Here is a 72,089-nt window from a genome sequence, read left to right as displayed (position 1 = left end):
TTTGGGATAACCCTCTAGGCAGCTCTTACCAATTTAGATTTCATAAATGAATATATGTAAACTATGACAGATTTAGTTTATGTTATATATTTTCTAAGGAGTATAAAATACAATTATTTAAGGATGATTATTGTTTTATACTGTTTTTAGCACGTAAACTAGATTATACAGAATTGTGAGGCTCTACTTCAATACTGTACTCTTAGGTGTACAGTGATAAATCCTTTTAGTATAACCAGAGTTTCCTGGAGGGAGAGCGTGAGATTTGTGAATAGATCTATTCGGGACTGACAATCCCACACCTGAACTGCTAGCTACAGTTACGCGGGCACGCCTGGGGTGAACAAATGTCATTTAGCTTAACGCCTGAAGAATGTTATAAAGGTCTCTAGGTCATATCAAGTATGGTTATACGACTCGCAAAATAAGTATAAACTAACTTTGGTTTACGGACTCTACTCTTCATTTGTTTTATTTTTAGTAATAAAACTACCTTCATATATACACTGATAGTAATCAGGGATTTCTAAACTTACATCTCTACCTCTAGGACGGATAACTTGTTTTTAGGGAAAATGTGGGATTTTCCCAGGATAACACTGACATTTCTAAAACTGATGATTTATCTTCTACTAATAGATACTCTTTCAACACTACTTTTCATAAGAAAATATGGGATTCCACCAAAACTAAATGCTTATGAACTCACCTGCTTTATGCTGATTTTCTTTTAAACTGCTTGTATTCTCAGGAAATCAGTAAACAGGCACTCCTTGGATTTAGAGAAGCCGGAGCAATAAGAGTCATGTTTTTATATTTTTACATACTTTTGATGTACCTAAAGCAAGTTTTCAAACTGATGTAAACATTTTACTTATATATGTATCCACTGTATTGGTTGTGTTGCTATGTTTCCTATTATTCATTGGTTGTGTTGCTAAAGATGACGTCCTCCACCCCGGAACGTTTCCGGCATTCTGGTTTCGGGTTGTTTTGAAAGAATATCAGCATCAAGCTGGTGAGTTCATAAGCATTTAGTTTTGGTGGGAAAAATGTTTCTTTGAATCCTTTTGAAGAGTGTTCCTCAAGAAAGTCCTATATTTTCTTATGAAAAGTGTGTTTGAAAACTCATTCCTTGCATGACTTCCAGATTCATACAAGATATGTACAATCCAAGGGGTCGTGGAATGAATATGAATATCCGTTAGTTACTTGTTAAACAATCCGTTTATGAAAAGCTGAGTTATCCCGGGAAAATCGTATATCTTCCCTAAAAGTTGGTGGTTGGTTATCTGTTCTAAACTGAGGTGTACAAGTATCAACCATACTTATATCGATAAACGTAGTTTTCTTTTAAAAACCTTGGTTACTCCCAGTGAGGTATATTAGCCCTATTACATAAATAAAACTAACAAACTGGACACGAAACTAGTATGAATCAAAGCTTGAACACGTTTGTATTAAGGAAACGCCTGGTACAACTCTGACTGGCCGTAAACTACTATGAATCAATAACTGACAAAAGACTCAGACCTGCCCTATATATAATAGACACTGGCCGTAAACCTGTTTGCGGCCGTAAACATATCATCGGGCCGTAAACACCCCAACAACCTACAAATGCAAAAATATGACTGAAAATGACTTTTACATTGGAAAGCCTAGACCAAACCATATACTGGACCCTTCAGTGATTCTACATAACCATGGACACTTGATATTAAGGTATAAGGTGAGATTGTTCCATTTAGCTATAGGCACAGGTAAGGGTTTCAAGTTCCCTCACGATGTTGTTTCCTTACTTTCTAACCAAAACGTCCATTGAAATAGATATTGAAGCTAATAACTCTTTTTCTTAGCTTATGGTGTTGCAACTCTTCTGGATCTTAATGTATAATCCAAAATCGAGTTTCCTTTCGCATTTTAGGTCTCCCCTACATGGGTTTGAACGCTCGCTTTCTTGTTACATACAACCAATCAAAGCCCAGGATGGCTTTGTCTCTGCGATTTGTACTTTTCATTCTTCTTGAAAGAAACCCCTAATTGTTATGATAAGTTTAATAATTTTAATATAGTATTATTGTTTGTGCTTACAATGATTGATCTTTTCGTAAGACAGACGTAGTTCGGTCAAGACCACGAGAAGCGCTTAGAATGTTCTACCAACATACACATGTACCAGATGGCAGATGAGGGTCGCAATATTAGCAGATGGTTGCTAAACTCAATATTTTCTCTTCCTCCTTTCTAAGACGATTAACCTTTTCATACTCTTCATGATCATAATTAAGATAACGGCTACTCGATGTACTACTAACGTCCTTATCCATATCCTTTCTATAGTATCATATCCTTTACGACTTCCCAAATCAAGTATTAAAGTCTTGGAATTATGTTGGTGGTACTCAGCTCGCGCCTGTATCCTAATTCTTTCTTGGACCTTCAGTCGAGATCTTTGAGTCATAAATTTGATCTTTATTGGAGGCTCCTACGCCCTTTTAAACTCCAGCTACAGTAACAGACGGAATGGTCCCATTCTAATGACCTTCTATTGTGCGGTGTATGTGATGCACGTTGAACTAGACTCTTGTTTCCAAAATGTTACAACCCGAAAAAATTTTGCTTTGAAACCTCAGTCAGTCAACTCAACTGAGTGTCAGACTCATTGGTAATGAGTACTAGCCTGGTTAAATGTCATTCTAAGGAGTTTTAAGCCTAGTACACTTAAGGAATGGATGGTAGAATGTACCTGCTAGAGACATTGTTCAACAAATCAAGCCTTAACCTCTTCATTTAGAGTTCACGGCCACAACACTTGAGTTTACGGCCGTAAAATCAAGGTGGGCCGTAAAATCCCTCCTTATAGGCTCATATCTTTCAACTTTCTTCATTCTTTCATTTCCAACTCAAGAACACTCCATTTCTCTCTCAACTATCATCCCGATTTTCATCCTAGATCTTCAAAAGTTGTAAGTGTTCTTCCTTAATCTGATGTTAATCCTTCTTAACTAGCTTCATCTAATGATTTCATCCATGGAAATCATCTTTTCTTAGATCTTCAAGAAACACCAAGAACACACACTAGTGTTCTTGGACCTTAATCACCATTTCAAGCCTCTATATCGTAAGTACTCACTCCTTCGCTTGTTACCTAGTTGAAACACCTGATCAGAGCCTTAAAATCATCAAGAATGCAAGACCAAAAGGAGTTTACGGCCAAGCCATCTCCCATGGTCGTAAACCCCTTTAAGGGTTCCATTTTGGCCATAAACCCTCCTAGATGCAAAGCTTGTGACCTAGAACCCTTCCTTGATGGAAATAGGACTTTAAACTACTCTCAAATGCATAATGACCATGAGTTTACGGCTGTAAACTCCTTTGGGCCGTAAACTCATCAAAAGCCTCCATTGAGTTGGCCTTTCTCATCCTTGTGTAGAGCAAAAGTCCCTCAAGCTTCCCTAGCCTTCAAACAAACACTTATGCATGTTTGACCATGAGTTTATGGCCGTAAACTCCCTTTGGCCGTAAACCCATGGTAGTAAACTCATGGTAGTACCATTCCACTTTCCTTTGATGAATCACATGTGATTCTAACACTTGGTCAAAGTGTTTCCTAGTCCTGGAAGGTGTTTCCTTTCATATAGTTGCTTATAAACACTATATTCGTGCCAATATATGTCATTTAGGACTTGTTGTGTCTCGGGACTTCATTCGTGGAACTTCTCATCCTTACACGCGTATTCGTTGAATCACCCACATCAGGTGAGTTCATACCCCGTAATGAATCTTTTAACTGTTTTAAATGCTTTTAAGGGGGGGAATACAAGTTGAACACAATGATAGTTGTGTAATTGTTTGTTATAAACATCTTTCAAAAGATTGCTTATGTCTCTTATAAGTGATCAAAACATTTCAAAAACTCTTTTAAAGTTATGTTACTTTATAGTCTTACAAAAACTCTGTTTTTAAAGTACAAGCATAACTTAGTAGATAAATGAGTCTTTTCAATAATAGTTCAAGTAAAACATTAGTAAACTATAATAGGTATAGTTTTGGAAGATACTATTCATTACTTCTAGTACAATGAAGCATATAAAGAGTCAGTTCATACATGAGTCAAAGCATACTATTATGAGAAACTAAGAGAACATACTATGATTAGAAACTAAGAGAACATACTATGATGAGAAACAAACAGAACATACAACATACTAGACAGAGAGAACATACAATACAGCTAGTACATACAATACATATACAAACATACTATAACAAAAATGTGAATCACTGTTTCGAGGCATGGCATCACCTGTCATGGTTCGATTTGCAGCCAGAATCTCCTAGAGGGAGAGCGTGAATTTGGGTATAGACATATACTGGATTGACTATCCTACACCTTGTTGTTCGCTACAGTGGGATTTGCAAGTCTACGGGTGCAAAATATCATTCCTTCCGACGTCTTTCATCGTCGTGTTATTAGTCGATAGTGTGGTGCAATCATATCACATTATACCTTAAATAACAATTGGTTTAAAGTAGAAAGTACAGTAGTAGTTACTATAATACAATACTACAGTACTATTATTATTTCCCCATTTCATTCACCTTGTGATCTTCTCACAATAAACAGTAATGTAAAAACTATATTTTTGGTTAATGATAGTCTCACTTGGGAAATTACACAACTCATGCAAGAAACAAACATAGATAACATTAGATGCCTTGGTAGAAGGCTACGTTTAGTAGAGAGGAGCATAATGCTAACCTTATGATTCCTTACTGTATACATCAAAGGATATATATATATATATATATATATATATATATATATATATATATATATATATCAATAGGATCCGACAGGTAATAGGATGTGTGCTCTCCGCTTCATTTCCTGTTCCTTGTTTGGTTGTGGGCTTGGAACGAATTCACCCAGTCTATTTTCTATTCGATTCTAGATATATATATGCTCAGTATACATTAAGTCATCATAACGGTACCATGTATGGGTCAAGTCATAGGACATAGAGTCAATGCACAGTTTTCTAGTACAAAACATACTTTCCAAATCAGAACTTTTGGTATACAAAACTAGAAACTTACCAGTTAAGGGTTTAATCCATTTTCTTAAACCAGTATAAACTTAAAGGACCTTAGGTGATTAACTCTATAATACTTTACTTTATACATCATGGTTATATATCATTAATACCCAATAGGTAGTTGGATGTGTGTTTTCCGCCTTACTTCATGTTCCTTGTTTGGTTGTGGGCTTAGGGCAGATTCACCCAATTAACTTTCTATTCGATATTAGATCATATATAGCCAGTATAAACTAAGTGATTATAGAAGTAATCACTGTGGTCACCATTTTATTATAAGGAATAAGGGTTTTCTTAAAGAATCTTTTCATTAAATATAAAGGAACCAGTACAATTAACTCCATGAGTAACAAGTGAATACACAAGGGTTATATACCACAATGATCAAACAAACAATAGGATGTGTGCTTTCCGCCCTAGGGCAGATGCGCACAATCGATTATTTGTTTACTCTGAGTCTTATATAACTTGTATCCATTTAGTACTCATAGAAAGGACTGTAGAGTCATTTTTACTTATCTTTCATTAAAGTAGGAAATATAGGATTTTCTAGAGGAACAGACGAACTTTTCTAAACAGAACTTACAACTTACTACATTTTTCAACAACATTTTACAACAACTTTCTACAACTTACTTACATCACTAAAATCTTATGAACTCACCAGCTTAATTGCTGATCAACTCTTTCAAATAACTTGTATTCTCAGGAGCCTAGTAGACAGGTACTCGCGCCGGGATTCAGAAGATGGAGCATAATAGCTTCAAGTCTTGTTTTGTTATTTGCTTATGAATTCTATGTTTTGTGAACACACACTTAGTAAACACTTTCTTTCTAATGAAATGGTTGTTCATTACTTTGCTTACTATAATGCATATCTTGTGATACTAAACATGACGTCCTCTACCCCCGAACGTTTCCGCCGTTCCGGTTTTGGGGTGTGACAGATTGGTATCAGAGCATTGTTTATAGTGAACTAAGTATATCAACCGATAAAAGATATACAACTATAAATACAATGGGGCTTAAGTGCTCTGGCTAGTGATATATTTTAAGAGTATAACGATAAGTTATAAAAATATACCTACTTGCTTATACATGTACATACTAGACCAAGTATCACAAGAAGAACAGAACTAAAGTATTTAAAGGTTGAACACTGTCGTCAAACCTGAACAGTTATGTAATCATAGCTAGGATCAATATAGCCTGATCAACTATATTCATTCGAGATGTGACTGACATGTGTTTGGGAGTGATGTGGTGTTGCAACAGTCTTAAAACTTACCTAACACCAGTCAAGAGAATACTAGATCAAGTACATTAGAGTTAGAATACTAAAGGAGTATTCTATGATACCATAATGCGATAACAAGTTTAAAACATACCAAGTACCTTACGTTAAAAATACTATAGGAGTATTTTAGGCACCATATAAATAACTTATGTGATAACTTAAAAGACCCTTACGGATAGGTCTATAATCTTACAATGTATACTCCCAAGGTTTTATATAAATTGAGATTTTATAGACTTAGAATTTGTGATCTACGCTTCACTACCCATTCCTTATTTGGTTGTGGTTTTAGACTAGGATCACTTATTCGAAGGTCTATTTAATCTTGAATTCTATACAACTTGTATACTTTGTACAATTACAGCAGGAATCTGTAAGGATCACCCCATAAAGTTACCTTAAATCTCATAAGATTCTTTAGTCACTTCCATTCTCGCACGACAAGCCCAGATAGATGTAACCACTTCCTCATAGTAGACAACAGAAGAGTCCAGGAGGAACAAGAGCAAGTTCATGAGAAATTTTCAAAGAAAGATCAGCAGGAGTAACCAGAACGTCTTATGAGTCACACTAATAATAATAATCTTGGTTAACTTAATGAGTTAGTGGAAACACTGCTCACATTATGTGTTAGGATTATTTTCTTACATGCAGCTGGTAATAGTTATTCAAGTAACAGATATTCATTCGAGAATAGCCATTTCTAATTCATAAAGTTTATGTGGTATAGACTTTTTATGAATTGTTTCCAGAACCCTGTGGAAGTCAGGATCAGATACCCTCAGAACTAGGATAACCTTGTCTTTCAGCTTTCGGCATATCTCCACTGCTATAGACTCATTCCCATCTCATCTTTGTATTCTTTTAGCAAAGATGCCTCCTCGCAGACCAAACAGATGCACTACTCCGATAACTCCAACACCTCCTCCACAAATCGATACGAAAGCTCTAAATGTTGCAGTAGATGCGGCTGTGGCAACAGCCATGGCTCAATATCATCCTACCAGTTCCAGCAGAGGTGGAACACCTGTTCATTCTACTCAAGGTGAGGTCCCTGTGCGCTCGAGAGAGTGCTCCTACAAGGACTTCACCAACTGCAAACCCCTTTCCTTTAATGGAAATGGTGGAGTCATCGCTCTGATGCGATGGTTTGAGAAAACAGATTCGGTCTTCGAAATCTGTTCATGCCTAGAAGGGAGCAAAGTGAAGTTTGCTGACTGCACCTTCTCCAACAGAGCCCTGACATGGTGGAACAGCCATGTTAAGTCACTGACCCTATCAGTGGCTAACTCAATAGGTTGGGAAAACCTAAAAGAGTTAATGCTGGAAGAGTACTACCCAAGGGGCGAAGGACAAAAACTGAAACAAGAACTATGGGAACTCAAGATGGTCGGCTCAGAAATAGTGGCCTACACTGACAGGTTTAGCGACCTGGCAGCACTATGCCCCGGGATGGTTACCCCGGAGAGAATGAAGATAGAACGATACATTTTGGGTCTGACTGCCCCGACCCAAGGAGATGTGTTGCCTTCTAACCCAGCCACATTCGATAGTGCCAAACGCCTGGCCCAGCGACTCATTGACCATGGAGTCCGCCATGGTGTAGAAGTCCTCGTTCCCGAGTCATCAAAGGGAAATGACTATAAACAGAAGTCGGGGAATAAGAGGAAAAAGAAGCGAACAACACAAGAAACCCCGCAAGAACAACAAGCGAGTACTATGTACGCCGCTACAACGCCTGCTGCTCCAGCACCTGCCAGTCGATATGTTGGAACCCTCCCGAAGTGTGGAAAGTGAAACTATCACCACACCCGAGTATGTCGGGAAATGCAGTGTCTGAACTGCCACAGAAAGGGACACACAGTGCGTTTCTGCAGGGCACCGGCTCAACCGATCTCCCAAGTCCCCGTAGCTGAAGAAAACCAAGCCTGTTATGGTTGTGGTGAGTCTGGACACAATCAGAGGGACTGCCCGATAGCAAAGAACTCAGGAGCTGATGGAGGAATTATGATGATCACCGCCGGAGAATCAACCCCAGAGTCGTCAGCGAGCAGTGGTACGTTTTTCGAAATGGTAATGACTTTAAAAGAAAATTAATTTATATTTATATAAGATTAAAACTTGGGGATAACACTTAAATGTAATTATAATAACTCACTCATAGGAACGAGTCACAGTATTCAAGAGAACTAAAGGATCCGTTTAGAGAAGCTATGATGGCTGAACATATACATCAGGGTTGTGCATAACTAAGATGTTGCAGACCTAGAGTGAGTAATTCCGCCTTAATTCCTGTTCCTTGTTTGGTTGAGGATTTGTGGCAGAGTTACTCAGTCGACCGTCTTATTCATCTTAAATATTCATAACTTGTATATGACAGGCGATCGTAGTGGTACCGAGGAGGATCATAATATAAAGTATCATCACCAGTTATCAAAGCACTTTCATTTGTATGTATGCGCACATAGCGGTACGATACGTAGGAGTGTTAACATCAAAGGGAAAACAGAAATCACTGGAACACACAAAGAGTACATTATCGAACACACTATGGATACATCATCATATAACAGACGTTTCTTTCAAATTGGGCAAAACTTTGTTCAGTAAAGAGTCCGTTACTATCATTCATCATGAATTGGAGTGGTCCTCACCATACTAAATTCATATGTTTCTATCGCCTTGATCGTCAAGTTCTCAAAACTTTCTTCATTCGTATCGACAGTCCGACCTAAACCTCAGTTTTATCTTTCGTATTCTAAACCCCGAAGTACTTGTGCGAAGAGTACTTTGTCCTCCGAAGCCTTATCGTCGGATATCCACAGACCGTCACGAAATACCACTCGTCCAACAGGCCAACTTTGAGCACAGAGGCTATGGACGATTACAACCCACCTATCACTATTTAGTGCATACGTGAGGGTAGTATATGATTATGATTACGCAGATCTAGTATGTGTGTCTTCGCCCTATCTCCTGTTCCTTGTTTGGTTATGGACCTGGGGCAGAGTCGCACATCCAACCGTCTTACTAATCTGAATTATATACGACTTGTATACACGAGGTAATGATAGATGGACCAAGTACGAATCGTATCATGAACACCAGGGCAAAGTTGCCAGGTCTACGAGTAGGTATTCTTCCAATCAGAGGAGCGCAAACCCAGTAGTGCTGTAAGAAAGCTAATTTTGGGACGAAATTCCATCTAACGGGGGGATGATGTGACAACCCGAAAAATTTTTGCTTTGAAAGCTCAGTCAGTCAACTCAACTGAGTGTCAGACTCATTGGTAATGAGTATTATCCTGGTTAAATGTCATTCTAAGGAGTTTTAAGCCTAGTACACTTAAGGAATGGATGGTAGAATGTACCTGCTAGAGACACTGTTCAACAAATCAAGCCTTAACCTCTTCATTTAGAGTTCACGGCCACAACACTTGAGTTTACAGCCGTAAACTCAAGGTGGGCCGTAAACTCCGTCCTTATAGGATCATATCCTTCAACTTTCTTCATTCTTTCATTTCCAACTCAAGAACACTCCATTTCTCTCTCAACTATCATCCCGATTTTCATCCTAGATCTTCAAAAGTTGTAAGTGTTCTTCCTTAATCTGATGTTAATCCTTCTTAACTAGCTTCATCTAATGATTTCATCCATAGAAATCATCTTTTCTTAGATCTTCAAGAAACACCAAGAACACACACTAGTGTTCTTGGACCTTAATCACCATTTCAAGCCTCTATATCGTAAGTACTCACTCCTTCGCTTGTTACCTAGTTGAAACACCTGATCAGAGCCTTAAAATCATCAAGAATGCAAGACCAAAAGGAGTTTACGGCCAAGCCATCTCCCATGGTCGTAAACCCCTTTAAGGGTTCCATTTTGGCCATAAACCCTCCTAGATGCAAAGCTTGTGACCTAGAACCCTTCCTTGATGGAAATAGGACTTTAAACTACTCTCAAATGCATAATGACCATGAGTTTACGGCTGTAAACTCCTTTGGGCCGTAAACTCATCAAAAGCCTCCATTGAGTTGGCCTTTCTCATCCTTGTGTAGAGCAAAAGTCCCTCAAGCTTCCCTAGCCTTCAAACAAACACTTATGCATGTTTGACCATGAGTTTATGGTCGTAAACTCCCTTTGGCCGTAAACCCATGGTAGTAAACTCATGGTAGTACCATTCCACTTTCCTTTGATGAATCACATGTGATTCTAACACTTGGTCAAAGTGTTTCCTAGTCCTGGAAGGTGTTTCCTTTCATATAGTTGCTTATAAACACTATATTCGTGCCAATATATGTCATTTAGGACTTGTTGTGTCTCGGGACTTCATTCGTGGAACTTCTCATCCTTACACGCGTATTCGTTGAATCACCCACATCAGGTGAGTTCATACCCCGTAATGAATCTTTTAACTGTTTTAAATGCTTTTAAGGGGGGGAATACAAGTTGAACACAATGATAGTTGTGTAATTGTTTGTTATAAACATCTTTCAAAAGATTGCTTATGTCTCTTATAAGTGATCAAAACATTTCAAAAACTCTTTTAAAGTTATGTTACTTTATAGTCTTACAAAAACTCCGTTTTTAAAGTACAAGCATAACTTAGTAGATAAATGAGTCTTTTCAATAATAGTTCAAGTAAAACATTAGTAAACTTTAATAGGTATAGTTTAGGAAGATACTATTCATTACTTCTAGTATAATGAAGCATACAAAGAGTCAGTTCATACATGAGTCAAAGCATACTATTATGAGAAACTAAGAGAACATACTATGATGAGAAACTAAGACAACATACTATGATGAGAAACAAACAGAACATACTACATACTAGACAGAGAGAACATACAATACATATACAAACATACTATAACATAAATATGAATCACTATTTCGAGGCATGGCATCACCTGTCATGGTTCGATTTGCAGCCAGAATCTCCTAGAGGGAGAGCGTGAATTTGGGTATAGACATATACTGGATTGACTATCCTACACCTTGCTGTTCGCTACAGTGGGATTTGCAAGTCTACGGGTGCCAAATGTCAGTCCTTCCGACGTCTTTCATCGTCGTGTTATTATTCGATAGTATGGTGCAATCATATCACATTATACCTTAAATAACAATTGGTTTAAGGTAGAAAGTACAGCAGTAGTTACTATAATACAATACTACAATACTATTATTATTTCCCCATTTCATTCACCTTGTGATCTTCTCACAATAAACAGTAATGTAAAAACTATATTTTTGGTTAATGATAGTCTCACTTGGGAAATTACACAACTCATGCAAGAAACAAACATAGATAACATTAGATGCCTTGGTAGAAGGCTAAATTTAGTAGAGAGGACCATAATGCTAACCTTATGATTCCTTACTGTATACATCAAAGGATATATATATATATATATATATATATATATATATATATATATATATATATATATATATATATATATATACCAATCGGATCCGACAGGTAATAGGATGTGTGCTCTCCGCTTCATTTCCTGTTCCTTGTTTGGTTGTGGGCTTGGAACGAATTCACCCAGTCTATTTTCTATTCGATTCTAGATATATATATATGCTCAGTATACATTAAGTCATCATAACGGTACCATGTATGGGTCAAGTCATAGGACACAGAGTCAATGCACAGTTTTCTAGTACAAAACATACTTTCCAAATCAGAACTTTTGGTATACAAAACTAGAAACTTACCAATTAAGGGTTTAATCCATTTTCTTAAACCAGTATAAACTTAAAGGACCTTAGGTGATTAACTTTATAATACTTTAGTTTATACATCATGGTTATATATCATTAATACCCAATAGGTAGTTGGATGTGTGTTTTCCGCCTTACTTCCTGCTCCTTGTTTGGTTGTGGGCTTAGGGCAGATTCACCAAATTAACTTTCTATTCGATATTAGATCATATATAGCCAGTATAAACTAAGTGATTATAGAAGTAATCACTGTGGTCACCATTTTATTATAAGGAATAAGGGTTTTCTTAAAGAATCTTTTCATTAAATATAAAGGAACCATTACATTTAACTTCATGAGTAACAAGTGAATACACAAGGGTTATATACCACAATGATCAAACAAACAATGGGATGTGTGCTTTTCGCCTTAGGGCAGATGCGCACAATTGATTATTTGTTTACTCTGAGTCTTATAAAACTTGTATCCATTTAGTACTCATAGAAAGGATTGTAGAGTCATTTTTACTTATCTTTCATTAAAGTAGAAAATATAGGATTTTCTAGAGGAATAGGCGAACTTTTCTAAACAGAACGTACAACTTACTACATTTTTCAACAACATTTTACAACAACTTTCTATAACTTACTTACATCATTAAAATCTTATGAACTCACCAGCTTAATTGCTGATCAACTCTTTCAACTAACTTGTATTCTCAGGAGCCTAGTAGACAGGTACTCGCGCTGGGATTCAGAAGATGGAGCATAATAGCTTCAAGTCTTGTTTTGTTATTTGCTTATGAATTCTATGTTTTGTGAACACACACTTTGTAAACACTTTCTTTCTAATGAAATGGTTGTTCATTACTTTGCTCACTATAATGCATATCTTGTGATACTAAACATGACGTCCTCCACCCCCGAACGTTTCCGCCGTTCCGGTTTTGGGGTATGACACAAAACTCCTACTACCGAAAATACCTTCCTTCATGTTGTAATGTGGCACAACCACGTTTTAGCAAGTAGCACTTCTAGCCACCGGTTGCTTTGTTTTTTTAACGAAAGTTGCAATCTTTCTGTCGATTACCTTGATCTCCTCCTCCATTTTGTTTACTAAGGTTGGTTACCATACCAGACATGGTTCTCGGAACCAATTGACGTACTACATAGATTTATACTATTCGGACTCATTTCTTTATGACCATCATGGTCCGAATGAAAATTATCTCCTTAGTCATTACCAAAATAAAGGTAATGACAGAAATGAACAAACTTGACTCTGATACTAGCTTCTTCGTAACCTTGTGACTCGTACTTGTCCAAGTGCGAGTCTTGTGCTTCGAAGTAGTATAGGTCTCTACTACCTTTCACACATACTTATACTCGTCTCAAGAATTATCTTGCAGTTTTCCAATTCACCATACAAGAATAAAATCACATAACACATTGAGTAGTATAACATAATTAGAGATTTTTATAACTTACAGAATGATTACATTCATATTCAAAGTTTGCTATCTCTATGCCTTATATATTAGGCTACATACTACAATATTATCTAAGTGGAACAACAACAATATGTCTCCAACTTTATGGATAAGCAGCTTCCTTCTATTAACTTCTTGAAGCGATGTTTGGTTCCTTGTTTGCAGTCCTGAGAGTCATTCGTAATGCTTGTGCGGTATCTTTCTTTCTTGGGAAATCTTGTGAAATATGCCCATTACCTCCAAATGCATAACACATCCTATTGTTATACATACAGTTGCTGGAATAGTGACCAGTTCTTCCACACTTATAGCATGTTACTTTTTCCTTGTATTGTTCGAAATGCTTCTTGTTGCATTCTTTACACCATTTCACCTTATTATTTTCCCCAAGCTTCTTTCCTCTGGGGATAGGTTCTACTAACCTATTCCTTTTATTGGATTTCAAGGATTCTTAATTCTTCTTCTTTCTTCCAATTTCTGCTTTGTTAGTGGTTATCCCATTCGCTATGTCTTCCAAGGATTTCTCAAGTTGGATGGGTGTTCCTAAGGTAGTTTCTAGATTTACCGATGGACCGAAACCTGTTGGTAGACCATTAGCAAATTTCTCTACCTTAGAGAGTTTAGTAGGATTTAGGTAAGGAACTAGCTCCATCTTTTCCAGAAAAGATGTAGTGTACTGGCTGACACTCATCTATCATTTCTTTAGGTTCTGGAACTCGTTAATTATTTCCAAAAGGTCTCTCTCCGAGCAGCATTCTCTTTTCAACTGTCACACCCCCAAACTAGAACGGCGGAAACGTTCGGGGGCGGAGGACTTCAGGTAAGTATCACAACACATGCAATATAGTAATCAAAGTACAAACAACCATTGCATTAATAAGTATAAGTTTTACATAAGTGTTTAAACATTACATATTCAAACACCAAAGTAGGTACAGTAGAAGACAAGAGTCGCGGTACGGTACTAGGTAGTCTTCTCAAAAGCTTCAGGAGTGTACCTGTCTACTGGATTCCTGAGAATAAAAGTTATTTTGAAAGAGTAGATCAGCATTTAAGCTGGTGAGTTCATAAGTATTTTAGTTCTATAAAGTATACTCTAAGTTCTTTGGTAAAGTTCGCTGGTTCCTCCAGAAAATCCTATATTTCCTGAGGTGATAAACTGATAACCTCAATAGTTCCCTCTGCAATTATTTAGTTTATACTAATTATATATAACCTAATATCGAATGGACAGTTAAATGGGTGTATCTACCCTAAGCCCACAACCAAACAAGGAACAGGAAGTAAGGCGGAAGTCACACATTTCACTGTCAATCAGATATTACTTATGTATAACTCTGATGTAAAAACTAAGGAATTATAGAACTAACCACTAAAGGTTCTTTATGTTATACTTGTTTACAGAGAGTGAATGACTAAGTTCCAATTGTAAAAGTAGTTTAATCCCATAAACCTTTTCATTTGTAAAAGTAGTTTAATCCCATAAACCGTTTCATTTGTAGAAGTAGTTTAATCCCATAAACCGTTTCATTTGTAAAAGTAGTTTAATACCATAAACCGTTTCTTTTGTAAAAGTAGTTTAATCCCATAAACCGTTTCATTTGTAAAAGTAGTTTAATCCCATAAACCGTTTCATTTGTAAAAGTATTCTTAGTTATATCCGTTCTACAGAAAAACATTAGTATTAATCCTGGAAAATATTATATTATCCATAATACTGCTTTGTGGTTTTAAATGTTCCAAAACCAGAAGTACAAGTATATTTGTCATACTTGATTTCATGATATGTAGTTTTTACTGTAAGTAAAAACTAACAGAAGGTATATTTGGTCAGGATGTAATTATCTTTTCTTATACTTTTAAGAGAAGTATATTACTAAGTAATTTACTCGTTGTTTTATCCATGTGAGTTCTATTAACCATACTAATATGACTGATGTGCCTGATGCGACGTTCTTCAGGCGTCGGAAATGATATGATATTTGACATCCTAGGTCTGCCGGCCAAACTGTAGCGAACAGTGAAGGTGCGGGATTGTCAGTCCCATATAGATCTATACAAAAATTCACGCCCTCCCTACAGGAGATTCTGTTTAATAAGTCAGGACTTAAGGTCGTACTTAGATAAGTACAACATGAAGAGTCTCACAAATTTATTGTTTCAACGAGATTTACGATGTATTATTACCCCGTGATTGTTAACCCTGGTACGTTGTATTTGTACCCTTGTTAATGCAAACCCGGTATGATGTATTTTACCCCGTGATTGCTAACCCTGGTACGTTGTATTGTACCCTTGTTAATGCAAACCCGGTATGATGTATTATTACCCTGTGATTGCTAACCCTGGTACGTTGTATTGTACCCTTGTTAATGCAAACCCGGTATGATGTATTATTACTTCTTTAATATGTTATCCATATACTAAAGGTATTATACATATCGTGGTATAGATAAATGAATTGTTGGTAATTTCCTTGGAAAGTATACAATCGTGAATCATACTTGTATATTTAGTTTTGAATCATAAATTATACCTATTATAATTTATATGTTCTATCTGATTATCATGATTTCTCATGGATGAACATCTTTGCTCAGCATGATACAAAGGTAATGATACCGAATGAAGTAACCTTTTATATTCATGTATGTATAATATATATATATATATATATATATATATATATATATATATATATATATATATATATATATATATATATATATATATATAATTAAGAAGGAAACGACCTTCGGACAAATAACACCACCTTAATTCCACATCCAAACAAGGAAAATGAAATAAGATAATTCATTAGTCCTAAGCCCTTCAAATCTTATTTATATATTTATACATATATAAACATGATTTTGGCAATTATAATTTGAAATAGTTTATAAAACCTTTTTCAAAGAATTTAACGGAGTTTACATGACTTTAAAGATTTAACATGGCTTTAAGTCATTTTGGAAGTATTTGGTAATCCTTAAAAGCATAAGGAAACCCTTTGTGTGATTATTATCACATACAAATATTAACACAATTTATATTGTGTTCAACTTGTATTCCCCCCCCCCCAAAAAAGTATTTAAAAACCATTAAAAAGGTAGATCATAGGGGTATGAACTCACTTGATATGTGGTGATTTGGGCAGCGTTTCGTTTCTATAGATGATCTTTCTCGAAGAAACCGCGAGTTTTGAGTAAAAACCGGGCTTTATGCGGGCAGCACTTCGACTGGAAAGAGGTTATCTTCTCGAGAATTCTGGGGCTTCGGGGCTTGCTTCGGGTTTTAGATAGGATATCGGGGCCTTGGGGGGTCGTAAGAAAGTTTAGGGGGTGAAAATGTGAAAAAGGGTGAAAATTTGGGTGAAAAATCTCTAAAATCCGAGAAGTCTCGCACCCTTTATATAGGGTTGCGAGGGTTCAGTCCGAAGGGGGAGATGGCGACGCGTGTTCGGACAGGTGGCGAGGGCGAGGGGAGTCAGCAGCTATGTGGCAGCTTCGTATGCGAGGGGGAGGAGGACTCAGCAGCCACACGTCAGAAGGAGAAGCGAAGCTGGAGGCGGTCTCGGAAGCTTCCTCGGTGGTGTCGGATCAGGAGTGGACCGAACTTCGGTCCAATCAGGAGATGCCACGACAACTTCGGTCCAATCAGAAGCGAACACGTGGAGGACACGGGGAAGCCTCGCATGCAAGGGTGACGTGGCCGAAGAGGGTCCATGCGATTTTTCCCGGTTTTCAACATTTCTTGATTTTCGTGCCAAAAACTTGCGAAATTCATAATTTTCGCATACGAGCCCCGTTTTTGGCGTTCTTTATATGCACGCATAAGTAAAATTATACTCTACGACTTTCGTTTAGACTTCGTCGGATAATTTTGACTTTATTTTTAATATTATTATTTTTAATAGACCGGGACAGGAAATCCGTTAAAAAAATCATAACTTCTTCATCCGACGTCCGTTTTCGTCTGTCTTTTTACCGTTGTACTACTTTTGATGATACCTTCGATTCTCATTTAAGTTGTGTCGGCTAAATATTAATCAATTTATATTTTGAATTTTTAGTTGTCTACTACTAAACCAAAACTTAGAAAAATTATAACTTCCTCATAAGAAGTCAGTTTTTTACGTTCTTTTTATGAAAGTTCTCGGTTTAACATATTCTACAACTTTAATTTAGATTGTTAAGGCTAAAAATCCTTTTATCGAAAATTCACTTTTTACACTGAACAGTGTTTTGCCGGTTTTGTCGCGGATCTTCGATTGGTCATAACTTCTTCGTTATAACTCGGATTTCAGTGTTCATTATATTTTGGAAACCTTGTTACAATCTCTACCACTTGGTTCATCCCAATCACGATTATTGATCAATTTATTTTTGACCTAAATTTGACTGGTGTCACATCAATTACATGAGGAATTCTTCCCATGACATCCTTCCTACTTCTCCTTTTGGAATGGTACTGACCATTCGTTTCCACCAGCTTAACACTCCAGTTCTTAGTTGTCTAGCTGCGAATACCATTTTTTGTTTGTTGCTACAGTCGCAACTTTCAAATGTCATTTCCATTTCACAGATCCATTCCATAATTATCACTGGCGTTGGTTCTCCAGAAAGACTTGGGGGTCGGGATGCTATGAATTTCTCATAATTGCATCCATTTCTGTCAACCCCTTCCATGGACTGATCTCCATTTGTCATGGGTTTAATAACTGGTATGGTGACTTCCGTCCTATCTCCTTGGAACAGTTGTTTGGTTTCTTTTGCTAGTATTACCTGAATAATAGCTTGAACTCCTGCCATTATGACAGGTTCAACTACTGGCACGACTTCAGGTGCCTGCTCGATCACACAATGCTCAGTCTATTGGTTTCCATTATCATTCCCCAATCCGCTACATGTTCTCACCATGACGTTCTATACACCAAAACAAGCCTTCATCGTACCGAGAGGCGAGTTTATTATGATAGGGACGATTTTATTATTATTTAGACACACATATCTTCCTTATTTCCCAGAAAAGTTACATGTCAGTTCTAATACAGTAATAATTGTTTAGAAGCTTGAACACATAAAATTTCCTTTCTTACCTTCAAGGATGTTAATAGGCCTTAAGTTTCTATTAATAACAATCTAGGTAAGCACCTAAGGCATGCTATTTCATATATTATTTAACATATAAGGCATCTCTTCCTAAAATATGCCATAGAATATTATAGCAAGTACGGTATTCAACCTAAGTTATGTTATATACATATTTCCTATTTAGCATATCATGTTATTTAAGGAATTTACCCTAAATTATTCAAGTACATGTGTCTATTTAGGTATACAACCTAAGATGTTCTAGACACCTAGCCACCAACATCGCTTAACATTCTAAGTTTATGTCTAGAAATAAATCATTATTCCTTGTTCGCTTAAACTAATGCTCTGATAGACTGATACCAACTATGACATCCTCTAAGTTTCAAAACCAATTAAAACTTTTCTTTACGCTTATATTATCGTTGAAGCAGAAATTCCCAATACATTTCAAACCTTTTCAGTATGAGTGATAGTCTCAATTTAATAAAATTCTAAGGATGTCATAATCGATATAGAAACAAAAGTTTCAGCATAAATACCTAATGGTCCTGAACTATATTGCAGGTTGTCTCCTAATTACTCAACATTCTAATCAATTCCAGTAGCTTAAGTCTTGATACTTGTGATGCATATAAACTTAGTGGGTCAAGTTGGGAAACCTGGTGAGATACATAGGGATTTCAATCCCATAATATTTTCATGATAATATTTTTTAATTATTGGACCTGCAAAACCAACGGTTTCCAAATAATATAGATAACGTTTAAATATCTATAGAACCCTCTAACCATTCTAATTGATCCTCACACATCCTAGTCCACACTTATCAAGAAGTTTTATCTTACCCAATGAACCGTTTAAAGGGTTTGACTACATAGTTAGGGGATTCCTTGGCTAGTATAAGTCATATAGGCACATGAGCCATTCCTAGCTTATGCACATTTTCCTAATAAGACTACCCAATATTAAAAATTAATTGAACTAGGTATCTTCCATAAGTCTATGTTTATCTCTAGAGTAGATTACAAAGCTTGTAACCAATTTCTAATACCAACTCTATTCTTGGGAGACACTAACCTATCCTTAGCGTATATATATTTCATTCAGAGTATTATGTATTGTTATTCATTTATCTTCAAGGCAATGCTACTTCTAATTATTATTATATAATGTTATCTAATCATTCTAACGTAAAAATAGAACTATATCTGGTACACATAGCACAACATATATATATATATATATATATATATATATATATATATATATATATATATATATATATATATATATATATATATACACACACACACACACACACACATATATATATATATATATATATATATATATATATATATATATATATATATATACTAGTGGGGTACCCGCGCGATGCGGCGACGGCAATTGTTCCTTTCGAATGTGATAATAAATGAAAGAATAGATTACACGAATGGTTCCTATGGTTTGGGTTAATTTGCATGTTTGGTCCCTAACTTATTTTTTTAACTCGGAAGGTCTCTACTATATGTTTTTGTTACGCGCTTGGTCCCTACTGTTTGTTTTTGTTACGCGCTTGGTCCCTGTCTTACCTAAAAAGACTATTATTTAAATAGGGAAAAATGATGGGGTAGGTAAAATAAGGTGAAGGGGGTAGGGTTGAGGGTGTGTTTATTTGAATAAATGAAAAAATCAAAGATAAAATAGTCTTTTTAGGTAAGACAGGGACCAACCGCGTAACAAAAACAAACAGTAGGGACCTTCCGAGTTAAAAATATAAGTTAGGGACCAAACGCGTAAATTACCATAAACCATAGGGACCATTCATGTAATTTACTCTAAATGAAAACCATCATGTTTCCAATCTTCCTCCAATATGAGAGTTTTTTCTTTTGTTGTTTATAAATTTTAAAAGGAATCAAAATATGTTTTCTTTTTTACCAATTCATACAACAAATGCTTATAATCATTTAATGTAAAAGACTTGTTATTTTTAATTTTTTTCACAAGAATTATGTAAAAAAGATTTCATCACATTCATAATTAAATGAATAGTTAATATTGAGGAATGGTTTTATTTCATTGAATTTTTTCAATTAGTTATATATAGAAAATAAATATTTTTAAGAACACAAATAAATTGAAAAATATCATTACCATTTTAATATATATCGATAAGGTTTATACAAAATTTGATCTTATATATCACGCAGAACTTCTTGATACACCACATTTGATGTGTAAATTCCTCTCCCCTGAAATTCTTTTGTAGGTTTCACTAAGACCTTTGTATTCTCACGGGATATCCCTCTGGAAAGCGCCACATAAAGTTGCCCATGCGAGAATACTGAATCTGGTAGATAAACACCAACGTTTGAAATTGTTTGGCCTTGAGCTTTATTGATTGTCATAGCAAAGCTAAGCCGAATTGGAAACTGTTTTCTTTTCAATTTTAATGGAAACATGTCATCATGAGATGGACAAAGAGGCATTCTTGGTAAAAAACTCGTTTTCCGGCATGAAGTCCAACCGCTATTTCCGCATCGATCACGTTCATCTGAAAACCTCAGCATATCAATCTTGTGCCATTACATAAACCATTCGAAGGATCAATATTCCTTAATAGTATTATAGGGCATCCAGTTTTGAGTCGAAGGTAATGAGGAGGTAAACCACTGATATTTATAGAGTTTAAGAATTCCATCGGATAGAAATTATTCTTATCATCTTCTGCCTCATCAAAACTATAGTAAATCCTCTCCTCTCCACAAAACCTATCAGTCAATTGATCATTAATTTCATCAACACTTTCATTTTTTGTTAATAGTATCTCCCTGGAAATAATACACTTTGAAGAGCCTCCATTGATGTGAAAAGAAGGAAAGATTGCATTAATCAACTCGTTTTTTGATTTGTCTTGGTCGGTGTAAGGAATGCACATATCATCAGGTATTCAGACAAAAATTTCATCGATGGTTTCTTCATCTCCGTTGCCAACTCGTATTAAAAAATCTGAAAACCATGGATCGGCCAGTGCTCTCATATTTATAGTTAAACGTATTTTTTTAATCAAAGACCAAAGAGGTGACATCCTCAAGCTGGCGTCTACAATCTGCACGTCTGATTACTGGTAACACCTGCCTAAAATCACCTCCCAAGATCATTATCTTTCCACCAAAAGGGAGGCTCGCCTTTGTAATGTCTTGCATCGTTCGATCCACTGCCTCTACTGCTTGCCTATTCGCCATTGATGCTTCATCCCATATGATTATTTTGGCCAAACGAAGTAGTTGAGCAACCCCACTTTGCTGATTGATTTTGCACATTGAGTTATTATCAAGATTTATCGGAATCTTAAACCGTGAGTGAGATGTTCTCCCCCGAGCATATTATTAGCTGCAACACCAGATGAAGCTGTCGCAAGTGCAATATGACCATGGGAGCGAACCTCGGCAAGTAAGGCTTTGTACAAAAATGTTTTTCCAGTTCCAACAGGACCATCTATAAAAAACACACCCGGACGATTCTTAAGTTGTTTATTTTTAAAATTGAAATACATAATTATATCATCCATAAATCACCCTAATAGCATTTGCTTCTGCCATAACCGGCTCATATGCAACCCTCGAAATGGATGTAGAATCCAAAAAGTTCACTGAAATTAATTTTTATACATTAATACTTCATATGGATAATAAAAATAATTAATTTGTTAAATGATTTGAACTGAAAAGTTTATACTTACTCCCCCCTCGGCTTCGATATTTAACAGGAGATACATATATAATCCATTTCTCTTGAATTGATCGTGCGAGTTTAAAAGGTAAGGCTTCAGGACTATCATTCAAAATCAGCTGAATTACATAGCCACTATAATAATTTGAAATATTAATTTTAATAGTACTTATAATTAAACTCTTAATAATAATAATGATAATAATAATATAAAAACTTACGATTGATCTTGAAGAAGTAAATCAATCAATCGCACACTCATGGTGTAAAAGACGTCCGTCAATAACTTTGCCAACAACATCTAAACCACCATTTAAGTAAAATAAATTTTAGTTATTTTAAAAAAAAATGAGTTAAATATTATATTGTAATAACTATTTAAGAATTACCGATCAGATTTCGTTGACGTGGATTTCTCACCAGATATTCAATAGACTCAACCAATGGATAAGTCAGAAAATGATTTTCAATGTCCGGCTCAAGTAGAGTAAATCGTGTAGCTTGGTTGACAATCATCACATATTGATCATCAACAAAGTTGTATCCTTCATACTTGGGGAAGTCATCGAGAGTGGAATTGAGTTTAAAATTATTTATAGAATATAAGCAGCCTTCCATACCTCTTTCTAGGTATCTTCCTATTAAAGAGCTAGGCACAACCACAACCATTTTTTCTCTCTAGTTAATAAAAAAATTGTTAAAAAAATAGCAATAGAAAAACTCTTTATATGGTGAAATTAAGCATTATATATATATATATATATATATATATATATATATATATATATATATATTGTTGTAAATAATTGGTGGTGTTGTAAATAATTGGTGGATGACATAATAATTGGTCCATGGTAAATTTGTCAACATTAACTACTTACAATTATATGTTAGTAAAATTTGTAGTATAAATACCCCTCCATTGTAAAGAATGAAACACACCAAAAGTTATAAGAGATATAACTTTCATATTCTCTCTAAATATTCTTTCTTCTCAATTAAAGTTCTTATCAAAGTTTACTAGTTTGGTTTGATTTATAGTTACATTAATTACGCTTAATTCATAACACGTTATCAGCACGAAAGCTCTAATCAAGGTTATTAAACAAGTGGAAAATCACATCTATCTTAATCAAGGTATGTATTACTTATTAAAAACACTATTAATTATAAAAACTTCAATCATATTAAAATAATAATAATACTAATGAATTAATGAAACTTATACATTATGGACATTATGGACTACTAACAATTTTTATTTCTTATACTAACATTTCTTTATATATTCTAATTTTTATACTAACATTTACATTATGCAACTAATTTTTATTTATGCAAACTAACATTTACATTATGCAACTAACTTTTATTTATGCATACTAACATTTATATTATGCTACTAACTTTTATTTGTGCATACTAACATTTAAATTATATTTATTTATACATGTCAATGTTTATTTATATTTTAGATACTCTTAATAATTTTATTTAAACATTTACTAATATTTATTTATGTTTCTAATTAGTAAAGTTATGTATTAGTTATAAGTCTTATTATATGATTTATTAAATACATATACATATATACACAACGGGAATATATATGCAACGGTTATAAACAGCAAAAACAACGACTATATTTTTTTACCATAAATAAACATCTTTACCCTACTTATTTTACCCACAACAAATATTTATCTCTTCTATCAAATAAATCAATTTCAAGAAATCAAGCTTCAAGATGATTCATCCTTTTGTGATAATCATGACTATAATAGTCATGTTACTTTTCATCCCAATCCTTAACATCGAAGATAATATAGAATTTCATCTACTTTTAAGCTTGTATGCAATGTTAGCTTTACCACTTCTTTTTTGTGTAATATTTATTGAAATAAATGGATTTTAATTTTTATTTTTATTTTGTTTAAAATTTATAGTTACATTATGTCCAACATTGCAAAGCTCGAGTTTGCAGCACTTGAAGTTAGTGGGGAAAACTATGTGCCATGGATGATAGATGTAAAAATACATCTTGAATCCATGGGTATCTCAAATACTATATATGAATTTAATAATTGCTTGGCACAAGACAAAGCAAAAGCACAAGTTTTCCTTCGTAAGCATATTGATGAAATGTTGAGATTTGAATATCTTGATGTTACTGATCCAAGTATTCTCTGGAATCTTTTGAAAGAAATATTTGATCATCAAAATGAAGTTATACTTCCAAATGCTAGAGATGAATGGAGAACACTAAGGTTTCAAGACTTCAAGAAAGTAAATGAATACAACTCAGCTTTGTTCAGAATATGTTCACAACTCAAGTATTGTGGACAAGAGGTTACTGATGAAGATATGTTGGAGAAAACTTACTCAACATTTCATGCAACAAACATTACTTTGATGCAACAATATCGGATGCAAAAGTTCACAAGATATTCTGAACTGAATGCATGTCTGCTCGTTGCAGAGCAAAACAATGAACTCTTAATGAAAAACCACGAATCTCGTCCAACGGGATCAGTAGCACTTCCTGAAGCAAATGCTACAAATATTGATGGTCATCGAAACAATACACGTGGACAAGGGCGAGGTCGTGGTCGAGGGCGACGCCGTGGCTATTTTAATCGAAACCAAAGCCATAATCAGAACCATAATTTTGGTCGTGGACAAGGTAATAATCGTGGTCGTGGCCAGAAAATAAATAATTACCAATATTCACAAAGAAACAATGTCCACACACAAGATAAGGCCAAAGTGGCAAGGCATGACACTGGGACATCACAAAAATTTGATGGTTCATGTTATAGATGTGGTAGCACAGGCCATTGGTCAAGAACCTGTCGCACACCTGCACATCTTTGTCAACTTTATCAAGAGTCCATTAAAGGAAAAGGAAAAGAAGCAAACCTCATTGATAATGTTGAATTCACTCCGCTAAATGTTGCTGAAATCTGTAATGACATGGAAGACATAAACTAAAAAAAAATAAAAAAAATCTATTATTGTTCTAGTAAATATGTTTTTCCTTCGTTTGTTTTTCATGTAATGTCTTTCCTACAATAAATGAGCTTTCTTTTTAATAATAATTATGATTATGTTTATTCACTTATTATTCCTTTTATATGTGAAGTTTAATATGAGTCCAACTGGAGCACAACACCAAGAAAAGATTGGAGATCTTTGTATAGTAGATAGTGGTAGTACACATACTATTCTGAAATCAAAGAAGTATTTTTCAGAATTAGTACCAACAAAAACAGTCATACATACAATATCAGGTACTGCAGACTTGATAGAGGGAACCAGGAAAGCCCATTTTATATTACCAAATGGTACAAGCTTTTGTATAGAAAATGCCTTATTTTCTCCAAAGTCTAATAGAAACTTATTAAGTTTCAATGACATATATTTCAAAGGTTATGACACAAAAACTGTGACCATTGAAAATAAGAAATATATGTATATTATAGACAAAAACCATGTGCTTGAAAAACTACCAACACTTGATTCTCGTCTGCATTATACATATATACATATGATTGAATCAAATATGGTAGTAGAAGGAAAACATTGTGATCCTGGGACATTTAGTTTATGGCATGATAGGTTGGGCCACCCAGGATTAACAATGATCTGAAGGATAATTGAGAATACACATGGGCATCCATTGAAGGACCAAAAGTTTCCTCAATCCAATAGCATAAAACCATGTGCATCTTGTTCCCTTGGAAAGTTAATTATAAAACATTCTCCAATGAAAGTTGAAAGGGAGTCACCTAGATTTCTAGAAAGAATTCAAGGTGATATATGTGGACCTATTCACCCACCATCTGGACCATTTAGATACTTTATGGTCTTAATAGATGCATCCAGAAAATGGTCTCATGTTTGCCTATTATCAACTCGTAATATGGCATTTGCAAAGTTTCTTGCCCAAATTATTAAATTAAGGGCACATTTCCCTGATTATACTATCAAAAGAGTGAGACTTGATAATGCTGGTGAATTTACTTCACAAGCATTTAATGACTATTGTATGTCTGTAGGAATTATTGTTGAGCATCCAGTTGCTCATGTACACACACAAAATGGTTTAGCTGAATCACTGAATAAACGTCTCCAGCTAATAGCTAGACCATTGATAATGAGGACCAAACTTCCTGTTTCTGTTTGGGGCCATGCAATCTTACATGCTGGATCATTGATACGCATGAGACCAAGTTCATATAATGTATATTCTCCACTACAACTTGCTTTCGGTCAAGAGCCAAATATCTCCCATTTGAGAATTTTTGGGTGTGCAGTATATGTCCCTATTGCACCACCTCAACGGACAAAAATGGGTCCTCAAAGAAGGTTGGGAATAGATGTTGGTTATGAGTCAGTCTCTATTATAAGATATCTTGAACCATTAACAGGTGATGTTTTCACAGCACGCCTAGCAGATTGTCAATTTGATGCGGCAAATTTCCCATCATTAGGTGGAGAAAAGAAGATTATGGAAAAGGATGTGTCATGGCATGAGCCTACTTTATCATATCTTGACCCTCACACAAAGTAATGTGACATGGAAGTTCAAAAGATAATGCATTTCCAAGAAATGGCAAATCAATTACCTGATGCATTTTTTGACACAAAAGGGTGACTAAATCATATATACCAGCTGTCAATGTTCCAGCTCGAATTGACATTCCACATGGACAATCTGATGATAAAGTCACTCAAGAGTCTAAAACACGCCTGAAGTGTGGAAGGCCATTTGGTTCTAAGGATAAGAACCCACGAAAAAGAAGAGGAGCAGAAAATGCACTAGATCACGATGAAAGTGTTCCTGGAGAAACACGAATTATTCAGATTCCCCCAGGAAAGGAGGATGATGCATTAAATTATGGTCAGACAAATAGAATATGTGACCAAAATGAAACTGACAATATAGGTGTAATATTTTCTTATTCAGTTGCATGTGATATTATGAATGATGATCCCGAACCACAATCTGTCATTGAATGTCAAAGAAGAAATAATTGGGCTAAATGGAAGGAAGCTATGCAAGTTGAATTAAATTCTCTTAACAAGAGAAAGGTTTTTGGGAACATTATCCTCACACCTGAAGTTGTGAAACCATTAGGATATAGATGGATCTTCGTACGAAAAAGAAATGAGAAAGACGAAATTGTAAGATACAAGGCCAGGCTTGTTGCTCAAGGTTTCTCTCAAAGACCTGGAATTGATTATGAAGAAACTTATTCACCGGTAATGGATGCAACCACTTTCAGATATTTAATCAGCTTGGCAGTATCTAAAAATTTAGAGATGCGTCTTATGGATGTTGTTACAGCTTACTTATATGGATAACTTGATAGTGATATCTATATGAAAATCCCTGAAGGATTTAAAATGCCTGAAGCGTTAAGTGCAAAACCCAAAGAAATGTATTCTATAAAATTACAAAGATCTTTGTATGGGTTAAAGCAATCTGGGCGCATGTGGTACAATCGTTTAAGCGATTATTTGACAAGTAAATGTTATAAAAATAACACTATTTGTCCATGTGTATTTATTAAGAAAACAACATCTGGATATGTGATCCTAGCAGTCTATGTTGATGATCTAAACATCATTGGAACGAATAAAGAAATCCTTGAAGTGATTGAACTTTTAAAGAAAGAATTTGAAATGAAAGATCTTGGAAAAACCAAATATTGTCTTGGTTTACAGATTAAGCATATGCCTAACAGAATACTTGTGCATCAATCAAATTACACAGAAAAAGTCTTGAAACGTTTCAATATGGAAAATACAAATCCTTTAAGCACTCCAATGGTTGTTAGATCATTAAATATTGACAAGGATCCATTTCGTCCATGCGAAGAAAATGAAGAAGTCCTTGGTTTAGAAGTACCATATCTAAATGCAATTGGAGCTCTTATGTATCTTACCAATTTTACTAGACCTGACATTTCTTTCGCTGTAAACTTGCTAGCAAGATTTAGTTTAGCCCCAACAAAAAGACATTGGAATGGAATCAAACATATTTTTCGATACCTTCGAGGAACTAGTGATTTAGGGTTATTTTACCCTAACAATTCAAAACAAGGCTTGATTGGTTATGCAGATGCAGATTATTTGTCTGATCCTCATAAAGCTAGATCTCAAACTGGATATGTATTCATGAATGGAGGTACTGCAATTTCCTGGCGTTCTCAAAAGCATACACTTGTTGCCACATCCTCAAATCATGCTGAAGTAATTGCACTAAATGAAGCTAGTAGAGAATGTACATGGTTAAGATCGATGACACAACTAGTTTTAACTTCATGTGGACTTGAAAAGGATATATGTCCAACTTTAATTTATGAAGATAACTCAGCATGTGTCACTCAAATGAAAGAGGGATATATCAAGAGCGACAGGACAAAACATATACGTCCAAAGTTTTTTGAGTACACTCAAGAGCTTATAAAGAACCATCAAGTTGAAATCAAATATGTTCAATCCAGTAACAATGCATCAGACCTTTTTACGAAGGCACTTCCTACTGCAATCTTCAGGAAACATGTCCATGGCATCGGAATGCGACATGTGCATAGAATATAATGTGACGGATGTCTAAATAAGGGGGAGTCAACTATACACTGCACTCTTTTTCCCTTCGCTAAAGTTTTTTTTTCCCACTGGGTTTTCTTTAGCAAGGTTTTTAATGAGGCAGTACGTCAAAGTTGAAATCTAAAATGATGTCATCCAAGGGGGAGTGTTGTAAATAATTGGTGGTGTTGTAAATAATTGGTGGATGACATAATAATTGGTGCATGGTAAATTTGTCAACATTTCTAACTAGTTACAATTATATGTTAGTAAAATTTGTAGTATAAATACCCCTCCATTGTAAAGAATGAAACATACCAAAAGTTATAAGAGATATGACTTTCATATTCTCTCTAAATATTCTTTCTTCTCAATTAAAGTTCTTATCAAAGTTTACTAGTTTGGTTTGATTTATAGTTATATTAATTACGCTTAATTCATAATATATATATATATATATATATATATATATATATATATATATATATATATATATATATTGGAACTTACATTTTGGTCAACTACAAGCATAATTAGTCTGTTTTCCCTTGTATCCACCCAAACAAAATCAATCCGAACGCAAGCGAAATTATACCATGCATATGGACTATTCAGTGACCGAAAAGAGTTAACATTGAAATACATATCTATTTTCTACAAAATTTAAAATAAAATGTAAAAGTTAAATAATTGATAACAATATTATTAATTTAAATACTAAAAGATTTATAATGTTCATAACAATAAATATTGTATTTATAATTATTAAAATACACAATAGAAAATACAAATATAAAATATTTCAGACTTTCATTTAAAATAATAATTTAAATAATAAATAGATTCATAATGTTCATAACAATAAATATTGTATTTATAATTATTAAAATAAACAATAGAAAATACAGATATATAAAAGAAACTACATAGTATTATCAAGTTTTACACGTAGGAAAAACTAATATTATATTATAATATAATAGAGTAAAACATGTAGCAAAAAAGCATAATGATATTTAAACAAGATGAATAATGTAAATAGAAAGACTTACAATTTACCTCTATTTTGGTCACAAGTCAAAAGTAAGCATCGGCCTGTATCATTGACATGATTAAAACAAAAATAAGTTGTTAAAAACCAAATCAAATCTAAACAAAATTGTAAGTGTTACTCTAAAGTATATACTAAAAACTTGTTGCTAGGTAAATGAAAAAAAATCAATACACATCACTTTATAATAAAAATAGAAATTAATCAAATTTAAACAAAATTGTAAATGTTATTCTAAAGCATACACTAAAAATTTGTTGGTAGGTAAATGAAAAAAAAAAATCAAAACACATCACTTATTATTAAAAATAGAAATTACGATTTAACTTTTGTATATCAAAATACAACAGAAAGAAAAAGGAAGCATACCTTTTTTTTAAACTCAGCTTCTACAATTTGTTTATCAACCAATGAACATATTTATATTGGTTTTATTTTTGGAATCTTTTGCTAGTATTGATTTTGATGGTCTAGAAAATAGTGTTTCAATAGTACTGATTTTGATGGTCTTTACGACAGTCTATATTAACTGTTTTTATTGTTTATTAAACAGTTTTTTTACAGTCTATTAGCCTTTTTTTAAGAGTATAAATTATTGTTTTCTTTTTACATGCTTTTACCTAATATTCTATTGTTTTTTACTGTCTAATAAAGAGTATTTTAGACAATCTGAAAAATAATATTTATGACTACCTATTTACCTACTAATTTACTGTTTTTGACATGGGTTTTACCTACTACATTGTTGTTTTCACAATCAACAATACTATTACTGGCAACATTTGTACATAATAAAATACTTTGCAATCAGAAAAATACTTTTTTGACATGCAATCAATTTGTGTTTAAAAAAACAAAATACCTTTATTTGTTTTATTTTATTCGTTATTATAAATTCCTACTTTCACAAAAACACGGAATATAAAAAATGTACCTTAAAATTTAAGATATGCATTCATTTTTTTTATTCTATTCTTTAATAAAGCATCCTACTTTCACATTAACACATTCAAAAACATATAGATAAATTTAGAATGTTATGACAATAAAAAGTGAGAAAATATGATATTATTATACAAAACTTGTATGATCAATGTTTACAATACAAGAAATAGCATCATAATTTCAATTTTTGGTTATATTATAATGGAATCAATTAAAATATGATGATATTTCTTAATCCTTACAAGGAAAGGCAAGAAATATCATTGTACTTCAATGCCGACATAATCATGAATAGCAACTTATTTTCGTAAGAAAGAAAAGCATAAAAAAGTAGGATCCCATAATATAGAAATCTTTGAAAGTACGATGTTATTTCCTACTTTGTATTTTAAAAACTGGGAAATAACAAGGTACTTTCACGAATTCTTTATCATTTAACCTTACTTTAACATACATACATACAATTACACACTTATGAACGGATTACATAATAGAAAAAATATCATATTTCTACCCCTACTAATTTTGAAGGTTGTCCAAATACATCAAAAACTTGTACCTAGCAACAAAAAAGTTAAAATATAAGTCATCATAAAACAATCATGAATTGTATACATATTTGCATCGTACTTTAATTGTTGACTTAAGAATATCTTACTTTCATTTCAATGAGAAAAAAAAAGTGCATTATAAAAATTGGATCAAAGAATTTATGATGTTATTTCATGCTTTGTATTTAAAATATATTAGAAAACAACATTAAAAAAATGAATCAATGAAAGTTTGTATTTAGAAAGCACAATATAGGATCAAATAGTGCATTATATAAATATAATCTAACTTTAATTGTTTCCTTAAAGCTTCATAATTTCATTTCAGTTAAATAAAAAATAGTGCATTATAAAACATGAATAAAAGAAAGTATGATCCTATTTCATGCTTTGTATTTAAATAAGCATAAAAAATAGGATGTTATAAATAGATTCAATGCAAGTATGATGCTATTTCTAACTTTTTAAAAAAGAAATACTGATGCTTATAATAAAATCTTTATAATTGCATTATACTTTTACATACACACATGATCACATACATATACCATACAGTAGGATGCCATTATATACCTTTCATAAAAAGGTTTCATTTTTGTTCTTTAAATCAAATAAAGGTGTCATTTAAAGTATGATGATATTTCTTACTTTGTGTTTTACAAAGGAATAAATATGATCATATATATTTAAATAAAAGCATAATGCAATTTCTAAGGGTAAAAAAGTTTCATAAACATATGATTTAATTAAAAGTTTAAATTCTATAATGATATCATATAGAAAAAAACCTCAGCAAATATATGAAGTGTTTAGAAAAATATCAACTACCTTCAATAAGTATTTCTTTAACAATTAATCACACCCTTTCATCAGATCTGAAAAAAAAAACATAAACTATGAGTTAATCATGAATATATATAACATAAAAGTTTAATTGAAGTTAAATAAACACCAATAATTATACCTAAATAACATAAAAGTTTATTGGTGCAAATCTGATATCATTCCTTCTTGATCTGCTTGCATTTCATATATACAATAGAAGAAAAAATCACAAAATCAGAATTTTTATGTGTAAATAGATAGAAAAATAAAATGTTGAAATGGTTCGTTCAACAAATAAAAACGCAACAGAAATATAACCTGCTAATATTCTAAAACACCAAGTAAAATCAGAGTTTCGTTCAACATCCATGGGATGCACCGTTCCAGTTTTTTGGACCTGAAAAAAATGATTTTTGTGGCTAATGGCGTTTGTTCATTATTATGGAGAAGAAAACTGAAAAATCAAACCAAGTTAGAAAAAAAACGAACCTTTCTCTCGTTTGTACTACACGATCGAAAACCTCAAGATTGTATGAGCCCTAGCACATGGAATCGCAAGCAACACCAAAATCGGTTAAAACAGGACAAAAGGTACGCGATTTTGGCGATATTTTTGAATTCTGGAGAACAAAATTCAAAAACCGAAACAAGTTATAAAAAAACGAACCTTTCTATCGTTTGTTCCACACAATCTTCAAAAACTTTGGGATTGTATTAACCCTAACACATGAAATCGAAACAAACAAGCAAAATCAGTTAGCACAGGACAAAAGGTAGGGGTTTTTAGCGATTTTTTTGTGGCTAATGGCGTTCGTTCAAAATTCTGGAGAACAAAACTCAAAAACCAAACCAAGTTATCAAAAAAACGAACCTTTCAATCGTTTGTTCCACACAGTCTTCGAAAACTTCGAGATTGTATGAACCCTAGCACGTGAAATCAAAACAAAAAACCAAAATCGGTTAACACAGGACAAAATGTAGGGGATTTTGGCAAGTTTTTTTTAGGCTGATGGGTTCCAAGTAGGTAACTCGGTGGTTGTAACGACGTTGGTGACGATGGGTAAGGGTATTAAGCGAGATTTAGATGGCGAATGGTTTAAGAGAGGAGGAGGAGAGAGCTTTGGCTAATTCACGATTACGAGATGAGTGAGATGAGGGGATATTTGCTGATAGGTTAACGGCGGAATGAGAAAGGAAAGAAGATTAGGTTGTAAATTAGGGCATAATGGATACAAGGATCCGTGTATTTGTTTTTCTTGTTTCCTATTGGTTCAAACAATTTCACACGGATTACAAATATCAAAATCATGACCCTTCATTTTAGATCCAAAGGTCCATAATTGATTTCCTTGATTTTTAAGATAAATGTCTTAAACTATAGAGGGCCCACAAAGATAAACTCTTTATAAGATGGTATATATATATATATATATATATATATATATATATATATATATATATATATATATCATGACATATAATCCACGCAATAAGCATATAATTCACATATGACTTCCAACAAATATTCAATACTTTAATTAATACCTGTTTTAAATCATGTTAATGAAAGGTATTATGCACTCACTTGATAAAATGGGTGACTGGCGATTTTGACTGCACTTCGCTTTGCACTTCCGAGGAGACCTAGATGTATAAAGCACTAAGCTTTAGTCTAGTTTCGTAGTCCTGGCGACTATAATAATTATAGTCTAGATTCCAAAATAGTCACAATGTCTACATAAAGATCTATTAAGCAATGAATAACCAGGTAGGATCATATCATAGGTAGGGTCCATTTGGTATACATAGTATACTGTTTTGAAATCCCACTTTAAACACCTCATTAAATCCAACCTAGACATCAATATCGTAAGTAGATCAATTATTATAATGACTTGGAATGAATGAAAAATCTTAATAATAGGTTTATCATAATGACTTACGACTATAATTAAAAGTTACACTTAAATATAATAAGCGTAGCTTAACGTACAGAGTAATCTAGTGAAAATCGGGAATTATGCAGGCAGAAATCTGACCTGGGAGCTTCTATTCACTGGCTATCTGACACTGCATGGCTCCACATTGGGGTTGGGAACTTGGGAGTAAAGGAGACTGAAGGTGTAAGGTTTTCCAGAGAGATTCTGGGAGAATGGTGTGAGGGTGACATGTATTTTTCTGTGTGGTGCCACGTGTTGCATTCTGGTGGTGTGGTAGTGTGCGTCGTGCATGTTGTTTGTGTGCGTGGTTGCACGCGGAATTTTCTAATTTCTTAGAAAATTCATAACTTGCTTATACGTGCTTCGTTTTCGACGGTTTTTATATCCATGTGTAGTTATCGATGAGATCTATAACTTCCATTCGAATCCATCAGCTAATTTTGGCATTATTTTTAAAGTTATATTGTTAACAGACTTAGACTGTTAAAGTTCGTTAAAAATTCATAACTCTCTCGTCTGATGTCCGTTCTCGACTATCTTTATATTGTCAAGTTCTTATTAATCAGATCTTTAATTCTCATTTAGATTGTTCGGAAAACAATCAACCGATTAAAAGTTGATATCATTGTTGTACACTGTTGCGCTGAAATTTAGAAAAAAACATAACTTCCTCTCACGAAGTCATATTTGGGCGCTCTTTATATCTACGCTCTCGGTTTTATGACTACTATGACTTTTCTTTAGATTACTTAGGCTAATAAGAAACCTATCTCCAATTTACTATTTATGATATACTGTTTGATCGTGAAACTTCGGAAGTCTATAACTTCTGCATACGAGGTCGAATTTGATTGTGCTTTATGTATACTGGTTTCATATTGTAACTCCTATATTTTACATCAAGATTATTTGCCATAAATAAACTTTTATCAAGATTTCCATTACGTCAACTATCGGTAAATCTGGACAAGAACATCCTCCATCACACCTTTTGGGTTTACTGTCGAGTGGTCAGCCAAATGTATAATTGTCCCGGTCTTTTCTAAAGTTCCGATTTTTAATTTTTCAAAAACAGAATAGGGAAGGACATTGACTGAAGCTCCTAGATCAAGCATGGCTTTTGGAAAATCAAGGTTCCGCAATTTACAAGGAACTGAGAAAATCCTCGGATCCTTGCACTTTGGAGGCAAACCTTTTTGCAAAATTAAAGAAATATTTTTGCCAGCTTTTAAAATCTCATTAAATTTCAGTTTTTTCTTTGAAACAAATAATTTATTTAAAAGCTTAGCATAATGAGGAATGTGTTCTATAACATCAAGTAACGGGATATTTACCTAAACTTTGCGAAAAATGTCCATGCTATCCTCGTCCTCACGCTCGCGTTTTGTGCTCCTCAGTCGCGATGTGAAGGGCGGTAATGGCTTGTACTCCTTCATAATTGGCTTGGGTAGTGTTGGAGTTTCTTTTTCTTTATCTTTTTCAACAGCTTCGTCAACCGGAACTTCTTCATACTCTTCTTCTTCAAGTCCTTTTTTTGTCTCTTCCATATCTCCTTCTTCAACCAAAACTTCTTCAAATTCTTCTTCATCTTTGTCTTCTGGTTCAGATAAGTTTTGGCCTCCATGTGTTTTCCCGCTTCTTAAGGAAATATAACTCACATTATGCTTTGGGTTGTTTTCAGTGTGTCGTGGTAACTTTCCTTGAGATTCCGGAGATCCATAGAAGTGGCAAGTTAAGACACTTGTTGCTCCAGATTCTTCATATTAGCTCTAGTTTCTATCTGGAATGCTTGGGTGCTCATGGAAAGACTATTCACTATATCTTCTAAGGCCACGTTGGAGCTACTGGGTTGTTGATTTGTTATCTGATTCTAAAAATTCTAATTCTTAAAGTTTTGCTATTGATGATTCTGAAAATTCGGTTGTTGAAAGTTTTGCTGAAAGCCCGGCTGGTGATAATTTCGTTGCTGATGGAATCTGGGTGGGATCTGATATTGCAGCTTCTGCTGAAAATTATTCTAGTAATTATTCTGATAGCCTCGAACAGCTTTTCTTGTAGTTGTATCTTCTTGCAGTAGCGGACACATATCTATTGGATGTTCCGTCTTCATACATATACCACATGGTTTCTTTGCAACTGCTTTTTATTTCGTCAGGAGCAGAACAACATTTGTTAATTCAGATATCTGAGCTTCCAGATGAACATTGTTGATGTTGTGACATGATCTACAGGGGTTTGGATGTCGAATGATGGATCTGTCCCGGAAGCTTTCCAGAGAACACAACATAGAAGAATCGTTAAAGGACGCCCGAGTGTTCTCTCGGGACGTCACTCCGACGATCAAGTTAGTTTTCTGAGAGAGAGAGAGAATTTTAGGGTAAAATTCGTGAGGGATAAGATGGATCTCTTCATTGAGGTGGAAGAGATCTTTTTATACCTGTTACTAGCGGATCGTGGGGACCTCATCCAATGAGTGTGTGACGTGGCCTCCCCTGACTGGGAGAATTATGCCCACGTTAACTAACTTCCTGGTGACGTCACTTCTGGGCGTCACCTAAGCTTCTTGTCACATCTTGATTGGTTGTGAGTGAATGAGAAGATCACGGGGTATATTCTTTCCTCGTGAAGGGGAACGAATTTCCACCCCGATGCTGGGTTACTTAGGCCAAGGTCGGACCTTGGCCAAGGTTCTGGTGAGATAACGTCTCGTTTCTACTTTCCGTTACATTTTATGTGGCCGTTCATGGTAATGTTAACAAGTCCTTTAGACCAGTAGGCTTCTGCATTCATGACGTAGCAGAGTTGTTCTAGTCTTTTCACAGACACGTGGTTGGCTGCTACTGATACCTTATGCAGTTGGCAGGGCAAAATCGCCGTTCTTCGGCGGTTTCATCATGAAAACGGTTCGTTGCCCCTTTAGTATCATTTAAACCTCTGTTCCTCTTGGCGTTTCTCCTTACTTTCTACTTTTATCTCTTTGCCTTCTTGCCCCAAAAAAATCCTTTCGACCCTTTCTTCATACTTTTCCATGGCTACTGCTCGTTCCTTGGGAAGAGATCTTACCACCGAAGAATGGGAATATTTTGAGTTCCGATTCGGGGTTTTCCCTGAACACGAAGTCCAAATCCCCCTTCTTGATGCATCACTTTACAGTCCTCCCAAGGGCAAAGTCGGCATTCCAATCTCCTTGTTTGAAGCAGGTCTGCGTTTTCCTACTACAAACTTCTTGAACCTGATTATCCGGGAATATGGGTTTTCCGTGAGAGAGTTGACCCCTATTTCTATAAGCAAGATAGTGGGTTTTAAACTCCTCTGTCGTGCCCTAGGACGCGTGCCAACTGTTCTGACATTCATGTACTTCTTCAATGCCTCTACTCAGTCGGGGACTCGAACCATTTCTCGTCGGCGGGGAGTCCTTACTCTTATCCACGATAAAAAGTCCAAGAAGAACTGTCAGGAGAAGTTTTTATGGGTGAACAGTGACCTCGTGGTACTCAGTTACCCAAGGGCTAAGGTGTATGTCGACCGTGCTCCAACCCTTTTTGGTGCTGACAAGGAACTGGTTGATGTCCTATAGAAGATCAACATTAATGGTAAAGATTGGTTTGAGTGCTTCTTGGCCACTGGCAGAATGATCACCGCTTGGAGGGCTTGCGGGAAGATGCCTGAGTTTTTCATTGAGAAAGAGGGTATTGCTTCTCAGACTGTTTTCTCTTGCCCCCTTCCCCCCTTTTTAATCGGCAAAGCACGTTTAAATTGGCATTTTGGTTAACCGCCATTGTTTTTTGTTTTGTTGCCAGGTGTTGAGGAGGTTGTTTCTTTAGAGAAAGCTCTTCAGGGTCTATTCGACGGTGAACTTCAGTGTCGCGACATCGATCTTGTGGAGGCCCTTCCAACTCCTGTTTCTATTCGAGGGATAGAAGCTATTGTCGGTTCTGACAGTGCTACCGGTGCCGACGAGGATCCAGATTTGCAGGACATTGTTGTCACTGGTGCTTCTCAGATGGATCCTACACCTTCGGGGTCCCCGAGGAGTCTTCGCCGTGTCATGAGGCGTTTTGCTTTCTTGGAAGCCTCTTCCGGTGGTCAAACTGAGACAGCTAGCACCGAGCCCCCTCTTCGTAAGAAATGTAATATGAGTTTCTTAGTAGGGGGTACCAAGAGTTTCAACCGTGCCCCCGATGAAAGTCGTCCGAAACTGCTGGAGGGGGCACAAATCAGGGCGACTGAACCGGCCACTCATACAGAGGAAGAAAGCACCGACAAGACCAACCTTGTTCCCACTGCTGCAGGAGCCAAGGCGAAGACTGGGTCTTCGCCTTCCCAAGGTCTCGCACAACTTCTTCTGGTAAAACCACAACCATCCCCCTTTTTGTAGGTTCTCATCCGGATGCCTACAAGCCAGCTTGGAGGCTAACTTCCGAAGACCTTGTCTCCGATCACAACACCTCTCTTGAGTGGTGTCGGCACACTTTTCCTCCTGCTACAACTGAGGCCTTAACTGTCCTATCAGATGGGCACATGGCCAACGGTTTGGGATATGCCGCCGCCCAAGTGTCATCTTACTTGGTCGCAGCTGCTGAACATATCTCCGATATGGAGACCATCCAGTCTGACTCTGATAGGAAGAGCATTGAATGCGATGAGCTGAAAGCCCAGGTGGCAAAGATAGAATCCGACAAGCGTAGCTGGGAGGCCAAGAATGTGGTGGCGTTGCTCGAGAAGGCAAGCTTAAAAGAGCAATTGGCAAAGATGGAGGAAGAGGTGAGGCGCCTGAATGATCGTATGGGAGCCCTGAGTTTGGAGAATGCTGGTCTAAGTGAGCGGACGACAGAACTGGAGGTCGATCTGGTTACTAAGAACGCTACAAAAGGGGCGTTGGAGAAGGATATTTTGTGGATCCTTCGCGACGGACCCAGTCGAGTGGTGGACAGGGTGATCGAGAGCCCTCAATTTCTTCAAGACCTGGTGGATGTCTGGGCAGCTTGTGTGGCGGCAGGAGTGGAGCAGGGAAAGAGAGCTGCGAAAGAGTGGGCGATTGCCGGGGAGTTTAATCCAGAGGTTGAGGTGGACATGGCCACTAAGACCCAAGAGATGGAAGATGTCATGGCGACTTTCACTGAAACATATTTTGTTGGCTATCTCCGCCTAGGTAGTCTGGACATGAGCAGGCTCCGCGGTCTTTGTCAAAACGCTCAGAACGATGGGTCTGGCCCTGGCCTAAGCTCTTCACCCGGTGATGGTAACAACCCTTCCCACAAGTAGCGCTGTTTATTTGGTTTGTTTTGATGCAACTCCTGTGAACAATGTTTTCTATTTATTTCTTTGTCTTTTGTCTTTGCTGCCCTCAGTGGCAGTCTGAAAGTCCGGGAGTCCGGCGCCTTTGACAATGTTCACTTTTAACTTGTGGGTATGAATGTTTCTTGTAACCGCACATGTTCAATTGTTTGGTTGCCTCATGTATGGTTTATGTTTTCCATCACATGGTATTTACGCAGGGTTTGCTTGTACCCCTGGTTTGAGTTCTTTTATTGGTGAACTCTTTATGCTTTACTAATGCTGGTCTTTGAGAAATTTGTTCTAATTTGCTGCTTAAAGACCCTATGTGTAGCCAAGATCATCATCTTGAGGCTCACCCGATTTTGTTTTTCTCATTAGTGGAAGGTTATGACTCTTTTACACTTATGTCACATGTTCTTTCGTATGTTTGCTATAATGTAATTGATGAACATGTTTTGGGAGAAAGTTTATGAGCCTTTCTTATACAAACTCCATGGCTGCCTCCTTGTAACCATTTCGCTCGTGTGACGTTGGATGATCAGTCCTTGTTGTCACACGATAAATGTACACATCCTTTTTGTTTTACTTTTCAAGCTTGAAAATAAGAAGCATATGAATTGCTTTCTCTCTTTTTTCTAGTTTTAATGTTGGAGCGTTATAAGACTAAAGATGGTAAAATAGTTTTTGTTGGTTACATTTATATGTCAAAACTAATACAAAATGCCATCTCTAGCATTGAATCTATCTTTAACGCTCGTTTTAAGAATAAAAATGGCGCATGCTCTGTGCATTCCAAGTTCTTGGAATGGAACGCCCATTCTGAGCTTCTAGGACATAAGCACCATTCTTATGGGCTTCCACCATTTTGTACGGTCCTTTCCAAGTGACACTGAGCTTCCCCAGTGGTTCAGCATGACTGGACTCATTTTTTCTTTGCACCCATTCTCCAACCTTGAAGTTGCTGACCCAGACTTGGCGGTTGTAATAGTTCTCAGTTCGTGATTTGTATACTGCTTGCCGCATCTGTGCCGCCTCACATTTTTCATCGAGCATATCTAGGTCCTGGCGTCGCCCTTCTTCGTTGGCTGCTTCCTCGAAACTCTCTATTCGCAGGGATGCGACCACTATTTCTAATAGGAGAACTGCTTCCGTCCCATAGGTTAGACTAAATGGCGTTTCTCCCATGCTTGATCTTGTTGTGGTATGATACTGTTGGGTTATGAGCATTCTAACACTCCTAAGTGTACATGCAACCCTAAATACCTTGGATCTATGTTTTCTCTATTATACATACAATTATGAACATCCAAGGTATTATCCTAATCTAGCATACAAAATAATAAATATAACAAGATAGAATACATACCTCTTTGATGTAGAATGTCTTCATGAAGCTTGAGTGCCTAGTGCCCCAAGTGTGACACCTCAAATGGTTCACACAACACCAAATACACTTGGAATAACTTGAGAGAAACTTGAACACTCCTTGAAATCGTCTAGCCCTCACACTCACACATTAGTGCACGATTTCTTGAGCCATGGGATTCTTTTATATGGTGGCTATTAGGGTTACACCATGTAACTCATAACTTTACCCATTCCTTATGCTCCATGAATTTTAACCTCCATGGAGTATCCATGGGTCACCCCATGGACTTAGTCCAGCATAAGGAATCTTGGATCACAAGCCCACATATATAAGAATGAATGATTTACACAATCAACCCATATATTTAATTAGTCTCCTTTTGATCACTTAATTAATTCCAAATTAATTCTTGATCAATACTAATTAAATAACCTTGTTAATATATTAGAACTTATAATATATTAACCAACCTTAAGTGTTATTTCTCTCATTATAGTCTATCCAAATGCATGATGCCATGCAACCCAAATGGACCATGCCGGGTCGGGTCAAGTCTTACCAATTATAGTTATGGACTTAGACATTAATCCAACAGTCTCCCACTTGGATAAGTCTAAAACTATTATTGCGTATGACTTCAGGAACCGATCAGCAATCGTAGCTCTCAAAAGCTTCTGTCGAACTCTGACCTTGTCGATGAACTCTGACCTTTGTCAATGACTTGTCCATTAGATAAGGGATCATATATTCCTCCATTCTAGATATCATATGGACTGAGACATGGATTATAATTCATTCTCTCTGTCCATTTGTTGTTTCCCGATTTCCGATTCATGATGACTGACTGATTGAACAAATCAAATCAGTCCTGGCTTGGCCAAGCACTCACATGTATCATCTTTAAATCATCGAGGGGCCCACAGATATCGCTTTTATCCTGAAGGTAAAAGGAATGGATAAACTTCGACTCATATAGCTTGTTCTACTACTTGTTGAATCATACACAAAGGCACGTTTTATAACATCGAGTTACCAATGCGTTTTCGTGCAATCAATGTATAACCAACTCATAGTAACAACTCATATCTGTAGGTTTGAAGAATATAAGATATTATTGTCTCATGATCACTCGTGATAAAATCCATGAAGTGATTCAAATGAGCGCGGGTTGAATCCAATACTCAGAACTCATGAGTGTTGTAGCACCACTTTGTCCACCAACTTGGACCTCTACAAACCAACCCATGACAGTCTTGATTCATATCTACTTCCAACATATGACCGACTGTGGATGGTTTGAATAACTTAATCATTCAGGAAGAGCGAGTTAGTTATTCTGGAAGTCAAAACATGCAAAGTGAAACACAAGAATAAATGAATCAAATATGGTATCAAACCCTATGAATATAAATAAACACTTTTATTTATCACCATACTGATTACTCATTATTCATTGTTTCGGTTTTATCAACTTTATACTTGAATTTAAAACAATAGTTGTCCCATGCTCCAAGCATGTACACTATGTTTTCTAAACACTAGTCATGCCATACACCAAGTATGCATACTATGTTTGTCTATGATCTTTACTTTGTAAAATAGATCAATTGAACATCACTCTAATGATCCTCTTTTCACAGTCCCAAATCCTTACTGCAAATGCAAGAATTCCAAATTCATGCCATTTACTGAAATCTGTTAGATTCTAAACTTATATGCATTGATCCTCTTAATGATTATGCACGAAGTCAGAAAGACTTGACAACAATCATTACAGAGCATTCCAAAGGAGATCAGCTCCTTGGAAACATCCTTCTTTCATTAAGTTTCCTAATCTTACACAGATTGAATAATTTCTAACTTTGAAACATTTCCATATTCCATTTTGACTATCACTTCTGAACAAGAGTTGCCTCCTTACAGATTATGTCAATATGGTCCTTCCAGAATTAACATTATACTTCCAACTGTCCTTGAGCAACCAATCTTTGGTAAACCTTAGATTGTCCTCGACAATTGCTTAATCATTTTAGTCATATCCAATTCTAGACCTTTTCCCTTCATAATGCCCCAGGCATTTGGAAAATTTTAGAAAGGATGAATATATCACATGTAATCGATCCTATATCCGAAGCATTTGGGACACGATTCATGATGTCTCACATAAAGACTAAACCAGTATTTTGCTATAATATTTCCATTTCAATTTGCCAAGTTCTCAAAATTCAGATTATGAAAAGGGATGCCGTAATCATAATCGAATTTTAGAACGCAAATAATGGACCCATATATAGAATTTCCTTATGTTGAGCCATTCCAACATGAAATTCATATATATATCCTTGATTAAATACGATTAAAATCTCAATCTAAGCTTTTAGAATTGAAATGAAGTATAATTTCCTCTCCCTTAATTATAGCAAAACAACTTTTTCAACCCCTGCAACCTCACGAATTGAAACTTTTGTTTTCTATAATTAACATTGCTAACTTGCAACCTTTGTCATAATTATCATGCTCCCACTAACATGATGATTATTAGCATAACACTTATGTTCCCACTAGCTTTGACATGTACTCAGAAATCAGCTGACTTTCTTACCAAAGTTCAGATTTCTGATACTAGATTGTTTTGATAAAACTTTATCAAAATCATACACCTCTCTTAGATAGCTCACATGTGTGTCTAAACAATTTTAGAACTATGAAAAGGGATGTCGTAATCATAGTCTCCATTGTTTAGACCTTTGGCACTTCTCACAAGTCCATGTTAGTGTGCCGGTAAACCACACACGCTCCACTAACGACTTTGAGAATGCAAATATCACAATTGCTATCTAGCTAAAATCTACTTAGTGAAAGTGTTTCCTCACCGTCATTTTCATGAATCGGAGAGAAACCTTATGACACTTAGATTTAATAGTGTATGTGTTCTTATCCATGTAAATTTGTCAAAACCATAATCACAAGACAAGGTTAGTGACAAATCCAAACTCATATTGATTAAACTTGTGCAATCTTAAATTCTTGCCATTTGGCAGCTCAGGTGCCTGCCATTGCTTCCAAGTAGTTGTGTAACCAATTGAGAACTCTCAGAACTCCTATGCAAAGCCAACTTGAATAGGCACAAAAATTTCAACACGATAGGTTATAAACCTCAAGTCGTGTGCTAGTGAAGGACTTTAGGTTTTATTCTTGATTAAGTCTTGAAACTTTCAAGAGCTTTAAGACTCCCACTGTCCTCTTGACATATAAGACTCCCTTGTCAAATATTCAAGAGATAGTGCAGATTCTTTATCAAGGCTAACACTTTACACAATTGGCCTAAGTTGGTCTCTGTTTTATCCAAAACATCACAACTTACCAATTTCAAATGTACAAGAGTAGATAACCTTTTACTCTTACATTTGACTAGTGTTAACAAACCCTCTTTAAGATATGTCACTCAAGTTACAATCTTGGAGTATGACTCTACGAATTGTTTTGGAACGAAGTATGACTCATCTTTTTGATTTAACCATTTCAACAATTCATGACTCCTCTTCTTAATCATAAGAATGCACTAAGATGACTTTAGAGGACCAATTGTGATATGGTATCTTAATCATTAAGATGATCATAAACATGATACTAAAGTACTCTCCCATCCTTTCAGATTTGAGAAACTTTTATCTTTCTGCCATACTTTGATTCTTCTTATTCGTTCTGTCTCACATTGAAACTTCTCCAATGCTACAGACTTATACTTAAACTTATAAGTATAACCATATTTACTGAACTTAAGTAAATCATGACGAATAGTCTTCTTGATCTTTTGTGGTGGACTTGACCAGTGCACAAGAATGTGTACTCGATCCCTTAGTCCTTTCCTTATTCACATAAGGAATTAGTCTTAATTTTCCAAGCTGAAAGTTCTCATTCTTCATACTATACAACTTGCATGATTCCAAGTTTCGGTCCAATTGAACCTTGGGTGATGAGAATCTTTCCTTATTTGGTAATATTAGACACTACCACAACCGAAAGAATCAAATCCCTTTTTCCAATATTGCTATCAATGGAATCTTATAAGCAACAACTTTTCACAATTGCCATTGTAAGGATACTTAAAATAAATAAAATCAAAACCTTTTTCTTTTATTTTAAAACTTTGCGGAAAAACTTATCCTTACAATCCATATGAAAACCTTGTTGTTATCTATTCCTAAGCAATATAAATATCATAACTCTTAAGTAATAGCCCAAAATTCTGATCACCGAACCATGCGATTGAAATCCATCTTCGCGATCAGAATCAGCATGTACTTAATAGAGTTAGACAATGGACTTTACCTGAAGTAGAGCCAAACTTATTGACTTTAACATCCTTAGGTAAATTTGGCAGCTTCGTAACCAATGCCCCTTCCTTTGGCAATAGTTACCTATGGACCCTTGATAATGGGACTATCTCAGACTTCGCCTCTCTCTTTACCATTGGGTCAACCGAGTTGACTATGGCCGATCCCTTTCCATTGGGAAGAGAGAGCTTTACTGGATATCCAATGTCATCATTGTCAATGTCCATAGCGTTTTAGGAAGTTGATCTTAGCAAATAGATAAGATCATTAAGGGTCTTGTCTTAGTTTGTTTCATAGGATTCCCAAAAGAACTCACTATGTGACTTAGAAAGTAGTTGAACCACCAATTTTCTCAAGACTTTGACACCCAACTCTCCCGGCTTGTCAATATGTGACTACATCTCCAAGATGTGATCACACCTAGACCTTGCCTTGCCAATAGGGCTTGAGTGACCTTAAACTTTTTAGAAACTTGTGGGTTAGGGAGAATAATTGGAGGAGGTGAAAGAAGTATGATATCCATGGGACATCATCTTCATTTAGGAAAGCTTGTTTCAAGAGATTTGGGAAGATCATAAATGTCTAGACCAGACATCTTTTTGGGATATATTCAAGATAGTTGATTTGAAGTCCTTAATATGACACCCAATATGAAATATTAAGGCTAGGACCCAACAAGCTATGTTTTTAATAGGAGAACTGCTTCCGTCCCATAGGTTAGACTAAATGGCGTTTCTCCCATGCTTGATCTTGTTGTGGTATGATACTGTTGGGTTATGAGCATTCTAACACTCCTAAGTGTACATGCAACCCTAAATACCTTGGATCTATGTTTTTCTATTATACATACAATTATGAACATCCAAGGTATTATCCTAATCTAGCATACAAAATAATAAATATAACAAGATAGAATACATACCTCTTTGATGTAGAATGTCTTCATGAAGCTTGAGTGCCTAGTGCCCCAAGTGTGACACCTCAAATGGTTCACACAACACCAAATACACCAAATCGTCTAGCCCTCACACTCACACATTAGTGCACGATTTCTTGAGCCATGGGATTCTTTTATATGGTGGCTATTAGGGTTACACCATGTAACTCATAACTTTACCCATTCCTTATGCTCCATGAATTTTAACCTCCATGGAGTATCCATGGGTCACCCCATGGACTTAGTCCAACATAAGGAATCTTGGATCACAAGCCCACATATATAAGAATGAATGATTTACACAATCAACCCATATATTTAATTAGTCTCCTTTTGATCACTTAATTAATTCCAAATTAATTCTTGATCAATACTAATTAAATAACCTTATTAATATATTAGAACTTATAATATATTAACCAACCTTAAGTGTTATTTCTCTCATTATAGTCTATCCAAATGCATGATGCCATGCAACCCAAATGGACCATGCCGGGTCGGGTCAAGTCTTACCAATTATAGTTATGGACTTAGACATTAATCCAACAGATACGTCTACAGTACTATCGGGAGCTCCTCCAACCAGACGGACTTTGATCTGAGTAACCTTTTCTTCAAACCATTGACTATGTTTTTGTTCGATATCTCAGTTTGTCCATTGGCCTAAGGATGTGCCACCGACGTGAATCGGCGGTAGATTCTCTTGTCGTCGCACCAATCTTTGAAGGGACTTCCTTCAAATTGTCTGCCGTTATCACTTACGAGGATTCTGGGGGTGCCAAAGCGGGCCAAGATATTCTTGGTCATGAACTTTATCATTTGCTTGCCAGTGACGGTGGCCAGCAATTCTGCTTCTATCCATTTAGTGAAATAATCCACGGCTACTAACAAAAATTTCACACCCCCTGGCGCTGGTGGGGAAGGTCCCACTATGTTAATCCCCCATTGGTGAAAAGGCCAGGGGTTGGTGATGCTGGTCAACGACATGGCCGGTTGATTTTGGAAAGGAGTGAATGCCTGGCATTCTTTTCATTTCTTGGTTAGGGATGCGGCTTCGTTGTAAACGTCTGGCCAATATACTCCTAGGCGGAGTATTTTTCCTATGAGTGCTCGAGCGCTTTCATGTGTCACCGCGTCTCCGGAATGAATTTCTTCTAGGAACGTATGCCCCTTTATTTTAGAGATGCACTTTAGCCATGGGCTTAAATACCCTCGTCGGTACAGTTGGTTGTCTCTGATTGCAAAATGCAACGCCCTGATCTTGACTTTTCTCGCCTACTTTGAGTCATCCGGGAGCTTGCCATGGTGTAAGTAATCGATGTATGGTTTAGTCCATTCTGGTGTAGTCGATACTGTATTAACCTGTTGGTTATGGATACTTCTCTCCGGGAGAACTTCAACTAGCACTTTCTTGGTTAAGTGATCATAAGAAGTTGAGGCTAGCTTGTTGAGAGCATCCTCCCTTATATTCTTTCCCCGAGAGATTTGTTTTATTGAGAAACATTTGAAAGTTCTGGTCAGGTTGCGGACTGCGTCTAGGTATTTCTGCATCCTTGAATCCTTTGCCTCACAGGTCCCATTTATTTGGTTTGCGATAAGTAATGAATCACTGAGGGCTGCTAGTTGCTTTGCGCCGACCTCTTTGGCCAGCCTCAGACCCGCCAGGAGTGCTTCGTACTCTGCCTCATTGTTAGATACTTGGAAGTCGAATCGCAACGCATAAGTGATCTCTTCACCGTTGGGGCTTTGGAGGATCATGCATGCGCCTGAGCCTTCCTTACTTGTTGTGCCATCGGTGTATAACTTCCAGAGTTCTATGCCTGCTTCAGGCTCGAGTGGGTCGACGGAGATTGTCGTCAGCACTCCCTTAATGGTATCTGGGATTTCGACTAGGAAGTCTGCGAGGGCATGGGCCTTGATGCTAGTCCGGGGGTGGTAATGGATATAATGTTCGCCTAATTCTATGGCCCACTTGGCTGGACTTTTCCGGCCTTAGCAGCACTTGCTTTATCAGGTAACTAGTCAGAACATCCACCTTGTGGGCTTGAAAATACCTCTGTAGCCTTCTGACAGCGTATACCAGGGCGAGGACCAGCTTTTCTAAGTTCGAGTAATTAACCTCTAGTCCTTGTAGGGCCCTACTAACAAAATGGATGGGGACCTGCTTTCCTTCCATCTCCACCGCTAACACAGAGGAGATAGCTTCTTCGGAAGCTGCTAAATACATCTGTAGTGTTTCCCCTGGTAGCGGAAAAGTGAGAGTCGGTAGTTGGTGTAAGGCATCTTTCATTTGTTGCAATGCCGCATCTGCTTTTTCTGTCCACTTGAACTGCTTTTTGTCTAGCCACCCTTTAAGTGTTTGGTACAGAGGAGCGCTTTCTCTACAGATTTGGTGATGAATCTTCCCAATCCCGTCAACCTACCATTGATCTCCTGTACACCCTTGAGGTTGTGAGGAGTCTTCGACTTGAGGAACTCCTTGATTTTGGTGGGATTAGGCAGAATCCCTTCCTTGGATATTTGATACCCAAGGAATTGCCCTTCCTCTACCCCGAAAGTACAGTTAGATGGGTTTAACTTCATATTCGCTTTAGCTAGCGTTTGGAAAGTTTCTTCCACATCGTGAAGCAATGTTTCTTCATTGCGGCTCTTAACTACCATGTCATCGACATAGAATTCTATATTCCTACAAATTTTATCGGCGAATACTATGTCCATGAGCCTTTGATAAGTAGCACCCGCATTTTTGAGCCCAAACGACATTTTCTGGTAACAAAAAGTGCAATTTTCAGTGTGGAAGGCAGATTATTCCTTGTCCTCCCATTTCATTTGTACCTGATGGTATCCCTTGTACGCATCAAGGAAACATTTGAGCTAAAAACCTTCGAGCGATTGGACTTTCTGATCAATCTCCGGGAGAGGATAACAATCCCGTGGACAGGCGCTGTTAAGGTCTGAGTAATCAATGCACATTCGCCATGACCCATTGGCTTTCTTTACTATGACAGGATTTTCTATCAATGTTGGGAACATTACTTCCCTGAGTATGCCGACGTTCACCAGATCAGTCACTTCTGCGTTTATGGCCCTGTTCCGTTCTGCTACATGGCCCCTCTTTTTTTGTTTAACAGGATTGCTTCCAGGCATGATATTAAGGCTGTGTTATATAACATGTCGGTCAATGCCTGTCATATCTATTGGTTTCCAGGCGAAAACGGTGGAGTATTGCTTCAGGAGTGCTACCAGCCGCGCCCTGGTCTCGTCTGATAAGTGAGCGTCGATTAGCACGAGTTGTTCTGGATATTCCATGTTTATCTAGTGTTTCCCGGTGGAACATCCCTCCTTGGACTTCTTTGGTGCTCGCACAAGCTCTGGAGTGTCTATGATCTGGGGGCAATGATGTTCCCTGGTGTTTGTGGCGAGGATCGTCGCTAATCCCTGTCGTGTGCTAAATTTAACGATGCCATGGATCGTCGATGGTACGAGGTGTAGTAAGAAGATTTTCGACCGTCCGAGCAGAATATTATGTTCGGCTGGATACCGGATCATAGAGAATTCGATTGCTCGTGTGATTCGGTCCCTCTCGCCGTGATTGACGCACGTTAAGGGCAGCCTAATAGTGCCCAATGGCCACAAACTATTTCCGGCGAATCCTAGCAATGGCCCACCGGTTAGGGGTCGTAGCCCCTCCTTCCACGCATCTGGTACTTGCCTAAAACAATGCTCATAGAGTATATCAGAGCAACTACCATTGTCAATGTATATCCGATGGATTTTTCGTGCTACGAATGAATCCAGATATGAGGAGTGGGTCATCCCAGTTCGATGGTCTGGGATCGCTGCTCGAGAAACTAATATTGAGTAGGTTTCTCGAGAGTACCTCTATCTCGTCCTCCGTGTGGTGAGGTGTGTTCCTCTTACGAGAGTTAGAGATAGTGAGTACCTCTGTGCCGTCATACGGAGGCCCCTACAATAGATCGGGAGTTGATATCACCGTCTGAGGCAGTGAACCATCCAACGACCATTTCCAGAAACTGCTCTGGAGTACTAGCTTTGTAATCAGCAGGATCTGTTCCATAAGCGCCTGGGTTCGGGCCTGTGTTCTATACTCGCAGTGATGGTTGTTGGTTACCGTCACCGGTTGCCACACCCGCAAACCGAAACGGCAGAAACGTTCGGAGGTGGAGGACGTCAAGTGTAGTATCACAACAAATGCATCATGGTAATCAAAGTAAACACAACCATTACATTGAATATATAAAAGGTATTTACATCTGTTTGATTCATATTTCTATACAACAAAAGTAGAAAAAATATAAAGACGTGACTCTCTATGCGCCCCGTTTTCTCAAAGCTACGGGAGTACCTGTCTACTGATTTCCTGAGAATAGAAGTTATTTTGAAAGAGTAGATCAGCATTTAAGCTGGTGAGTTCAAAAGCGTTTTGATTTAGAAAACAGGTTCTGTGTTCTTTGACAAGTGTGTTATGTTTCTATAGAAATACCTTATATTTTCTGATATAATGAATGTTAAGACAAGTATGTTAATACCAGTTCCTTTTATAATCTCTTATCTCATACTAGCTACGTGTAAACCAATATCGAACAAACGGTTAATTGTATGGATCTGCCCTAAGCCCACAACCAAACAAGGAACAGGAAATGGGGCGGAAACCACACATTCCACAGTCTATCGGATATTCTTCATATGTAACCCGGATGTATAAACTAAGGGATTATAGAATTAACAATGAATATTCGATGGTTGAATGATAATTCGATTGTTTGTAAAGTACTGATATTTGTCTGGGAAAATCCTATATTTTCCCCCTAAGTGTGAGTTGTTCCTTTAATTGTTCCAAAACTGAAAAGTACAAGTATTTTCCATACTTATGTTATTAAAGCATTGATCATGAAAAGTATATTACTACGTAAATATATGGTTGTTTTCTACTTGCGAGTTTTATGACCATACTAACTGATACGACGTGAATCGGACGCCAATATCCTTTATGACTTTGTCACCCGTAGACCTGCCGGTCCTACTGTAGCTAACAGCAAGGTGCGGGATTATCAGTCTCGTATAGATCTATACACAAACTCACGCTCTCCCTCAAAGAGACTCTGGTTCATAAGGCTACTCTTCCACTAGTACATATGTAAGTACCCAAAGACGTGTCTCTCAAACTAGATTAACGACTTTACAAGTAATAATAATAATACGAAAACCCTTTTTATAATTAACATATAAGTTTATAAACAGATACTTTCGTTCCCTAAACTATATACTTATTATAGTTTATAGATTTGTATGATGTACGGTTCTTGAACTTGTAAAACGATGTATTGAATCCCAAATTATACCAATTATAGTTTGCATGTGTGTTAAAATACTCGGTTTGTGTATTGTTCGGAAAACTATGCAATTATAATTGTGAGTTGAAAACTTCCCTTATGCTCAGCATATTACAAAACGGATAAGATATCTAAGCATTTTTATAAAATGTGGTGATCTTTTGGTTGTATCAATTATATAAGTTTAAGTCTTGTTGAAATTATGTGCATAAAGTTCAAAAAAACCGTTTGTGTTTGACTTGTATTCTCCCCCTAAAATGTGAAAATAATAAAAGTGTAGGGGTATGAACTCACAGTTGGTTGCGTGAATGTGTCGGACAACGAGACTGGAAACGAAGACCCTCGATTTGCTATACGCGACACTTAACAGGATCCTAATAGTAATTAAATGCATATACACATATTATTAGCGAAACCATTAATTATAGTGTTGGAAAAACACTTGCTTTTGGTTTAGGAATGTTACCGGGACTCGATTGAATCGGAAAAAGCGGGTTTTCCGCCAAGTTCACGGCTTGGGAAGGTTTGCGGCCGTGAAGGGTTTCCAGCCGTGAACTATTCTCGGCCGTGAACGGTTCTCGATCGGGAACAGTTTACTGCCTTTGAAGAGTTTACGGTCTTTGAAGGTTTGAAGGGTTCACGACATGTTCTTGGTGAAATATGAAGATTTGAAGGGTTCACGGCCGTGAACTCAAGACCAGCAATGCTTGATTTGATGAAAAACGGATGTTTTGAAAAACGGATGTTTTGATGAAAAACGGATGTTTTGATGAAAAACGGATGTTTTAAATGAGGGTAGCACACACATATATATATAGGGGGTGTATGGTCGGTGGTGGGGTCCACTAACCGTGAACAGGTTTACGGTCGTGATCTGGTTCACGGCCGTGAACACCAGTCAGGCTGATTTTTGTTGATTTTCGAAGTAACTCGTGTTTTCGCGCGATTTTGGTTCTGACTCTTAAAAGAAAATTCAATTATATAACTTAAATGATTTTCCAAACCATAGGAATTTGACGAAACTAAATAAAATTAAAATTTATTTAACTGAATCGGGCTAACGTTAACGGAAAAAGGTTCGGGTTGTCACATCATCCCCCCGATAGAGGGAATTTCGTCCTGAAATTCAAACGTAGAATACAATCATGAACTCAGAAAAAGATGCAGGTACTTCTGTTTCATCTGATCTCCGCGCTCCCAAGTGAATTCAGGTCCCCGCTTGGCATTCCAGCGGACCTTCACTATCGGTATGCGACTTTGTTTTGTTAGTTTGACTTCCCGATCCATGATTTCACCTGGATCTTCCAAGAAATTAGGGTTCTCGTTGATCTCGATCTCATCAAGAGGGAGCACAAGGGTTTCGTCGGATAAACACTTTTTAAGGTTCGACACGTGGAAGACAGGATGAATGTTGCTAAGCTCTTGGGGTAAACGAAGTTTGTAAGCTACGGGACCAATCCTAGCGAGGATCTCGAATGGTCCTATGTATCTCGGATTCAACTTCCCACACTTTCCAAAGCATATCATGCCTTTCCAGGGTGAGACCTTCAATAAACCTGGAACTCCAAAGGTTTTCGTCTCTTATCGGCGTAGCTCTTTTGTCTATCTCTTGAAGCTTTTATTCGTTCTCGAATTTGTACGATCTTTTCTGTGGTTTCACGGATGATTTCTGGGCCAGTGAGAGAGATATCAGGGACTTGAAGTCTAGTTAGCTGCGTGTCACCCACCTCAGCCCAACACAGAGGGGATCTGCACTTACGGCCATAGAGAGCTTCAAACGACGCAACCTTGATACTAGTATGATAGTTGTTGTTGTAGGAGAACTCGACCAATGGCAAATGGGTGTCCCACGACTTTCCAAAGTCTATAACACATGCTCTCAACATGTCTTCCAATGTCTGAATGGCCCTCTCACTCTGCCCATCGGTTTATGGATGCTAAGTTGTGCTCATATCCAGCTTAGTTCCAAGAGCCTTCTACAGTGACTGCCATAATCTCGAGGTGAATCTGCTATCCCGATCGGAGATAATGGACACATGCACACCATGCAGACGGACTACATCTTGAATGTAGATTCGTGTTAGTCTCTATGCTTGAACTTGACCTGTTGGACGAGTGGTGGTTCTAGAAGATCTGCTGGATATATGTCGGCAAGGTTTTGGAATTCATAGTACTCCTCTCATGAGTACTTTGGGGTTTAGAATACAAAAGACAATTCTGAGGTCTGGGTTGGGTTGTCGTTATGAGTGACGAGGGTTTCGTTCATCAGTCGGTTAAGGCGGTGGGTTTTCGTAACACATGAACTTGGTATGGTGAGGACCATGCCAAATCACGTTAAATGATGACGCATGACTCTCTATAGAAACAAGTGTTGAGTCGATTTGAAAGAGACGTCTATTATAATGATGGTGTATCCCGAGTGTGCTCGACAGTGCATTCTGTATAGGCTTTCTAGTGCTTTCTCGATAATACCACTGCCACAAATCGTACCGCAATAAGCGAATACTAGCAGTGAAAGCGCTTTGATAACTAGTGACGATACTTTATTTTATGATCCTTCTCGGTACCTCTATGATCACTTGGCATATACAAGTTATGTATAATTAAGATGAATAAGACGGTCGACTGAGTGACTCTGCCCTAAATCCACAACCAGAGAAGGAACAGGAATTAAGTCGGAATCACTCACTCTAATTCTGCAAAATCTTAGCTATGCTTAACCCTGATGTACGTACTAAGCCATCATAGCTCACCTGCGCTGATCTTTAGTTCTCTTATGAATATCGTGACTTGTTCGGACGAGTGAGTTATTTATAATTACTTTTTAATTTCCCCGAATTTTAATACTAATATAAATTAAATCTTTAAAGTAATTTTATTTAGAAGACGTACCAAAATCTCAAAGGGGGGGGGGGTTCCTCGTTGCTCTTTTATGTTATGTCGTTAAATTCCTCCTTCTCCTCCATCATTTCTCTCTGTCGGACAGTCTCTCTTGAAATGCCCCATTTCACCACATGCATGGCATACTTGAATTATACATGCATGGCATACTTGAATTATACTAGCATTGGTAGTTGAAGTGATGTGTTGAGTCGGAGTCCTACAGAAGTGAGCTTCTTCGCCATTTCTAGTCTTTGGACAATCTCTTTTGAAATGTCCAGATTCGCCGCACATATAACAGACCTGACTTAAGCGAACGAGGAGGACTTGGGTGGTTGGTTGTGCCGCTATTCTGCAGAAACGAGTGGTGTTTCCTTGTCTGTTTCACTTCTTACAATGCATTTTGCGGCATTTTCCTAAGTGATGGAAATTTCATTTCTTGCAATCCGGTTGGTTTCCAGCATACTGTCGTACTGGCATTGGTACTGGAGTGGCAGATGTTGTGGCTGTAGGGGTTGCCACTGGTTGTTGTCTCTTGGCAAGTCTTTGAGATAACTTGCGCTCCTTTTTGCTCCAAAACTTTCTTTTCTCGTTCTTAGGTTTATGAGCAGGATTATCATTATGGCTAGGCCCTTGTCGGTTTCCTTATGTGATACTACGGTTTGAATTGTCGAAACTGTTTCCATTCTCATTTGGGTTGTTAGCATTGAATTGCGCCAACACAGCTGTCCCGGCGGCTGTGACCGCGGCCAGAAATGTAGCGGAGTCTATCTGCAGAATTGGTGTCTCGCCAGTTGGTTGGTTACCTCCTTGTGAGGACATGGTTCTGTGGCATGACGAGAAACGATCTTGTGAGTAAAGATGGTTATTGGTAGTTGTATTTCACCAATTTATATATACTTATAAATTCCACACCTTGATGGACTATCCTGAATGTTTCTGACAACATTCGTGAAGTGTATTCTACGGAAGTGGTTACTGCACGAGTGTTATTTAATCTAAGTTATACCGGTTTCCGAAAGTATCATGATCTGACTTTTATAGTGTTCTGATAACCATCCATAAAGGAAGTGTATATGAAATAGACTTTTGAATTTGAAGTGACTATTCTTGAATGAATTTTTGTGACCTCGTTTACTGATACTAGTTGCAAGAAAAGAGGCGATAAGCCTAACACATAGTGTGAGCAGTGTAATCACTAACTCACTAAGTTATATTATTTTATTAGGTATTAGTGTGACATATAAGGTGTTCGGTTTCTTCGCATGATTTGAGAGTGATTTCCTTTGTTCTCTATCCTTCCTACGTTCGCTCTAGTTCATTCTTGTGAAGATCTATTGTCTCTGGACACCCCTATGGTGTCCCGGTTCTCCGTAGGTGTATTGAGTTTTCGTTTCTCCTTGGTTCGGGTTTTGTCACTGATCTCAATCTCTTCATGATGGAGAGTTTGACTCTGAATGTCTAAGCGGACCCCGCACGCCTTCTCTTTGGAGGGTAAAGTTCATCTATGATCACTGCGGTGCTTTTCTCTTCGGCTGATCCCTTCTCGGAATCCTTCTCATGAACCTTTTCTTGTTCCTGCTTGACTCCTTTGCCGACTGCTAACAATGAGTGGTTTCCTTTATCTATGTGGGTTGTGCGAGAACGAGAGTGTCGAAGGAATCTATGAGATTAATATAACATTTTTATCTTACAAGGTGATCCTTGTTGGGTCCTTCTATGATCCTGCAGTGTATACAAGTGGTATATAATTTAGGATTAAATAGACCTTCGAATAAATGAACCTACTCTAAAACCACAACCAAACAAGAAGCAGTAAGTAGAGCATAGATCACCAATTCTAAGTCTATAAAATTCCCATTATATAAAACCCTGGGAGTATACACTCCACAATTATAGACCTGCAAGTATGGGTCTTTTAAATTTTCATATAAGTTACTTATAGAGTCTAAAATACTTCTACAGTACTTTTAATTGTATGCTCGATACTTGTTGTTATCTTATAGTAACTAAAACACTCCTATAGTATTTTTAACTATGCTTCATTAGTATAGGATTTGGTGAGTTTTAGACTTGTCGCAACACCACAGTCACTCCCAAACACATGTTGGTCATATCTTGGAAAAATATAGTTGATCAGGTTATATTTGTTGGATTAATGTCTAAGTCCATAACTATATTTGGTATGTACTTGACCCGACCCGGCATGGTCCATTTGGGTTGCACTTCACCGGCACAATTTATATGGATAGTCTTTTGAGAATAGTATATTTATTATTTATATTAATATATTATAAGTTCTAATATATTAATATGGAATCATATTATTTAATTAGTATTGATCAAGAATTAATTTAGAATTAATTAAGTGATCAAAAAGAACTAATTAAATATGGACTCTTATATATATGGAATGGGCCAAGTTCATTTAGGTTGGGCTAAGCTTTCATGGATGGTCCATGGAGCTTTTAACCCATGGATCCTATGTAAATGAAAGGTCATGGGTATTAGGGTTTACATGGATGTAACCCTAATCCTCCATAATATATAAAGGGGTCCTTGGCTCACAAAATTGACACAAGTGTGTGAAAATAAGAGTGGGCCGATTTTAGTGTGCATACATATTCTCTCAAGTTCTTCCAATGTGTTTTGGTGATTTGTGATTCCATTTGAGGCTTCCACACTATTGGGGCTAAGCTCTTAAAGCTTGAAGACATCAAGCTACATCAAAAGGTATGTCATCTAACTAGAACTTTGTAGTATAGGTGCTTCATAATATGCTAGTTAGAATGAAACCTTGGAATAGTTAATATTTGCATGTATAATAGAGAAAACAGAGGTCCAAGGTTTATAGGATTGCATGTACACCATAAGAGTGTTAGAATGCTCAAAACCCAACAGTGGTATCAGAGCCATGGGTTGTTTTCTGTTATATTGATGCAAATGTTTTATTCTCAAGTTGAAAAAAAAAGAAAAAAAACATGACGTTTGTCAAATTTTAAGATAATTACTTGTTTTGTGAAAAACGAATTATTTGTAAAATTTGAATAATTTGTTATATGAGTTGAATTAGGTCAAATTTAGTAAAAGATAAAATGATATGATTATTTTATTAGTTTTAAAAGTTTGATCTAAATGTTTTAAGGAGTTACATATTTTGTCATAAAATTTTGGAGCTCAAAAGTTTTTTTTTTTAAAGTTGTGATCTTAAGGGTTTTTGAAACTTCCATAAGTTATGGATATGAACGTTTTTTTTTTAAAAAAAATTTGATTCAAAATTTTTATAGAGTTATAAAATTTGGTGTTAATGTTTTAAAGAATTCCATAACTTGTTCTTAAGTTATGGAACATGGAAAGTTTCATCATAAAACACCATTAATTCCATAAGTTATGGAATCCAAAGGTTTTCAAGAGTTACAAAACTTGCCCTCAAGTTTTGGAATTTGAGAAAAGTTTTTTATGAAAAAAAGAATTGAATTCTAAAACTCTTGGGTTCATAACTTAAACAATTAATTAAATGGTTTTAATTTTGAGTTTAATAATTGGAATTATGATGTTTTGTTGAATAGTTCAAATTAACTCTTATGGACTTTATTAATAGTTAATTAAAGCGTTTAATTAAAAGAGTATTATTAATCCATAAATATATGGTTTGAGTTTAATTAAATTAAAAGTCTAGTTTAATTAATAGATTAAACCACCAAATATTTTAAATATCTAAAATACACCCTTATACTATTATAATATTAAAAGTTTAATATATTATATGTATAAGAGCAAGTCGTATTACCATTACTAGGCCTCATTCACGAAGCCGGTCTATAAGGGGGGTATAAGGTTACTGCCTATAAAATGGCAGTTTAATGGGTGTCCACTCTCACTCACCGCTTCCTTGACCGGTGGAGGGTCGTTAGCCGAACAGGTAGGACAAGGACTATAATTATCCCTTCATTATAAGTATAATGATAAATACTAAGTAACTAAACACTTATAAATTCCCAATCTTAGTTACTTAGGAAAATGTGAATAAGGTGCTAATCCATGAAATTACACTTTGCACTTTGTTTAAGCTGTTAGTGAAGCGTGTGTGGTTAACCGGCACACTAACCTAGACTTAACAAGGTAGGCAAAGGGTAACTTAATGTTTATCATAGTATAGTTGGAGCGTGTGTGGTTAACCGGCACATCGATTGAGGGGTAAATATTAAGGGTACCAAGTATATTTGCATGGTTACTTCACACCTTGTTTTGTGATCCTCGGCATCCCAGTCACAAAACCTGAAGGGCACACTCGAGATTGAAACATGTCATTGAAAAGTTCAATGAATCTCAAAAGAATCTAGGAGTTTCAAAACCAATTAAAACCTAATAATACATTTTGTTTATCTAGGTGGAAATTGGTGAATCGTCATTCACCTACCTTCAAATATTTTATAGCTTGGATTACGACATCCCTCTTCCAAGTTATAAAATATTTTGTTGGGTCCTAGCCTTAATATATCATATTGGGTGTTATATTAAGGACTTAAATCAACTTGACGTGAATTTCTCCCATTGTTGATGTCTGGTTTAGACAACAATGATCTTCCCAAACCAAGCTTTCCTAATGAATATGACTTCCCGAGTTTGGCTCATGGAAGTCATACTTCTCTTCCTCCACCTCCTCCAATTATTCTCCTTAACCCACAAGTTCAAGGTCACTCAAGCCCTAATGGCAAGCAAGGTCTATGTGTGATCACATCTTAGAGATGAAGTCACATATTGACAAGCCGGGAGAGTTGGGTGTCAAAGTCTTGAGAAAGTTGGATGTTCAATCACTTTCTAAGTCACATAGTGAGTTCCTTTGGGACTACTATGAAACAGACTATGACATGAACCTTAATGATCATATCTATTTGCTTGGTGCTGCTGAATCAGCAATGATTTGGAACGATAGTAAAGCAAATTTGATTAGAAGATCAACTTCCCAAAAACTTTATGGACAATGACAATGGTGACACTGGAAATCCAGAAAAAGCATTCTCTTCCCAATGGAAAGGGATTGGCCATAGTCAACCCGGTTGACCAAATGGTAAAGAGAAAGGCTAAGTTTGAGATAGTCCTATTACTAAAGGGTCCATATGTTTATTTTGCCAAAGGAAGGGGCATTGATTGCAAAGCTGCCAAATTTACCTAAGGATGTTAAAGTCAATAAGTTTGACTCTACATCAGGTAGAGCCCATTATCTAACTCTGTTAAGTTCTATTCTGAGATCCTCATTACATGATGTGACTGGGTCACATGTTGATGTTTTAAGAATCAAAGAATAGAGAGAAATCTTAAAGGAAGTATATGCTGATTCTGATCGCGAAGGTGGATTTCGATCGCATCAGAATTTTGAGCAGTTGCTTAAGAAGTTATGATATATTGCTAAGGAATAGATAACAACAATTTTCCATGAGGATTGTAAGGATAAGTTTTTCCGCAAAGTTTTAAAATAAAAGAAAATTGTTTAATTTTATTTATTTGAAGTATCCTTACAATGGCATTTGTGGAAAATTGTTGCTTATATGATTCCACTGACAGCAATATTGGAAAATGGATTTGATTCTTTCATTTGTGGTAGTGTGTAAATTTACCAAATCAGGAAAGTTCCTCATCACCCAAGTTTCAATTGGACCGAAACTTGGAATCATGCAAGTTGAATAGTATGATGAATGAGAACTTTCAAGCATTGGAAAATCAAGACTAATTACTTGTTCACATGGATGTGTGAGTCAAGTGAAGGGCTAAAGGGATCGAGTACACATTCTTGTGCACTAGTCATGTCTACCACAAAGCTCGTTAAGACTATTTGATTTACTAAAGTTTAGTAAATATGGTTATACTTACAAGTTTAAGTATAATTCTGAAACATTGGAAAAGTCTCAATGTATGGCAGAACGAATGGGAAGAATCAAATTAGGCAGAAAGATAAAAGTTTCTCAAATCTGAAAAGATGGGAGAGTACTTTAGTATCATGTTTGTGATCATCTTAATGATTTAGAAATCATATCACAATTAGTCCTCTAAAGGTCATCTTAGTGCATTCTTATGACTAAGAAGAGGAGTCATGAATTGTTGAAATGGTTAGATCAGGAAGATGAGTCATACTTCGTTCCAAAACAATTCTTAGAGTCATACTCCAAGATTGTAACTTGAGTGACATATCTTAAAGAAAGGTTTAAAACACTTGTCAAATGTAAGAGTAAAAGTGTCCTACTCTTGTACATTTGAAATTGGTAAGTTGTGATGTTTTGGATAAAACAAAGACCAACTAAGGCCAATTATGTGAAGTGTTTGTCTTGATAAAGAATCCGCACTATCTCTTGAATATTTTGTTGGATATAGTGTCTAAGTCCATAACTATATTTCGTATGTACTTGACCCGACCCGGCATGGTCCATTTGGGTTGCACTTCACACGAACAATTTATGGATAATCTTTTGAGAATAGTATAAGTTATGATTTATTAATATATTATAAGTTCTAATATATTAATATAAAATCATATTATTTAATTAGTATTGATCTATAATTAATCTAGGATTAATTTAGAGATCAAAAGTATGACTAATTAAATATGGGCTCTTGTATTTATATAGTGTGGGCTAATGCTTATTTGGAATGGGCTAGGCTTGCATGGAAAGTCCATGGATACTCCATGGAGCTTTAACCCATGGATCTCATGGAAATGAAAAGACATGGGTATTAGGGTTTACATGGATGTAACCCTAATCCACCACACTATATAAAGGAGGCTTTGGTTCTTGAAATCACACTAGTTGTGTTGAGTAAAGTAAGAGGGCCGATTTCAAGAAAGGTGATTACTATTCTCTCAAAATTCCAAGTTTGTGGTGATTTGTGATTTCCATTTGAGGCATCCACACTATTGGTGCTAGGCTCTAAAACTCCAAGCAATCAACTACAACTACAAGGTAAGTAATTCTACTAGCTTTATTTGATTCAAGTTCCCCATGCCATGCTAGATAGGATAAGAACCTTGGAAAAATAATTATTTGCATGTATCTTAGTCAAACATAGATCCAACGTTTCTAGGGTTGCATGTACACCATAGGAGTGTTAGAATGCTCAAAACCCATCAGTGGTATCAGAGCCATGGGTTGTTTATTTGATACTTGATGCAAAAAAAAAAAAAAAAAAAACTTGAAAATCGAAGTTTTGTTCAAAAGCTCGTATCAAAATTTCAAGTTTTGTATATGTACTTACGATTCTTGAAATTTTTGATATGAACATTCATAAACATATGAGTTTAGAAGATCATAGAAATTATGTGCTAATAATTGATTAGATTAATTCTTGATCTTTATGTGTTTTAATGAAGTCCATAACTAGTTCTTAAGTCATAGAAATTATGTGCTAATAACCATTGAAAAAACATATAGGTTACATAAAATGAAGAGTCTTCATTTTTAATAACCATTAACTCATAAGTTATGAGAAATGAAAAGTTTTGAAAGTTTACAAAACTTGCCCTCAAGTTTTGGAACATGTAAAGTCATATTAAAAACTTTAGTTCCAACCCCTAGAATTTTAAAAGTTAAAATTCAACCCTTATACTTTATAATATTATAAGTTTAATAATATTTATATATGTATAAGATCAAGTCGTCTTACCGCTAGTACGCCTCATTCACGAAGCCGGTCTATAAGGGGGTATAAGGTTGTTGCCTATAAAATGGCAACTTAATGGGTGTCCCTCTCACCCACCGCTTCCTTGATCGGTGGAGGGTCGTTAGCCGAACGGGTAAGACAAGGACTTATAAATTCTCATTAAAAGTATAATGATAATACTAAAGTAACTAAACTTTATTGAATTCCCAATCTTAGTTATTTTAGGAAAATGTGAATAAGGTGCTAATCAATGAAATTACACTTTACACTTTGTTTAAGTCGTTAGTGGAGCGTGTGTGGTTAACCGGCACACTAACTTGAACTTAACAAGGTAGGTAAAGGGTGACTTAATGTTTATCATAGTATCGATGGAGCGTGTGTGGTTAACCGGAACATCGATTGAGGGGTAATACATTAAGGGTACCAAGTAATTTGCATGGTTACTTGGCACCTTGTTTTGTGATCCTCGGCATCCCAGTCACAAAGCTTGAAGGGCACACTCGAGATTGAAACATGCCATTGAAGAAAGTTCAATGAATCTCAAAGAATCTAGGAGTTTCTAAACCAATTAAAACCTAATTAAATATTTCGTTTTTCATGGTGGAAATTGGTGAATCGTCATTCACCTACCTTCAAATATCTTATAGCTTAGATTACGGCCTCCCTCTTCTAAGTTATAAAATATTGTGTTGGGTCCTAGCCTTAATATTACATTTGGGTGTTTTGTTAAGGACTATCTCTATATCTAATCTAATCTATTCCCTCTTCTTTTCAGATGTCTTCCAATAACAATGCTTCTGGCTCAAACCCTACTAGCTCCTTCTCTCTCATGAATCTTTGTGGGAGAGTCATCTTTGATGGGTACAACTTTACAGATTGGATCAGAAACATCAGGATGGTCACTCGGTATGAGAACAAAGAATATGTTCTCGACAAGGAGCTGAAGGTACCCGCGCCAACTGCTATTCCTGAAGAGCTTGCTGAATATGAGGTACATGAAAGAGATGCTACAAAAGTGGCATGCATCATGATGGCCACCATGACAGCCGAGCTCCAAAAGTCCTATGAGGACTATTATCCTTTTGAGATGCACCAGGACCTGATGGACCGCTACCATCAAAGTGCTCGTCAAGAGCGATATGAAATAATCTCCTCCATGATAACAACCCGAATGAAGGATGGTGAACCCATCATGGGCCACATGCAGAAAATGCAAAGGTATGTGGACCGTTTACTGAAGCTGAATGTGAACTTCCCTGAGGAGTTAGCAAGAGACATCATTTTGCACTCCTTGCCATCGTGTTATGATCAATTCCGCATGACATATCACATGAAAAAGGAAGAAGTCACCCTCAGCAAACTTCAAGGACTCTTGAAGACCGGCAAAAGTGGTCTAAAGGGTAAGTCGGTTGTTACTACTCCTACTCCTACTCCAACTGCGGCCAATGTCTTGGCAATCGGGCATGGCAAAGGGAAGAAGAGAAAGAACCCTTCTAAGGGTACCAAGGGTAAGACCCTTGAAGGATCCTCTTCAAGCAAAACCAAGAAAGGTTTTGTCACTCCTTCTGCTAACCCTAATGAGGCTGAATGCTTCTATTTCCATGAAAAGTCGCACTGGAAGCGAAACTGCCCAAAGTACCAGCAAGATTTGAAGGATGGGAAAGTAAAACCCAACCATGCAGGTATATACACTATATTGTCTAATAACTCACCTCATTCTAAGTCTTGGGTCCTTGATACAGGTTGTGGTATTCACATATGTTGTGATTTGCAGGTACTAAAAAGAAGTGAGAATGTGGAGCAGGGAAAGATAAACTTGATCATGGGAAACAGGAAAGCTTCACCTGTCACCAAGATAGGAGTTTATTCCTTAGTGCTAAGTAGTGGGTTTACATTAGATTTGAATAAATGTTATTATTCGCCAGAAATGGCAAGAAATGTTATTTCCTTTCATGCATTGTATAAACAAGGTTTTACCTTTTATTTTGATAATAATAATGGTAGTATTGATGCTTTCTTTAATAATGTTCTTTATTTTAAAGCATTACCTTGTGATGGCGTGTATGAAACTGTATCTGTTGTAGATAGTCTAGGAAATAATGTATTGTGTATTAACTCTTCCACTAGCTTAGATAAAGCATCCTTATGGCATTGTCGTCTTGGACATGTAAGCAAGAAACGCATAGGCCAACTACAAAAGGATGGAGTCTTGGAGTCATTTGACCTAAAGTCAGATGATAGTTGTGAATCTTGTTTGCTTAGTAAAATGACAAAGTCACCTTTTACTGACACTTGTGCTAGTGGTGAAGGTTTGTTGGACCTCATACACACGGATGTGTGTGGACCCTTCAGAACCGCCACAAGAGATGCTAATCGGTTCTATGTGACTTTTACTGATGATTTTAGTAGATATGGATATGTCTACCTAATCAAGCATAAGTCAGAAACCTTTGAAAAATTCAAAGAGTTTAAGCAAGAAGTGGAGAATCAGTTGGGCAGGAACATTAAGATGCTTCGATCCGATCGTGGTGGTGAGTATCTTAGTACTGAGTTCCTTGACCATCTTAAGGAATGTGGGATTGTCTCACAATTGACACCTCCTAGGACACCACAGTTGAATGGTGTAGCTGAGAGGCGCAATCGGACCTTGTTGGACATGGTTCGTTCCATGATGAGTCGAGCTTCGCTACCAATCTCATTTTGGGGGTATGCCTTAGAGACTGCCGCCCATATCCTTAATCTAGTCCCTACAAAGAAGGTTTCCAAAACACCTCACGAGTTGTGAACTGGAAAAGTTCCCAATCTAGACCACATCAAGACTCACGATAAGCTCGAACCCCGAAGCGAAAGGTGTATTTTCATCGGCTACCCACAGAAATCCTTTGCTTACATCTTCTACAGACCCAGTGATAATGTGGTCTTTGTAGCAAGAAGAGGATTCTTTCGAGAGAGAGAATTCATGAGCCAAGGAGACAGTGGGAGGCAAATTGACCTTGAGGAAATTCAAGAGTCAAGTGGTGAAGGAACCTCAAACCCTAGCCCTCAACCTGAGGAGGAAACTCCTGTTGAGCCGACTGAAGAATCTATACCTCTGAGGCGTTCCACCAGAGTTAGGAATGCACCTGAGCATTATTATGGTTTTCATATTACTGCAGAAGGTGAGACACTTATCAGTGATAACACACTGGTAAATCTGGATGAGCCTAACAGCTACACGGAAGCCATGGCAGGCCCTGAGGCTGCTAAATGGAAAAAGGCTATAGATAGCGAGATACAGTCCATGTATGACAATCAAGTTTGGAACTTGGTTGACAATGTACCTGATCGTAAGATAGTTGGGTGCAAATGGATCTTCAAGAAGAAGACCGACATGGATGGTAATGTACACACTTATAAGGCACGACTGGTTGCAAAGGGTTATTCTCAAACTCCAGGAGTTGATTATGATGAGACTTTTTCACCAGTGGCCAAGATTAAGTCTATTAGGGTTCTGTTAGCCATTGCTGCATTTCATGATTATAAAATATGGCAAATGGATGTCAAAACCGCTTTCCTTAATGGAAAGTTGGATGAAGATGTTTACATGGTTCAGCCAGAGGGTTTTGTTAGTACAGAGTACCCCAGTAGAGTGTGTAAGCTCGAGAAATCCATTTATGGATTAAAACAGGCACCTCACAGATGGAATCTTTGCTTTGATGAGAAAGTCAAAGAATTTGGCTTTTCAAGGAGTGAAGATGAATCTTGTGTCTATATCAAGGCTAGTGGGAGTATAGTCAGCTTTTTGGTACTGTATGTGGATGACATACTACTCATAGGAAATGACATCCCAACCCTGCAGGAAGTAAAGTCCTGGCTTGGGAAGTGTTTCGCTATGAAGGACCTTGGAGTAGCTGCCTATATCCTAGGGATAAGGATTTTGAGAAACAGGAGTAAAAGACTAATTGGACTTAGTCAAAGCACCTATGTGGACAAAGTGTTGAAAAGGTTCAACATGCATAACTCCAAGAAAGGAGAGTTACCCATCCAGAGTAACGGCAGATTGAGTAAGACACAAAGCCCTAGTACTGAGGCTGAGATAGCAGAAATGAGTCGAATACCTTATGCTTCAGCTGTAGGATCGATCATGTATGCTATGACGTGTACTCGACCTGATGTAGCCTTTGCTTTGAGCATGGTTAGCAGGTATCAGGGGAACCCTGGCAAGGCACACTGGACTGCGGTAAAGAATATCCTCAAGTACCTACGGAGGACTAAGGACTGGGTCCTTACCCTCGGTGGCAGTGAGGACTTGAGAATTGTAGGGTACAGTGATGCTAGCTTTCAGACTGACAGGGATAATTTCCGCTCTCATTCGGGCTGGGTCTTTACTCTAAACGAAGGGGCAATTACTTGGAAAAGTTCCAAGCAGGAGACAGTGGCTGATTCCACTTGTAATCAGAGTATATAGCAGCAAGCGAGGCAGCAAAGGAGGCTATATAGCTAAAGAACTTCATCGGAGACCTTGGAGTTGTACCAGCTATAAAGGAGCCAATGGAGATTTTCTGTGACAGCAATAGTGTGGTTGCCTTAGCCAAGGAACCAAGAGATCATGGGAGATCCAGACACATTGACAGAAAATATCACTTCATCAGACATCGAATAGAAGAAGGAATCCTCGTGGCAAAGAGGGTATCATCGGATGAGAACCCAGCGGATCCCCTCACGAAGGGACTGACTCGGGCTACGCATCTCCAGCATGCTCGGAGCATAGGGCTGAAGGATGATATTAGGTTTAGTAGTTAGATAATCTTGAAATTTGTAAAATGTAATTGACATTTGATGATAAATAAAAGCTGTTATTTATGAGTAAAGTGTTGCTATCTCTTGTCAATCGTTTACTATTATTTCTTTTTACATGTTTTGACTTCCAGAATAATTATGTTATGGTTTATATCATATTATTCAAACTCTCCACAGTCGGTCATATGTTAGAAGTAGATATGAATCAAGACTGTCATGGGTTGGCTTGTAGAGGTCTAAGGTGTTAGACAAAGCGGGGCTACAACACTCATGAGTGCTCATAAGTTCTGAGTATTGGATTCAACCCACGCTCACTGGCATCACTTCATGGAATTTATCTCAAGTGATCGTGAGACGGTAATATCATATAAGTCTTCAAACCTAGACATATGATTTGTTACCTATGAGTTGGTTATGCATTGATTATACGAAAACGCATTGGTAACTCGATGTTATAAAATGTACCTTTGTGTGTAATTCAACAAGTAGTAGAGCAAACATATGAGTCGAAGTTTATCTGTTCCTTCTTGGATTAGAAGCGATATCTGGGCCCCTTGATGATTTTGTTTTGACCTATGTACCGCGCCCGGTCAGAACTAAATTGATGTGTTCAGTTAAGTTCTATGTCAAACAAATCGGAAATCGGGAAACAAATGTTGGACAATAAGCAAGACCTTGTTTCATGTATTTGTCCGGCTGATATCTAGAACAGAGGATTATATGATCACTTATCTAAAATGGCGCTTCATAGTTCAACAGAGTTTAAAGAGCTACGATTGCTGATCGGTTCCTGAAGTCATAATTGCAACTATAGTTATTAGACTTATCCAAGTGGGAGACTGTTGGATATAGTGTCTAAGTCCATAACTATATTTGGTATGTACTTGACCCGACCCGGCATGGTCCATTTGGGTTGCACTTCACCCGAACAATTTATGGATAATCTTTTGAGAATAGTATAAGTTATGATTTATTAATATATTATAAGTTCTAATATATTAATATAAAATCATATTATTTAATTAGTATTGATCTATAATTAATCTAGGATTTATTTAGAGATCAAAAGTATGACTAATTAAATATGGGCTCTTGTATTTATATAGTGTGGGCTAATGCTTATTTGGAACGGGCTAGGCTTGCATGGAAAGTCAATGGATACTCCATGGAGCTTTAACCCATGGATCTCATGGAAATGAAAAGACATGGGTATTAGGATTTACATGGATGTAACCCTAATCCACCACACTATATAAAGGAGGCTTTGGTTCTTGAAATCACACTAGTTGTGGTGAGTAAAGTAAGAGGGCCGATTTCAAGAAAGGTGATTACTATTCTCTCAAAATTCCAAGTTTGTGGTGATTTGTGATTTCCATTTGAGGCATCCACACTATTGGTGCTAGGCTCTAAAACTCCAAGCAATCAACTACAACTACAAGGTAAGTAATTTTACTAGCTTTATTTGATTCAAGTTCCCCATGCCATGCTAGATAGGATAAGAACCTTGGAAAAATAATTATTTGCATGTATCTTAGTCAAACATAGATCCAAGGTTTCTAGGGTTGCATGTACACCATAGGAGTGTTAGAATGCTCAAAACCCATCATATTTGGCAAGATAGTCTTATATGTCAAGAGGATAATGGGAGTCTTAAAGATCCTAAAAAGAATTTCAAGAACTAATCAAGAATAAAACCTGAGGTTCTTCACTAGCACATGACTTGAGGGTTATAACCTATCGTGTTGAGATATTCTGTGCCCATTCCAGTTAAAGTTGGCTTTGCATAGGAGTTCTGAAAGTTCTCAATTGGTTGCATAACAACTTGGAAGCAATGGCAGGCCCTGTACTGCCAGGTGGCAAGAAGTTAAGATTGCATAAGTTCAGTCCATATGAGTTTGGATTTGTCATTATCCTTGTCTTGTGACTATGGTTTTGACGATTCACATGGATAAGAACACATACACCATAAAATCTAAGGGTCATAAGGTTTCTCTCCGATTCATGAAAATGATGGTGAGGAAACACTTCCACCAAGTAGATTTGAAGCAGATGGCAAAAGGTCTAAACAATTGAGACTATGATTACGGCATCCCTTTTCATAGTTCTGAAATTGTTTAGACACACATGCATGCTATCTAAGGAAAGGTGTATGATTTTGATAAAGTTTTATCAAAGCATCTCGTATCAGAAATCTGAACTTTGGTAAGAAAGTCAATAAAGTATTGATTTCTAGAAGTCCAGCTGATTTCTGAGTACATGTCAAAGCTAGTGGGAGCATAAGTGTTATGCTAATAATGATCATGTTACTGGGAGAATGATAATTATTTTTAGTGTTGCAAGTTAGCAATGTTAATTATAGAAAACAAAAGTTTCAATTCGTGAGGCTGCAGGGATTGAAAAAGTTGTTTTGCTATAATTAAGGGAGAGGATATACTTCATTTCAGTTCTAAAGGCTTAGATTGAGATCTTAATCATCTTTAGTCAAGAATATATATATGAATTTCATGTTGGATTGGTTCAACTTAAGGAAATTCTATATATTGCGTTCTCAAAATTCGATTATGATTACGGCATCCCTCTTCATAGTCAAATTTTGAAAACATGGCAAATAAAAATATTGTAGCAAAAGACTGGTCTAGAATCATGTCTTTATGTGAGACATCATGAATCGTGTACCATTTGCTTTGGGTACAGGATCGATTGCATGTGCTATAATATTTGTCATTTCTAAATTTTTCCAAATGCCCAGAGGCATTAAGAAGGGAAAAGGCCTAGAATTGGATATGACTAAAATGATTAAGCAATTGTCGAGGACAATCTGAGGTTTACCAAAGATTGGTTGCTCAGGGACAGTTGGAAGTATAGTGCTAATTTTGGAAGGACCATATTGACATATTCTGAAAAGAGGCATCTCTTATTCAGAAGTGAGAGTTAAAATGAGAATATGGAGTTGTCTCCATAGGTGGAAGTTATCTGTGTAAGATTAGAAAACTTAATGCAAGAAGCATGTCCAAAGCAATGTACTTTGAATATGAGACTTAGTTTCCATGGAGTTGATCTCCATTAGAATACCTTATAATGACTGTTGACAAGTCTTTGTGACTTTGTACATATTCATTACAGGAGGGTCAGTGCATATAAGTTTAAAATCTAAACAGATTTCGATAAATGATAGGAATTTGAAATTCTCACATTTTTCGATAAGGATTTGGGAGTGTGAAATTAGAATCATTGAAATTATGTTCAATTGGCTTATTTCACAAAGTAAGGATCATAGACAAACATAGAGTGCATACTTGGTGTATGGCAAAGTTATTGTTTAAGAAAAACATAGTGTACATGCTTGGAGCATGGGACAACTAGTGTTTTTAATTCAAGTATAAAGTTGATAAAACCCAAATAATGAATAATGAGTAATCAGTATGGTGATAAATAAAAGTGTTTATTTATATTCATAGGATTTGATACCATATTTGATTCATTTATTCTTGTGTTTCACTTTGCATGTTTTGACTTCCAGAATAACTAAGTCGCTCTTCCTGAATGATTAAGTTATTCAAACCATCCACAGTCGGTCATATGTTGGAAGTAGATATGAATCAAGACAGTCATGGGTTGGTTTGTAGAGGTCCAAGTTGGTGGACAAAGTGCTGCTACAACACTCATGAGTGCTCATAAGTTCTGAGTATTGGATTCAACCCGCACTCATTTGAATCACTTCATGGATTTTATCACGAGTGATCATGAGACGATAATATCTTATATTCTTCAAACCTAGAGATATGAGTTGTTACTATGAGTTGGTTATACATTGATTGCATGAAAACGCATTTGGTAACTCGATGTTATAAAACATGCCTTTGTGTATGATTCAACAAGTAGTAGAACAAGCCATATGAGTCGAAGTTTATCCATTCCTTTTACCTTCGGGATAAAAGCAATATCTGTGGGCCCCTCGATGATTTAGCGATGACACATGTGAGTGCTTGGCCAAGCCAGGACTGATTTGATTTGTTCAATCAGTCAGTCATCATAAATCGAAAATTGGGAAACAACAAATGGACAGAGAGAATGATTATAATCCATGTCTCAGTCCATATGATATCTAGAATGGAGGAATATATGATCCCTTATCTAATGGACAAGTCATTGACAAGGTCAGAGTTCGACAGACGCTTTAAGAGCTACGATTGCCAGTTAGGTTTTGAAGTCATACTCAATAATAGTTTTAGACTTATCCAAGTAGGAGACTGTTGGATTAATGTCTAAGTCCATAACTATATTTGGTATGTACTTGACCCGACCCGGCATGGTCCATTTGGGTTGCACTTCACCGGCACAATTTATATGGATAGTCTTTTGAGAATAGTATATTTATGATTTATATTAATATATTATAAGTTCTAATATATTAATATGGAATCATATTATTTAATTAGTATTGATCAAGAATTAATTTAGAATTAATTAAGTGATCAAAAAGAACTAATTAAATATGGACTCTTATATATATATATGGAATGGGCCAAGTTCATTTAGGTTGGGCTAAGCTTTCATGGATGGTCCATGGAGCTTTTAACCCATGGATCCTATGTAAATGAAAGGTCATGGGTATTAGGGTTTACATGGATGTAACCCTAATCCTCCATAATATATAAAGGGGTCCTTGGCTCACAAAATTGACACAAGTGTGTGAAAATAAGAGTCGGCCGATTTTAGTGTGCATACATATTCTCTCAAGTTCTTCCAATGTGTTTTGGTGATTTGTAATTCCATTTGAGGCTTCCACACTATTGGGGCTAAGCTCTTAAAGCTTGAAGACATCAAGCTACATCAAAAGGTATGTCATCTAACTAGAACTTTGTAGTATAGGGGGTTCATAATATGCCAGTTAGGATGAAACCTTGGAATAGTGAATATTTGCATGTATAATAGAGAAAACAGAGATCCAAGGTTTATAGGGTTGCATGTACACCATAAGAGTGTTAGAATGCTCAAAACCCAACAATATTGGCCCCACATATGACTACATAACTATCCAGGTTTAACCGTAGTGCCCAACTCGCCCTAAATACTTTTATGTAATTCTTACTATGTTATAGCTTCTTGTACGTATGTATACTTGTATACTTCTTGTAAAAATACTTGTATATTTAA

General features: G+C 36.5%; 1 protein-coding gene across 1 annotated transcript; it reads right to left on the bottom strand.

Annotated features, from left to right (window-relative positions):
• Window positions 1–40,382: 40,382 nt before the first annotated feature.
• Window positions 40,383–40,808, bottom strand: LOC145112342 (uncharacterized). Its single transcript, XM_079048515.1, has one exon. It carries the CDS (start codon window positions 40,806–40,808, stop codon window positions 40,383–40,385), a length of 426 nt encoding a protein of 141 aa, XP_078904641.1.
• Between the last annotated feature and the right edge of the window lie 31,281 nt (window positions 40,809–72,089).

This window comes from Lactuca virosa, chromosome 5 (genome assembly GCF_052849685.1).
Source record: "Lactuca virosa cultivar CGN04683 chromosome 5, Lactuca_virosa_CGN04683_v6, whole genome shotgun sequence".
Lineage (NCBI taxonomy): Eukaryota > Viridiplantae > Streptophyta > Magnoliopsida > Asterales > Asteraceae > Lactuca > Lactuca virosa.
The sequence above is the reverse complement of the archived record's forward strand: the minus strand, read 5'-3'. Positions and strand labels throughout refer to the sequence as shown.

What these genes read in the sequence shown, in the direction of transcription:
- LOC145112342 (XM_079048515.1), bottom strand. Translation starts at nt 40,808, where the DNA reads ATGGGAGAAACGCCATTTAGTCTAACCTATGGGACGGAAGCAGTTCTC.